General features: G+C 40.0%; 2 protein-coding genes across 3 annotated transcripts; one reads left to right on the forward strand and one right to left on the reverse strand.

Annotated features, from left to right (window-relative positions):
* Window positions 1-7,688: 7,688 nt before the first annotated feature.
* COX15 (cytochrome c oxidase assembly homolog COX15) lies at window positions 7,689-28,933 on the reverse strand. Its single transcript, XM_072627109.1, has 9 exons — window positions 28,743-28,933; window positions 27,516-27,706; window positions 26,556-26,678; window positions 25,682-25,868; window positions 24,210-24,377; window positions 14,069-14,150; window positions 12,905-13,059; window positions 10,949-11,062; window positions 7,689-8,717 (listed from the first exon to the last, which is right to left on the reverse strand). Exons 1-9 carry the CDS (start codon window positions 28,824-28,826, stop codon window positions 8,586-8,588), a joined length of 1,236 nt encoding a protein of 411 aa, XP_072483210.1. The 5' UTR covers window positions 28,827-28,933; the 3' UTR covers window positions 7,689-8,585.
* A 76-nt stretch (window positions 28,934-29,009) lies between these two features.
* On the forward strand, window positions 29,010-50,287 carry CUTC (cutC copper transporter). Of its 2 annotated transcripts, XM_072627122.1 has the most exons (9): window positions 29,010-29,231; window positions 30,505-30,576; window positions 31,753-31,812; window positions 32,986-33,195; window positions 35,259-35,294; window positions 38,112-38,245; window positions 45,404-45,431; window positions 48,938-49,043; window positions 49,807-50,287. In XM_072627122.1, exons 1-9 carry the CDS (start codon window positions 29,171-29,173, stop codon window positions 49,916-49,918), a joined length of 819 nt encoding a protein of 272 aa, XP_072483223.1. In that variant the 5' UTR covers window positions 29,010-29,170; the 3' UTR covers window positions 49,919-50,287. The 2 variants fall into 2 exon arrangements, with proteins under 2 accessions (XP_072483223.1, XP_072483225.1); XM_072627124.1 differs by lacking the exon at window positions 30,505-30,576 and having other exon boundaries at window positions 29,038-29,231.
* Window positions 50,288-56,950: the final 6,663 nt, after the last annotated feature.

Consider the following 56,950-nt stretch of genomic DNA (forward strand, 5'->3'; position numbering starts at 1 on the left):
GCATGCATAAAGGAAAATCTCTAAATTAAACAGGATAGAAATTCATATACCTGCTTGGTGAGAACTGGAGATGAAAGCATTCCAGCCAGGTCTCAAACTGATTTTTGAGTTATTTGGGAAGGACAAAGATCTTTGAATTTCCTTCAGGGAAATATTAAATGAATCTAATATGGGGATTCCATTGCTGTCTTTGAGAATGTTTCCTATATGACATTAGGTTTATAGGATTACTTTATCCCAATTTTGTCTCTTTCTTTCCATTTTCCTGTTCTCATATTTTAAAGTAAAAATGTGTTTGGTTGACATTTAAAAGCTTACAAATGAGTTGGGGGAGGGGGCAGTGACGTGGCACCAATCCAATTGCATTTTTTTTTCCTGCCTTGGGTGTTTAGAATGCTGCCTTCGTGGAGATGAGAGCTAAACAAAAGCTTCCTAATCAACTGCCAATATTCAGAATAGAAAGTATTTGGGGGTAAAGGGTACAGAAAGAAGAAAAAATTGTTAAATACCCACTTTCTGGTACACTTTCTTGTGTGCAGTTAATATACTTCACTGTGATCATTACTTAGGTTAAGTACATTTTATCATGTTTTTTGTGTAAATTATCCTTCATATTATTGATTTATTGGAAATAGTTTTTAGATTTTTTTGGATAAATGTTTTCTAACTATAAGGTCTGGGACCAGTAGTATTCTCAATCTCAATTAAGTTATTACCTTTAAATTGTGTGAAAACATGCAAGGAAGATATTTAAATGTTATCTCTTAAAACTACCAAAAACATTTAATATTTGCTTTTGGCATTTTCTCTTGCATTTCGTTCCTTTGCTTCTTTTGTTGCCCCTTTGTCAGCTTTGCACCAAGAGCATCACGTCCCTGACAACAGAAGAGCTATATGTATTGCTTTCTTAGGACTTGATCCTCCTTGTGGTTTGCACAGTTCGTTTTAGCTTTCACTATCTCTGCCCCCTTCCAACTTCAATCTTTCAGTCTTTTTGCATTTTTTCTTCTACATGGGTATCTATAATTGGAATTTTTCTCCCCATGAGGAGAATTATTTTCATCAAATTCAGTGTTTTCTCCCTTGCAAATTTTAATATGATCTTTGCCATTACTGATTCAGGTCAAATCCCATTACAATAAATTTCATTGTAAGAAAAATTGTAATGGCGTTTTCCTTATCTCAGGACAATACATTTTTATTTTGAATAATTAAATGCAATATATCCTTTTGCTCTTCAACCTTTGTCTATATATTCATTCCTTGATAAAGCAGAAAAAAAGGTGAACAATCAATAGTTTGGCATATTACAGGCTCAAGCAGTTAACTTTTTTTTGTTAATTTATTTGTTTTCAGTTTTCAGCAATTACTTCCATAAGTTTTAAATTTTTCTCCCCCTCCCTCCTCCCTCCCTTCCCACGATGTCATACAATCTTATATGGGCTCTACACATACATTCTTATTAAACACATTTAGTCATGTTGCATAGAAGATTTAAAATGAATGGGAGAAACCATGAGAAAAACCAAAACAAAACAAAATAGAAAATAGTCTGCTTCATTCTGAGTTCTGACTCGATAGTTCTTTCTCTGGATGTGGATGGCATTTTACATCGAGAGTCCTTTGGAAATATTTTAGGTTCTTGCATTGCTGTGAAGGGCTAAGTTTATCAGAAACAGTCCTCGTACCCTGTGGCTGTTACTGTGTATAATGTTCTCCTGATTCTGCTCATTTCACTCAGCATCAGTTCATTTAAATCTTTCTAGGTTTTTCTGAAGTCCAGTTGTTCATCCTTTCTTATAACACAATAGTATTCCATTACATTCATATACCACAACTTGTTCAGTCATTCCCCAACTGATGGGCATCCCCTAAGTTTCCAGTTCTTGGCCACCACAGAAAGAGCTGCTATAAATATTTTTGTACATGTGGGTCCTTTTTATTTTTTGATCTTTTTGGGATACAGCCCTAGAAGAAGTATTGCTGAGTCAAAGGGTATGTACATTTTTATAGCCCTTTGGGCATAGTTCCAAATTGCTCTCCAGAATGGTTGGATCAGCTCACAGCTCCACCAGCAATGAATTAGTGTTCCAGCTCTCCCACATCTTCTTCAAGATTTATTATCTTCCTGTTTTGTCATGTTAGCCAATCTGATAGGTGTGATGTGGTGTACCTCAAAGTTGTTTTGATTTGCATCTCTCTAATTGATAGTGATTTAGAGCATTTTTTCATATGACTATAGATAACTTTAATTTCTTCCTCTGAAAACTCAAGCAGGTTAAAAACTTTTAGGCCCTCAAAAATGTCCTTACTTCTGACTCTGCTTTTGGGTCAACAAAAGAGTTCTTTAAAGGGTCTGGAAAGATTTTAGATTTGCTTACTTAGTGTCCTCTTGAAGTGTTTCGATTTACTCCAACCCTGCCTTTACTCGAATTCACTTTCAGGGTTCTTGGAAAGTATTTCTCAAAGTGTGGCCCATTGAATGCTATAAGGATAGAGGCTGGATCTGTGATTTCATTTTTATGGGAAATCCCTGGGGGAAGAAACTCCCCTCTACCAATGCAGCTCAGCACCTTCTTTTCAACTCAGACTAGAAAGCTGTCTAAAGCACACAGAGGTTTAGCAATTTTCCTGGGGTCACATAACCATTCTGGACCTAGGCCCTCCTGGAAGGCCTGCCTCCTGAGGGAGGTGGTTTGGGGAATCCAGCCATTTCAATAATACCAATGTCTTAATTTCATAGTTCTGAGAAATTAAGGAAGTGGGAGGACTGGGGGAAGAGCAACTTTTAAATATAGTCTCTTTAATTGATGGCAAAGACATCATTTCTAACAGTAATCATTACGGCAATTCCAGTAGAATAAAAATTATTGACATGCCCTTACTCCAAGAGTTGATTCTAACAGTCTGATTTGCATAGTATATTCTAGTGTGTTTACCACCTTTCATGAATACCTCAACACCTGCAGTTACCTTTGCTATGTATATAACTGCTTTGCTCACATCTGAATAATTTTCATTATTAACAAATAAGACTGTTAGCAGTATTTAGCTAAACCCACATACTGACGTCTGTTCTTATCAATCGGTTTCTTGCTTCTCTGATTGAGGTAACATTAGGCATGTATTTTTAAACTACATCTGCCTTTATATTTCATAATTCATTTAGCCAACAGCATCATCTAATGTGTTTCCAGGTTAGTCACATTTCAAATTGGTTGGTTATTGTCCATTTTCGAAGAGGACCAAAATGACGTCACCATGATAAAGTGAAGTTTCAGTGTGTCTGATTGTGGCTGATCAGACCAATATGAGCTCAGAATGCGCTACCACAGGTTGGGCACAGATAATCTGTGTGAATATTTGGGGTGGTTACTCCAAATTTGTGCATCCTACCTTTCCTTTGTGCTGTTTCAATCCTGCTTTGCTCATAGAGCACAGCACCCTTTCTGATGTGGGCACACCATGCTGAGCGGTCCTATGCCAGTGTCTCCCATGTTGCATAGTGAAATCCAAAATTCTTGAGAGAGACCTTGAGACTGTCCTTGTACATTCCAAATTACTAAAGGACTAAATGGCTAATAAGCTCTACCTCATTAAGCAACTAGGCTGTTAGGTAGTGCAGTGGATGGAGCATGGGACTTGGAATCAGGAAGACTCAAATCCAGCCTCAGACACTCGCTAGCTGTGTGACCCTGGGCAAGTCATTTAACCCTGCTGACCTCAGTTTCCTCATCCGTAAAATGAATTGGAGAAGGAAATGACCCCAAATGGGGTCACAGAGAGTCAGACACAACTGAACCACAACAACGAAAGCATTAAGCACTTGGATTATTATTGCAGAAGGCTTCAAAACTTTCAGTAACGTTTCTTTTTTACTGCCTTTAGAATCTTGGCAAATAGGTTTAGAATTGTCTGATTCCCTCTATTTATGCTAATATGTTTGATATGTCACCTAACTTAATTTGAATTGGATTAAAAAGGTGGCAGCATCCGTAGTTGAGGCTTAGAATTCTGCGGAGTTAGTCTCTACTGCCTTCTCATTTCATTGCCATTTGTAGCCAAACTCTTGAGTCTGTAAGGCTTTTCTATTCTCAAAAAATACTGCTAAAATCATTTCTTGAAAGCTCAAAGTTGTGGTTCATTTTATACTTCAACTTGCCATGCATTTCACAAAGAGCAATTAGTCATACCCTGAAAAACAACGACAAACAGGTCGGAGGCAGCCCAGTAAGGCTGATGCGTTGCTCCATGAGCCAAGGGTCTGGGGTTTTAGTCCATTTTCCTATAATTCTGTGTGACCTCAGGTGAGTCACCCCTGCTTGTGGGCATGTTTCCCCATCTCTAAATGATTCCAGCTCTGGCCTTCTATGCTGGATAACCTGGATATAACCTTTTTTGAGCTCAGTCTCTCCTTGGCCATAGAAAGTAGATCTGCCCTGCTGAAATAAACAGCTAGTACTTTTCCTTTGCCTCTGCTCCAGCTCATGGTTTTCGTCCACAGCAAAGTCCCTTTTTATCATGATATTTATCCTTTTAAAGTGCTTTCTTTGTAAAAATGGATAATATACCCACATTACAGAGGAAGAAAGTCAAGGTCAGAGGGGGTAAGTGACTTAATTGTCGTTACCTAACTAGTACTGAGTTGAGGACTCAAGCTCAGGTCTTCTGATTCCAAGTCTAGGACTTTTCTGTCCTCTCTGGGTCATTTCCTCCCTTCTGCACTAAACTTCTTATCAAATATCCTCTAAATGTAATAACAGAGAGCTTCTCTTGCCCTGGTCCACCTTTTGTCTATCCGTTTATGGCTCAGAAACTTAACCAGAAGAGGGAGCAGGATAAAAAAAAAAAGCATAAAATTCCCATCACTTCACACTGGCCATTATAGTTGGAATACCCTTCTGGATACCTGACGCCACAAGAATGCCTTTCAGTTTATGCAAACAGAATTACATTCAGTAAAATTTTATTAAGGTAATTAAAAATTATTTTTCCTTCCCCCTATGGAGTTTACATCTGGTGGGTAGAATGTATGTACATAAGTAAATAGGAGTAAATAATTTCAAGGAAAGATTGCTAATGAGTGAGATAGGGGAAGAGGGTCAGGAAGCGGTACCCGAACTCTGCTTTGAAGGCAGGGATGCTGAGGGGGAGAGCACATTCCAGAGACGGGGGCACCATTTGTACAAAGGCCCCAAAATGGGAAGTGGGACAATTTGCCGACAATTTGCCAACAATTTGCCTTCATGGCAGTGGTTTTTCTACTGGCTCCAGTTTTTATGTTTATACAGTTGGTTTCTTTTGAATCTTATGTAATTTAACAATTTAAATGGAAATAAGCTTGCTATGAAACCATGTTTAATGTGCAACCATTTGTACAGTAATATATAAATTAAACTTCTTTCAAAGTAAAAAAACAAAAAGCACCCACTTTCTATCATGCTGTTTGACACTACGTATGATAAAGATTTTGTCCAGGCCTTGGGTAAAAGGTTCATAATGAATAGATCTTTTGTATCCCTGGTTTTTACTTTTTCCCTGTCCACACAGTTGCTCAGATATTTGGGTATCTTCCACGTGAGAGGTGCTATTTCCTACCCCAAACTCAAGTCTGAAGAACCTGGGTCTGTGTCTGACTTCTCTTTGGTAATTTTGACCCTCCTGTCCCCACTGAATTCTACCCCAAGCTGATGATAAAAGAGAACGGGGGCCAAAAGCATCTGCCACTAACTTCAGGTGCTCCCTTGGGACAGTCAGACAAGTAGGGCAGTGTCACACTGCCCTCTGCCTACTAAGGAACGAATGAGGCCCAAGTTTGGTGCAGGGCAGGGGTTTCAAACACAAAGCCCAAAACAGCCCTGAGAGACCTTATGTGGAACACATATAATATGCCACCAGGGAACCTTCTGCAGGGTTCAGTGGCCCCCATTTCTACTGGTGTGGGTGGGACAGAAGGCTGGGCTGGGGGCCTGCAAGACCAGGGTCATGTCAGTTAGAAAATGACATGTTTCTTACCTGTGTAGTCACAGATCCTTGACCTGTTCCGTTCTTGGAATATAGTCACAAGCAAAGGGTTTTGTTAGCCCCTTGGAGGCCAGCCACCACAGTCATTTCCGGGCCTGTGAAATAAGTAATTTGGCTCTGCTACAGGGGCTTCATAATAAACCAAGTGACAAACTACCTCTGGGTGGGTAAGAAGTTACCCAAAGTGTTTGGGCTTGGGAGTGGCAGCTAAAGCATCAGAAAGAAGAGTCAGGTAGTTCCAGAAAAAACCATACAATGACAAGAATTGTTCAGAACAATGAACGCTTTTAATGTAAGGAAAGAATAGTGGAGAGGTAGGCTCTAAGCAAGTTGAAAAAGAATACAGCAGACAAAGGCAGTGTCATTTCAGGGGTGAGACAGAAGGCTGAGCTATCAGAGAGCGCCTGAAGGGGCCTCAGCCCCCCTAGTCCAACCCCTTGAGACCTGGGACAGAAAAATAGCTTTGCAGTGGTGATGCGGGTGGCAAGCATCAGCCAGGTAAACCCAGGCCTCCCATGTGGAAGCCCTCTATACCATGCTATGCACACATACCCGAAACAGGCCAATGTGTTGAGGAAAGGAGGGGAAGCCCAAACACTTCAAGAAGAAAGGGGAAGAATGGTGCGAGAGCCTGCTCAAGAAGCAAACAAGCACGAACACACAAAGGTGGCAGTGATGGCAGGACACGGGCTCTAGACTTGGTTTTGCCACAAACTGTATGGCCTTGGACTTGTAAACCCTTTCCCTTCTCTGGCTTAGTTTCATTATCTGCAAAATGAAGAGACTGGGTAAACAACATGCTCAAAACTACCCAGAACCAGCTGCTGCTCCTCTGACTTGAGCAACCAGGGTGGGGAGTACTGGATGGTGCCAAAATTCTCACGAAGATTTTGACCCCATGTGACAATGTGGAAAGAGCTCTGCAGTCAGGAAGGCCTGAAGAGGGAGTCCTGTCTCTAATCTACTGCTTGTGTGATCCTGGGTAAGTCACGTTACTTCTCAGTGTTCCAGGCACCCAAGGTGTTAAGTTGCAGAGATGCTGACCTACCCTGGTGGAGAGAGGTTCCACACCGGCTGTCCCCTGCATCAGTGAGATTCCTAGCCCTAGGATTCTGGTTCAGTCTTATAATGTCTGTGGGGATGTGTACACAGCTGGCTCTTGGGAAAACTGATGTGGGAAGGAACCTCTACCCAGCCCACTTGACTAAAAATCCTATCATTCTACTTGGGTTAAAGCATCATTATCTAAAATAACACATTAGCTAGCCAATATGTTAGCAGTGTGTTCATCTGGAGTCACACACAGAATTTTAAAGTTGGAAGGAACTTTGGATATCATTTAGTAAAATCTTCTCATTTTAAAACCTGGATCTTAGTGAGGCTGAGTGATTTGTCCCTTCATACTGCCACATGTCCTGACTTTGATGCAGTTTGCTTTTGCCTCTCCCATGATGAATCTGTCAGCATCAATTCAGCCAGGAGAGCCCTGAAGGAATGAAACATGAGGACAGAGGTTGTCTGCCAGAGAGGGAAATGTCAGTGACAGAGGCTACTTCTCTGGGGAGCCGAGGGCAAAGGAGCAGCTTGAGAAGAGGTTCCTTAAACAGTAAACACAAATACTTCACATTGTTTCCCCATATACCATAAGACTAGATCAGAATCACTCTTTTTTAAATATTTTATTTTTTTCTCAATTACATGTAAAAACAACTTCTAACATTTTTTTTAAGTTCTGAGTTCCAAATCCTATCCTTCCCTTCCTCCTTTCCCCCCTCCCTAAGGTAAACGATCTGGTTATACATGTTTGATCATGTATAATATTTTGTGCAAAAAGACTCAAACAAACAAAAAGAGGCAAAAAACAGTATGCTTCAGTCTGTGCTCAGACAGCATCACTTCTCTCTCTGAAGGCAGACAGCATTTTTCATCCTGAGTCCTTTGGGAACATCTTGGATCACTGTATTGCTGAGAATAGCTAGGTCAGTCATTGACAATTCTTCATTGTTACAATATTTCTGTTACTGTATACAGTGTTCTCCCAGTTCAGCTCACTTCACTTCGCAGCAGTTCATGCAAGTCCTGCCTGGTTGAAATCAGCCTGCTCATCATTCTTATAGCACAGTAATATTCCATTACATTCATATACCACAACTTGTTCAGCCATTCTCCAATTGATGGGCATCCCTTTGATTTCCAATTCTTAGCCTCCACAAAAAAAGCTGTTATAAATATTTTTGTACAAATAGGTTCTTTTTTTTTTTTTAAATCTCTGGGACACAGACCTAGCAGTGGTACTACTGGATCAAAAGAATCAGAGAGTCTTAAAAGTTGGGAGGGATCTTAGACATCATGTTAAAAAACAAGTGACAACTATTCACCTTAGGGAAGAAGGGTAGTTTTGTTTTCTTTGAAAAAGAATCCTCAGCCCAGTAACTTCATTCTTGATCAGCTGATCCAGCCCTCACAATGATCATCTCTCAATCCAGCAGGAGGGAAGCCTACTGCCCCCCACAGAGCTCTCAAAAACCTGGGCACAGCCCAGAAAGTAGCTGCTCTGAGAATTACTTTGGGATTCGTCGCAGTTCATTCATAAGCCAAAGGGCAACGCTGAGCAAAGCCAGGGACCCTGACTGGTGAACCGCAGCCAAAGGAGTGGGAACATACAACAGGAGAGTACTAATGCCCAAGCCCACCTGTTGGAAAACAAACAAAAGCAGAATGAATGTAGGAGAACAACAGTAATTATGGTGATTTTTTAAAGAAACTGAATATGGCTAAGCAAAATCAAATAAGCTACATTTCCATGTGTTTTCCCATTAGTATTAAATGTAAGATAAAGTGGAAATGTCCAACAATAATTGATAGCACATACTCAAGTTATATCCACAGAGAGCAAAAAGGCAGATTGGTACAGAGAATACAAAGGAATACAGCAGGGGGAGGGGAGGCACACATCACAGTGCCCCAAACCCAAAGGTGCCCTCATTTTGGGGAAGAGTGGTTTAGTCCTATGAGAATGTGGCATCTGTCAGTGGTCACATCTGTGATGTGGGCTGGCACAGTGAAAGACTGCAGGAATTGGAGTCAAGGACTACTTCTCTTCATGAGTTCAAATCCAGCCTCAGACACTTACTAGATGTGTGACCCTGGGCAAGTCATGTAACTCTGTTTGCCTGTTTCCTCATCTGTCAAATGAGATGGAGAAGGAAATGACAAGCCACTCCAGTATCTCTGCCAAGAAAACCCCAAACAGGGTCACAAGGAGTTGGACATGACTGAACAACAAAAGATCACAGGGTCGCTGACTTCTCTATTGAGAGCTGGAAGAGACTTCAGAGCTGATCTAATTTAACTTCTCCATTTTAGATAAGGAAATTGAAGTCCAATTAGGTTTGTGGCATGCCTAAAACTGACTGCACAGCTAGTAGACATCAGTGGCATGATTTGAACTCAGTTTCTCTAACTCCAAAGCGCTTTCCACAACATGATATTTCTGGGAAAATCAGGTTTCCAGCTCCTGATTCTTAAGAGGGGTCCCAGTTATGAGAACAGTAGCGTGGCTGGAAGGAGAAAGCTTGGGGAGGAAATAAGGTCAGAGGGTTCGTGGGAAAAAGAGGACGAGAAAAGGGATGGTAAAGATCAGGGAAAGATGATCAAGAAAGATGGAATGGTTCTGGAAAGACAGCTCAGGGCACTGGTTCATTCATATATTTAGTCAATACCTATTAAGCTCCTACTATGTTCAAGGCATGATCCCTGGTCCTGGGGAAAATCCAGACAAAAGGGATGCAGAATGGTATGGCAGAAAAGGCCCAAGACTGGGGAGTCAATTCCCAGCTCTGCTTCTTCCTGCCTTGGCCTTCACCAGTCACTGGTCTCTCTGGACTTCCAAATCTTCAGCCATGAGTGGGGTTGTACTCTACGACCTCTAAGATCTCATTCACCCAGCTCCAAATCCAACCAGGTCATCCCCTGTGTTAGATTTTCCTCAATCCTTCGAAGTTCCATGACTTCAGCAGCATGAATACTCCCTCTCCCTACACATTAGCCTTCCACAATCGGAATAATCTCTGAGAATTTCCAGAGATAAAAACATTAGATCACCTGTAGATCACCCAGGCAACAAGCCCCTCCAAACACAGCTAGGCTGATCTAGACAAAACACTTCTGGTGTGCCACTGGCCATACCCAAAGCCTATCCAGGCTGGTAAAACCGACACTGGCCTGCTGAGCCAATGATAATCCAGGACCACCTCCATACCATAATCAAGAACTGTGGTAGGATTTCAACAGCAACGATTGTTTCATGGAAGTAACCATTCCCAAGCCCTTGGACTAGGCAATCACTAACCACATATTTGTCAGCTACTTAGATTTCCAAGATCTCTGCTGCTCCTCATTATAGAGCAGGAAAGTTCTGAGCTGTGAGCAGAACACACAGTGACATCAAGGACATGCTCAGACTAAAAGGTGTGATAGGATGGAAAAAACTGCTCAGCATTTGAATCCTGGCCATCCGCTCACCAGCCGCAAGACTGTGAGCAAGTCACTAGCCTCAGTTTCCTCACCTGCAAATGGGGAGGCTAGAAGTACTCACACCACTTCTATGCCACAGGTGTGTTGTGAGGATTAAATGCGATCATGTAGGCAATGTGCTTTGAAGCTGTAAAGTATTAGATAAAGGTTGGCAACGATAATTACCACTGTCATTATAGGGTTATAGCATCAAGCGCTGGAAAGGTCCTTCGTTCTCATTTACATGAACACCCTCATCTTACACAGGAATAACTAAGGTACTGAAAGACAAGGGATTTGTCCAAGGTCACAGAGGTACTAAGAACAGAGCCGAGACTTGAACCCCAGCCCTGCCTTCAATCTTGTGCTCTGCCCATTACACCATGCTAATTAAATAAATGGTCAATACCTGTGCATAGGCCACAGTCAACAATGTTGCCACCGCCATTTTGGCCCTCCGAGGAAGGGGGACTCTCCGGGAGAGGAAGTAAAGCCCAGTAATGGCTGTGACTGTAGTGACTCCCTACAAGAAAGGAAGAAGCTGTCAGAGCTGCTCCTAAGAATAATGACTTTTTCCCAGTTTTTAACTTCCACCCCTTACACTTTGTAAACATGTTGTCTTCTGGCAACATTACTAATGCCCATGTATGACAAACAGACCAAGAGATAATACTGTCTGCAACCCACAAGATCTGGCTGTTTTCACCATCATCTAATATAGTGTTGGAAATGTCAACCACAGCAACCAGAAAAAGAAGCTGAGAGAATGAACAAAGGCAAAGAAGATGCAAAAGCATCTTGGTTTATAGATTATTGGATGGTTTGCTTGGAGGAACCCAGGAATTCACTGAAAAAAATGAAGAAAAACAATTAGTATCCAAACAGATCTGTGATCTCACTGATTTGGGTGTCCCCTCAAGGGCTCACCCACGCTGTCTGGCCCTAAGCTTCCTGAGACTTCCTTTTCTCCTGACTTTGTGAAGACACCAATGGGGACCTCGAGCTGGCCCCTGTCATTCTTCCCTTTCACTACATAACCAGCCCATCTTCTTTTTCAGTCAGGGAAATCCCTGGTGACATCCTTAATCCAGTTATTCTCTGAAGGTCCTTATTTGTTCTAGGTTTCAGTCTGTTCATATCTACTATATATCTTGCCATCACCCTCAGTAATGCTTCCTTTTACTTTTTGTGAGACTAAGCTATATCTCGCAGCCATATAACCTGTAGAGATTACTCATCTATATGTATACGTAATATGGACACAGAAATACACATACATCATTATATATAGGTGCATATGCACTCATAGGTCCAAATGTACATGAATATGTATACATATACATATACATGTACACACACACACACACCACATCCCACCCCGGTATAAATAGTACAAGTGAACACAAATTTAAGACCAAATTTTATGTGATGACAGTGGAATGGAATTATTTCAGGCAATCACCAAGTTCCTTTGACCACTCCAAACTTCTTTCAAAAGTAAAGGTTCATCTTTTGAGTCATAGTATTCCACTGGTTTTGTTGTTTGGTTGCATGACATTGTGTACTACAAAATAATTAATAGCTCTGGTAAAGTATTAGGTAGAACTATATTATTAGTCTTTCTGTATAAAACCCAAGAAGAGGTACAAAGAAAAATTTCATCAAAATAACATGGACAAAATATTTGGGTCATACTATAACACACACGGGAATTACATAACTCCACATAAAACACTCTTTACAGAAATAAAAGGCTCCAAAGCTTTTGCCAATGTTCATACTTTGGATTTTTATTTTTTGCTTTACCCTTTTCCTATTCTATCTAATATCATATTCAATTAATTCAATACTTATTAAGCACCCATATGCCCAGCACTATGCTAGGCCTTGGGGACACAACAACAAATAACCCCTCTCCAAGGAGCATACATTCTACTGCATTCATGTCATAACCCATTAGACTGTAAATTCCTCAAAGACAAAGACTGTATCTTTTTTTTTTACCTTCTATATTCTAATGGCATCTGGCAAAAACCAGTTGCTTAATAAACATTCAAATGTTTTGTTTTTGTTTTTATATTCTTAGTGCCTTAAGCAGGGTCCTGATTATGTTTAGCCCTCAAAAAATACTTGTTTAAATGAACTGACTTGTCAGGTGTGGTGGCCAGTGGGCCAAGTGCACATCTACGCCAAGCTGGGGGTTAATATTGTGGGCCCTGGGGACTGGGAAGCCACTAGGCTGTCTAAGGAGGGACAAACAATCCCAGGTCAGAAGTGGATGAAGTCAAAGATCCTGTGCTGATGAGTGGGACTGGGTCTGTAAAATAGCCCCTGTACTTCCAGCTTCTTTTTAAGACAAACATACCAGGATTCGGTGATCAAACTGCACCATGGTTGGATTCTCAAAGACGTTCCTAAGGACTGGAGAGAAAGTAAAAAGGTCCTCTGGGATCCATCTCTCTCCCATTTTGGGGAAGGAATTGTATACAAGGCCAGCATCCAGGCCTGCCACAAAGGCCCCTGTAGTTCAAGATAAATTAAAAAACTCAAAATAAGAGGAAGCTAACCAATATAATATCTTTTACATGTAACACAAAACAATATGCTGCACTTTTTTATTCTGATGCTATAAGGCAGAAAATAATAAAAGTAACGGAGGCATTCTGGTAATCAATCCACAGGCATCTGTTAAGCACCTACTATGTGCCAGGCTCTGTGTTAGGCTCTGTGGACACAAAGACAAAAATAAACCTGTTTGAATGGAGGAAATCACAGGTACACACCTATATAATCTGATGCATCAAAAAATAACAGCCAGGTGAGCAGAGTGTATATAAGAAGATCAGAAAGGCAGGATGGGGCTGGATGGCAACAAATGACTTTATATTTAATCAATGGAGAGCCCCAGGAGTGCACTGATTAGAAGTGACATGGCCAAATTTACACTTTACGAAAAGCCCTTTGGCAGTACTAAATGATCACGAAATAATCCTTCCCCTTGATGGTGCTCTGTGTGAAAAATACATTTGGGGAAGGCTTAGACAAAATTATGGATTACAGACTCACAACTGATTTGTTAAAGTGAAGCTAAGAACAGCACTAAATGATCATGAAATAACCCTTCCCCTTGATGGTGCTCTGTGTGAAAAATACATTTGGGGAAGGCTTAGACAAAATTATGGATTACAGACTCACAACTGATTTGTTAAAGTGAAGCTAGGAACAACTGTGGTATTTCTCTCATCTCTGGAATTAAAGCAATGCTTTCTCAGGAAAACCCTCAAAGCACTGCTATTGTATCAATTACGTTCTGATATGACAAAAGGCTAGGAAATTAAAGATGGAGAAATACAGACTCAATATCTGAGAATCAAGGTGATGAGAAAACAGAGGCTGGACAGCAGGGGAGAGGTGAGGGGGAAGGTGATGAATAGAAGACATGGGGAGACAGGATGCAGTGGGAAGGATGAAGAATCAAGAGGACCCCAGGATGACATGATGGCAGCATTCAGGGAGCAAGACCGCATACCTGAAAGGGCTGTAAGGAAAACCAGCCCCGCCGTCCCGTGGGCAAATCTCCTCAGCTGCAGAAGCTGACGGGTTTCCGGCAACTGTACAATGTAAGGAAGATGAATCACTTAGAAAATGATATTGCTAGGTCTAAAAACAGGCCACACATTATTTCAAAAAGTGAAAAATAAAGGCAATTAAGTGGCTAACACGGGAGGTTAAAATGCTTTCCAATGTCTGAAGAGAACATCCCAAGAGATAAGGCTGTTTTGTATAGTATTTAGTGTTCAACAAGGATGAGTCAGCTACATATTCACCAGATGAGCACCGACAAGGTGCCAAGCCTCTATGTCTTCTCTCTCTCTCTTTCTTTCTAAAATTTAATGAATTTATTCTCTTTTTTCTTAAAAAAAAAAAAATTTTTATAATTCTGAACTTCAACACCCTCCCAAAAAAGCATTTTTCACATACATAGTAGAACATAAAAAGAGGATTGTATATAAACATATGAATCATAAGACTATTTTTCTTGCTTTTTTAGAACGTATACAACAAATTTCACTTTATTTTACAAAACTCTTGTTCGTGGCTTCTTTTGAACTTCTTTAGGTGTTCTGTGCACTTTAAATAATGTTTCTAGAGCCTCTGTGGGGGTAGAGAGTTACCATTTTGCTGATCTTTCAAAACGTACTCCACAAGTAGGCTGGAATAACAACCAAGAATAACAAAAAAATCCTTTGTAATAAGTATAGACAAAAAAAATCAATCATCACAGTGGCTCTATGAAAAACTGTATGTTTCTTTTTGTACCCTGATTCCATCACCTCTCTGTCAAGAAATGAATGAATAAAAAAAGCATTTGCTAAAGGCAAAGCACTGTGCTAAGGCTGGGGATATGGATAGAAAAGTAAGATAATCCTAGCCCTCAGAGTTCACATTCTAAGGGGGAAGACAACACACATGAAAGGTTTCAGCTACAAGTAAGATGGAAAGGCCCCATGGTCCTTAAGGTACAAGAGCAAAGCAGATTTTAATGCCTCTTCTTTTCTGTCATTTCCACTGACAAAACGGTGCCATTTCCAAGACCGGACCACTTGACAGGGTCAAGGACTTTAGGGACAAGAACATTCCTTTCTAGGTCTTCAGTAGCTGGAGCTGAAGCTCCTGCAAGAGCAGCTGCCAGGCTACACCTTCACAGAGGTAGCAGCTTCCCAGGATGGCAGGTACTGGGCAAGAAGCACAGCACATTGCTATTCCCAAGGCTCTTAGGCTCAGGATCCTGGTCTGTTTCCATCAGGGTCTGAGGGGAGATGGTGGGCCAGAGGGTGCTGGCGGTTTGACTTGCCTAGCTCATGCTGTCCTCTGTCCCTGCCTCTCAGCGAAGCTGGCCTGCCTGCCCTGTAGGTGCCACCTGATGGGAATGGTGGGACCCTTCTCCACAAGAGGTGCTTCTTTGGATGACATATGTGAGCATTTGCCAGGACAATCTGCTTCATCCTCAGTGCTCTGAAGACATTTCATTGACCAGAGTTCTGTAGGCTTCCAAAGTTGGTTTTTGTTTCTTTACAACGTTGCTGTCTTTGTATAAGACATTCTGGTCCTACTTACTTTACTCTGCAATAGTAAACAGGACCCAGGAGTCTCAAATCCTCTTTCATCATTTCTTAGGCACAATCATATTTCATCACATTCGTATGCCACAATTTGTTCAGTCATTCCCTAACTGATAGGCATTCCCTTTGACTCTAGTTCTTTTTTCTTTTTAATCCCACCTTCAGAAAGGATTTTTGCTTTCCTTGTGACTATTCTCTCTCCAGTGTTAGATAAAATTTAAAAGTTTTTACACAATCAAAACCAATGCAGCTAAAATTAGAAAGGAAACAGGTTGTTCAGTCATATCTGACTTTATGTTCCCATTTTCTAGTTTTCTTGACAAAGGTACTAGAGTGGTTTTGCCATTTCCTTATTCAGCTCATTTGACAGATGAGGAAACTGAGGCAAACAGGGTGAAGTGACTTGCCCAGGGTCACACAGCTAATAGTGTCTAAGGTTGGATTTGAACTCATGAAGATGACTCTTCTTGATTCCAGTGCTATATCCATTTTGCCATCCAGTTGCCAAGGAAACAGGCAATGGGGGTGGGGAGTGAAGGGCTTGGGGCAGATTTTTACAGTAAATTTCATTGATAAGAATCTTATTTCCTAGATATATATGGAACTGATTCAAAAATATAAGAATAATAGCCATTCCCCAACTGAAAAATGCTCAAAGGATATGAAAAGACTAGTTTCTAAATAAGAAATATAAGCTCTCAAAAGCCATATAAAAATGCTCCAAACCACTAAGAATGAGAGAAATGCAAATGAGAGGGATTTCTGACATTCCACGAAAGAGCAAGAAATATTAGAACAAAAACAAAAGATTTTTTAAAAATTGAAGAAATCCTAACATATCTGAAATAAAAAAAAACAACTGATCTAGAAAACAGGTCAAGATTTAAGGATCATTAGACTCCCTGAAAACAGTGATTAAAAAAGAAAGCTTGAACATTATAGTTAGAGAAATCAAAACAAAAACTGCCTTTCCCCTACGTCCACTTATTTTCCCTACGTCCGCTTATTTTCCCTACGTCCACTTATTTTCCCTATGAGTATGATGATTTTCTACACCAAACTCTGTCTATGTGTGTTGTTCAACTAACTCTCCTTTGTCCATTTAAGATAAAAGTCAAGTTCAGCCATGCCTGCTTCACCCATCCTTTCCCCCTGTTTGGATATTTTTTTCACTGATAGTTCTAGCCCCTTCCTTCTACTTTGGACACTAACAGTATACAAAGAGTACTTTCTAAACTACACTTTATCTGACTTTTATTACCCCCACCTTTGCTTTCCCTTCTTAAAACTACGCAATAACACTAATCCACTCTCAAGTATGCTTTCTTTTTTAAAAAAAAAATTTAATTGCCTTAATGCTTTTTGAAGACGTTGAGGTCTGAAGAGACACATTTCTTCTCATCCTTCCAACTGCCCATATAAATTTGCCTTTCTGGTTTTTTGGACTCTTGGATTTGCATCTTATAGTTCCTACTCAGCTCTGGTTTTGTCATCAGAAATGTTGGAAATTCTTCTATTTCACTAAAGGTCCATTTTCTCCCCCTGCAGGATTTTATAAGTCTTTTGCCTTATAGAATACCATATTCCAAGATCTCTCATTCTTGAGTCATCCTGACTCTGCTTCTTTCTGGAACCTGTAGTATTTTTTCTTTGACACAGGAGCCATAGATTTTGGTTGTGACACTTCTGGGACTTTCCCTTTGGGACTCTTCTGGGGGTGATCAATGGATTCTTTGTATCTCTACTTTGCCCTCTGGTTCTAATATATATGGGCAATTACCGTTCAGATCTATGGTTTACTCATCTCTCCAGCTTTAGTTCCTGAATACATATGTGAATAAAAATTCCCTCTACAACATATCTGACAATGGGCAATGACCCACACTTTGATTGCGGATCTCAAGTGAAGGAGAACCTAGTCTCTTGCAGTGCAGGGCATTCCACTTCTGGTTGGCTTCGTTAGGGAGTTTTTTCTTATTTTAACCCTAAATTTGCTTCTTTGAAACTTCTATCCATTGTTCCTAGTTTTGCTTTTTTTTTTTTTTAATTTTTTTTTATTTTTTTATTTTGTAATGTTTAACAATCACTGCCATACAATTGCGATTTTATCCCTCCCCACCTACTCCCCACTACCCCCCTCCCTCCCCACGACTGCATACAATTCTGTATAGATTCTACATATACTTTCCTATTGAGTATATTTTCACTATAGTCATGCTATGTAGTCAGACTAAGATAAATGAAAGAAATCGTATAACAAATCAGAACATGATATACAAACACATACACATACACAAACATGATCTGCTACAATATGTGAGTGACTTCCATATTTCTCTCTCTGAGTGTGGCAGGCATTTTGCCTTGAGATCCTCCATTGGGATTTTTTTTTTTTTTTTTTTTGGTAAGAAGTTCTTGTGTTATTACAAAAATCTAAGTCTACCAGAAAAAACTCTCACACACTGTGGTTGTTGCTGTGCATAAAGTTCTCCTGGTTCTGCTCCTTTCACTCAGCATCAGGTCATATAAGTCCTTCCAGGCCTCTCTGAAGTCTTCTTGTTCATCATTTCTTATGGCACAATAGTACTCCATTACATTCATATACCATAATTTATTCAGCCATTCCCCAATTGATGGACATCCCCTTGACTTCCAGTTTTTGGCAACTACATAGAGTGCTGCTATAAATATTTTTGTACATGTGGGACCCTTTCCCATTTTTATGATCTCTTGGGGATATAGTCCTAGTAGCGATATTGCTGGGTCAAAGGGTATGCACATTTTTGTAGCCCTTTGGGCATAGTTCCAAATTGCTCTCCAGAATGGTTGGATGAGCTCGCAGCTCCACCAACAATGAATTAGTGTTCCAACTTTCCCACATCCTCTCCAGCATTTATCATTTTCTTGTTCTGTCATGTTTGCCAATCTTATAGGTGTGATGTGGTACCTCAGAGTTGTTTTGATTTGCATTTCTCTAACCAATAGTGATTTAGAGCATTTTTTCATATGATTATAGATAGCTTTAATTTCTTCCTCTGAAAATTGCCTGTTCATATCCTTTGACCATTTATCAATTGGGGAATGACTTGTATGATTATACATTTGGATCAGTTCTCTATATATTCTAGAAATGAGGCCTTTATCCCCGAGCTTAGCTGTAAAAATTCTTTCCCAATTTACTACATCCCTCCGGATTTTGGTTGCATTGGGTTTGGTTGTGCAAAAACTTCTCAGTTTAATGTAATCAAAGTTATCCATTTTGCATTTCATAATGCATTCTATCTCTCCTTTAGTAAAGAATTCTTCCCTTCTCCATAGATCTGATAAGTACACTATTCCTTGCTTCTCCAGTTTATTCATGGTCCTAGTTTTGCTTTTTATGGCCAAGGAGAAAAAGTCTAATTTGTCATTCTACATGATAGTCCTTCAAATATTTCTCCTTTCCTCTCTTCTCTAGGCCAAACATTCCTAATTCCTTCAACCAATCCTCATAAAATTATCTCTAGGACCCTAACCATCACAGTTTTCCTCTTCTGAACTTTCCAGCTTTCCACTGTCCTTCTTAAAATATGGCACACAGAACTGTATATAACATTCCAATCATAGTCTGACCAGGCCACAATACTATTACCATCTCCTTATTCCTGGAAGCTATGCCTGTCTTAATGAAGACCAAGGTCACGTTAGCATTACTGGTTGCCATATTGCAGTTTTGACTTATAAAGAATCTGTTATCTACTCAGACCTCCAGACCTTCTTCAGGTAAATTGCTGTCTAGTCACACCTTTCTCATCTCACACTTACAAAGCTAATTTTTAAAATCAAAAGTATAAAAATTAACATTTATCTCTATTAAATTAAAAATAAGACAAGGCCCAACATTCTAGGCTGTTAAGACATATCTGGATCATGTCTTTCAGTGTGTTAGCTATTCATTCCAGTATTGTGTCATCTGTAAATCTGATAAGCATGCTATATTTAAGTCACTGACAAAAATGCTAAATACCACAGTTAGCTGTTTGGGGCATTCCACTATTGATTTCTTTCCAACTTGATATACAACCACTAATAACTGCTTTTTGGTTTCCAGCCATTAAACCAGTGCCAAATTGATTTAATTGTTCTATCACCCAGACTGTATCTCTTTGTCTTGATATGTGAGATGAAAGAATTCGTTAAGCTAAAATCTAAGGAAACTACATCTACAGCATTACCCATAAATATATTAGCTTAGTAACCTGTCAAAAAAAAGTGAAGTCAGTTTGGCATGAACAATTTTTATAGAAGCTACACTAAGTGATCACTGTTTCCATTTCTAGATGCTCATTACCCATCTCTTTGATAACCCCACCTAGACTTTTCACAGAAATTAAACCCAGGCTCACGTGCCTGTAGTCCATAGATTCGGCTCTCCTGCCCTTTAAAAACTAGAAACATTTACCCATCTCCAGCATTGCGGAGGCAATGGGGGCCTCGACAGTCTTTCAGAGATCACCATCACTGGCCCAGCAGAATATTTATCAGTTCTTTTGGGACACTGAGACACAGTCCACTTGAGCCTAGTGACTTAATCTCATCCAGAGGCAGCTAGATGATCTCTTGCCAGCTCCATATTTATTTTGAGTTTCGGTTTCCAATTTTGGTTTTGTTCTTTGCAATCTAAAGATTATTCTTGTTGGTAGAGAAAAGAGAAACAATCTAAGAGCTCAGGAGCTCTGCCTTCCTCCACCTCAGGTGGAATCTCTGAATCTTCTCTTTCTCCAAATAAAGCTTTTAAAAAATGTTTCTTCTTGTTTTGAGTTGTCTTCAACCAGTCTCAATTTATTCTGAATTTTAGTATTCCTGTCCCTATCCTTGTAGGACTGTGCCATGCTTTTAAAACTCCCTCCATTTCCTGCTCTTTTTTTTCTTGTCTTAAAACTTAGGATGGTCAATAAGTTAGTTTCCTGTGCACCCAGATCATTCTCTGTAGAGATTGATGTGCATAAAAGTGATAGCTGAGGGACTAGTAGATGGGATCTCTGAAAGAGAAAGGGTATGGGAAAAAAAAGCAGAGGACTGAGAAAAGAACTTTGGAAAATACATTTAGTTACTGGAAAGAAAATGAATAATTAAGAGGTAGGAGAATCAGGAGAGAAGTATCACAGACACCAAAAAAGAAAAAGGTTTCAAGGAACAAAAGCTAGATTTTTTTTTTAAGAGCATGAACTGAAAAAGACCAGGTACTTAGGAGGTACCTAGAATACAGGTCTGGTAAGGTACAGGGGACAAATGTCAGGTTATAGGTGACAAGGAGGGGGTGGATTTTCAGGAAGTAAAGGCAGCAAGGGTAGACTACTTAATCTCTAAATTTGGCTGTGAAAAGTAGGAAAGGAATAAAATCATCCAAATGTAGATTACATCAAATTTTTAATTTTAGGTTGGTTTTTCACTGACACCCAAAACATTTATGTGCAGCCTTTCCCAACTGTCAGGTGGTGTACACAAAATAATTTCAATATTAGAATGAGAAAAAAAATTCTGAAGACAAATTCACTGCAAAGCATATATACGTAAGCTTCTCATTTTGTCCTATACATGTTCATAAAACTATCAATACATCCAGCTTTCTTCTACCCTTAAAACACCCCTCACTTAACCCTACTATCTCCTCAAGCCAACATCCCATTTCCCTTCCCTTTCACAGTCAAACTAAAAATAAGTTGTGTACCCTTGGTGCCTTCCACTTCCCCTCTCGTTCACTTCTCATTGCCCCTTACAATCAGGCTTCCAGTCAATCGCTCAACTCAAACTGTCCTCTCCATACCACCAATGGCCACTGCTTCCTCCTGTATGCTCTTTCTCCTCTGGGTTGTTGGGATTCTGCTCTCGACTCTGACTGCTTTCATGACTTGGATTCTCCTCCTACCTCTCTGATTCTTCCTTGAATTTCTTTGCTGAATCATCGACCACATCCTGCCCCTTTCAGTGTACCCCAAGGCTCTGCCCTGGCACTAATTTTCTTCTTTCAATCACTTTTGGTGATTCCATCAATCAAGAAGGGTTTAAATATCTCTTCAAGGTGACTTTAGGAGCTATTTATACAGTTGCCTGCTGGATATTACAAATCAGATGTCCCACAGGCATTTCAGACTTAAAATAACTCATCATACTCCATCTATTCAAATCTACTTCTTTTCGTAACTTCCCTATTTCTGTGAGGGCCACCACCATCCTTCCTATCACTCAAGGCTTGCAAACTAGGAGTCATCCTTAACTCCATGCTCCTCCACCCCTCGTATCCAAACAGGTGCCAAGTCTTGCCTTCTCTCCACACTCAGCTGCCAAAGTGATATTCCTAGATCACAGGTGTGACCACTCCTCTGCTCAAAAACTTTAATGGTTTTACCCCTAGGATCAAATACAAATTCCTCTGTTTGGCATTTAAAATCCTTCACAACCAGAGTAATCTGCTAGGTTTTTACATGCCTCCCTTCACAAATTCTATGGTCCATCCAAACTGGCCTTACTTTTTCTCTGTGCCTTGCATAGGTTATCTGCCCAGAATGCACTCCTTCCACTGGTCTGTTTCTTATAATCGCTAGTTTGCTTCAAAGCTCAGGTCAAACAATATCTCCTATATGGAACCTTAACTAATCTCACCAGTTTCTGGTACTTCCTCCCCCAAATTACCTCATATTGATTTTGTATATTTATGTTTCTGCTGTCTCCCTCAATAGAAGCTCCTTGAGAGCAAGGAGGAGTTTCTTTTTGTCTTTGCAGCCCCAGCACCTAGCACACAGCGGGCACTCAACAAATGCTTGTTGTTGTTTCTGTAAAGCAAATTGTAAAACTCAGCTCATCAATCTCCTTCCTGACAATGAATCCCCTTCCCCACTACTCACTTCCTGTCAGTGGTCACCCATCCTTCTTTGTCTCCACTTCTAGATAGATTTTTATACGCTTCTATATCAGTCAATATGTCTTGAACGAACCAATCAGAAGAGGTATCCTTACTCTCAAAAATTAATCCTCTATTATACAGGTTTTCTTGAAATGGAAATTCATGGTTTTATACTGAATCCTCTCTTATGTTCTGCTGTGTGCATGGAAATTTTTTTCTTTTCTCATTTTGTATTTAAGTTTAAAATAAATTTAAAAATTACAAAAAAAAGTTATTCTTCTACTTGTGCCTTGACCCCTGCTTCCTCCAGGCCCGTCTTCTTCTTTTCCTTTCATTGTCAAAATTCTTCAACTGGTGACTCCACTTGGCTTCTCCTACCCTTCTGCCTGCTTCTTCTCCCCTTTAATTCCTTCTGCTTCCCATCCACTCTTGAAATGCCCTTAATCCTCACGTCTCTGTACTCAGTCTTCTGTTTACACTCTCTCTGGAAGAGTTTGCCCATTCTTACAATTTCAGCTATTACTCTGATGGAGATAACCCCAAATCTGCATCTCTAGATGAGAACTTTCTCCTAAGCTCTAGTTCTCAATTTCAAACCACTTTCCCAGATGATTCTATCTACAGGCTCTACTATCACCTTGAATACACTCCCACCCAAAGTTTATCCAGGGTTATTTTCTGGCCATTCTAGGTGGCTGACTATACTTTTCACACCTGCTATAAAGTGTATTAGTGCGAACAATGATGGAAGTGTCACGCAGGTACAATATGGAACATATCATTATCAAGTCTCTCTATAAAGGGTCATATCTTGTTTTTACATGTTAAGTTAATCCAGGCATCGTGTCCTTTAACCAACATGTAGAACACATCCTATCATAGCACTGAAGTACTCTGCATACGTTACATATTCCTGGATGCAACAAGTAATAAAGATAACACTAAGTATACAACACTTGTCTTATTCTATGTTACCTTACATTCACAAATCACCTTTGCTCTGAATCTCTTTATCTTCCTTCCTTTGAGTCTTCCAGAGCCACGTGTCGAGGGTTTTATCTCTCAGCGAAGGGGTTCTTAACCTGAGGTCCACGGACTTGCTCTTTAAAAAACTGTTCCTAACTATAACTAAACACACTGGGCTTTCTTTATAAGTCTTTATTTATTTGATGCTTTGAATAACAATTGTCTGAGAAGCAATCTGTAGGCTTCCCCACACATTGCCAAAGGGAAAGAGGACACAAAAAGCTAAAGAAGCTGTGCTTCCATAAGACTTCTTCCAACTTCATTATTTAAAACTGTCTTCTCATCATCCTCGATGGACTCTTGTACACTGTCATGCTGATAAGAAGTCCTGCCTTTAAACTGATCCTGCCTTTGGGTGACTGCTCCAGCTGTCTCCCAAAATTTATGCAGCCTTCTATTAAATGACTTTTTTAGGTCACAGAATTCAATGCTCCTTTCGTTCTTGGCAATGTTTTGTTTCTAGAACATTGGTAGACTTCATTATAAGGAAAGCTTTACTTAGGTCAACCATCACCCATAGTTCACTAACTTCTAAATCTTCAATGAGTTAAGACACCCAGTTCGCTGACACCAGCATCACTGAAGGAATATAAGCAGATGCCACGGGAGCCATCTGTGGAATGCAGAATGCTGCTTACCTTGTCTTGAGGAAGCAAGAGGGACAGCGCCGTCCACAAGCTGGCACAATAGAGGACAAGGGCCGAGCCCAAGTGAGCGGCCAGGCGATACTGGCTCACCCGAGGGATGTCATAAGAATCTGGTTTTTCTTCTAATCCACTCTTCACCATATACCATCCGAGTAGTCCCTAACAACAAATGGAGAGAAAGCAAGATATAACATGATTTAAACCGACCACATAACTACATACCTTGGAGGGAAATAATTTTATTAAGGTTAAATGAATGGTGTCCTCCCATGTCCCTGAGGTTTCAGAAATTGAAATTTGCCCCATTCCACAGCAAGACAAGGTTATTTCTCCTCTCACACTTTGAAAATCTAACACCTCAAAATATGCTCCAGGTCCTATGTCATTCAAGAGACTTTGTTTCCACCTTTATCCCTTCCTGCTCTGGCATCAAAACCATAGCATTAAGGGCAATCACCAGCTCAAATGATTCAAAGAGACAAGGTGTTGGTTGCAAGGTGGCTTCCTAGCTGGTACTAAAAAGGGCCAACGCTGTAATATAACTGTCCCACCATTATACATCTGCCTCTCACCCTACCATCAATGCATAAGATCTCAGGATCATAGATTTCAAATAGGAAGGGCTGTTAGAGACCTTAATCTAACCCTCTCTTTTTATAGACCAGGAAACTGAGAAGCAAAGAGGCTAAGTGATTTGAGGTCACACAAGCAAAACAGGGATTTGAATCAGGTTCTCTAATTTCTAAAAAGTCCTTTTTGTGACTTTTTTCCTCCTTCAAGGTAGCTCTTGACATTCATTTTAAACTACTTTCATGTATATAAAAATGGCAAAGGGGAACCATATAGTGATTTGCCATACTCTTAGAGGTTTGCTGGCATCTTTCCTGCCTCTGTCTTTAATATACATATTTCACAAGTCATTTTCCCCTCTGCCTTTTCCATCTTCTGCCTCTCAGCAGGCTAGTCCTGATGCCCTTTCAGACTTCCCCACTGCTCTGGACTCGTGTTTCTGTATTTTCAGGGACACTGTACTTTTATCTCATGTTTCTATCATCTCTCAAGCTCTTATATTCACCTGCTCATTCACTGTGAGGAGTCTTCTAAAGATCTTTCATTCAGGAACTTAACATATACAATTTCAATCACTGTTTGTCCTCATTTCTCACCTGTCTGCACTCCCCAGGGCTTGGACTTCACTGCCCCAGGAATCTCATCATTCCGAAAGATCACTTCAATCCTAGAACTTAAATCTTATCACACTCCCTGACCCTGGGGCCCTTCCCTCTGACTGGAGAGCTCCTCTCATAACCTCCATTTAATGAGGGCACCCAGGCCAGCCATCAATTCATTTCTCACTCAGCTGCACTCCTCTGGACTTTGTCAGCATGTCCCACACCCTCTTCTTCCCCCTGCTCCCCAGCTTCTTTCTGTGTGGTCTTCCATTGTTATATAAACTAACTCACCTGGAAACAGACTAAGCCACAGAGGGCAAGGGCACGACCTTTCATGCCATGGGTGAGCCAACCCTTTCTCCAAAAGTAGACAGTGGGAAGGATATATGCTAGTCCCACGATCCGTCCCCACATTCGATGTGAATACTCCATGTACCAGATAAACTTGAATTCTGCCAAGGTCATGTTATGGTTCAAGCTAGGTGAGAGGGAAATCAATAAAGGAGAATAAGAAAATATTTTCTTAGTTAAGTTTAACATGACAAAACAAAGGTACAACTGCATAGCCTTACAAAATAGGGAATACCATCTTCCCCCTGAAGCCAGGAGTTGCCCCTTGCTAAAGAGTCTAAACATCAAGGTATATTTGTCAATGGGAGATTGTGTGTGTGTGTGTGTGTGTGTGTGTGTGTATGTGTACGCACGTGCGTGCGTGCGTGTGTGTGTGTGTGTGTGTGTGTGTGTGTGTGTGTGTGTGTGTCTAGGAAGTCAAGTAAAATTGTTGACCTTGTCTCTCATTTGCTGATATCTTCAATAAAAACAGCATTTTACATTCATTTAGGAAAACTCAGCATTTTCAGTGTTACTCTGGCATTCCTCAAAGGAATATCCTATCCCCCTACAGGATTCTCAAGGCTATCAGTAACCAAAAGGCCACCTGGGAGTTTCAGGTATAGTCCAGGAACACATAAAGCCTATCAGAGCCAGACACTAACAAAGAGAATCATGTATTTTGAAATATTTGACTAACAGTTAAAAAAAATGAAGATTAGGATGTTCCTATGGGATTTATCTTTTGTTTTCCACCATACTTCCATTCAATAAACTCAATTCAATTCCACTCAACAAATACTTGGTGTTTATTATTTTCAAATTATTGGCTTACATTTTAAATTCTGGGAACTGCTGGTATTTTTGGAATTCTGCTTCCCACTGTTCTTGGCTTGTGGGAGGTTTCATCTCCTTTATCAAGTGCCAATCTACCATGGAGAGCCCAGACTCTGTCAACCTTAAGATGAAAATAGAAATGGATACTATTAAGATTTTAAAAGAAATCTACTAGCTCCATTAATTATAGACTAAAGTACTAAACTTCTGAATTTAACCTTGCTAAGGATAACATTCTGCTTTCCCTCCTCTCACTGATAATTGGGTTTTTTTGGTAATTTTCCTTAAAGTAAAGGCATTATCAGGCACAAGTTGATCCCACCTTTTCTCTCACCTTTTCCTTTTCATTTCTGCTAGAATTTGACTGGCTCAGTCAATACTAAATCTGTTAAAAACCAAATTTTCCTATGAGATTCATCATCCCCTATATTTAGATCTGAAAAAAAACCTGAGATCGTATAGTCCAACCCCTTCATTTGACAGATGAGGAAACTGAGACCCAAGGAGTTTATATAATTTGCCCAAGTTAGTGGCAAAGTCCCATTTCCTATTTATGAATTTTGTGCTCTTTTCACTCTCCATTATTGTGCTCTTGAAAAACACATCAGAATTATTTTTTGTTCAGTCATTTCGATTGTGTCCGCCTCTTTGCGACCCCAGAGTTTTCCTGGCAAACATGCTGGAATGGGTTGCCATTTCCTTCTCTAGCTCCTTTTACAGAGGAGGAAACTGAGGCAAGCAGGGTTAAATGGCTTGCCCAGGGTCGCACAGCTAGGAAGTGTCTGAGGCTGGATTTGAACTCAGGCTTTCCTGACTTCAGGCCCAGCACTCTATTCAATCCATCACCTAGCTTCCTCCTCCTCCTCCCCCTCCCATCAGAATTACAGGTACTTTCTTTTACTGGATGACAGACGAATAGGCTCCTAATTCATCTCAAGTTTAATTGGGGACTGCTCACCTAGTCACTCCACCAAGAATAACTGCTCCTGCTACTGTTCCACTGCAGACCAAAAGCCAACGGCCCATAATCCGCTGGGCAGCCTTTCTGGGCACAGACACTGCTCCCGTTCCGGACTGCAAAGCTACTTCAGACAGAGTACTGTGCTGCCTCTGCCAGACACCGAGCTTTTGCCCATAATGGCAACCACACTAAGGACCAAGGGAAGAAATATCATGGTTTTAGAAGGAAGGTAAAACCTTCTAATATGCTAAACCTTTACCCTTGGTATCCTCTACGATTGTCTACCATATTGTCTTGTCCAGTTCTTACTAGTTACAAATTCCTTGAGGACAGGGGACATATCTTGTCAGACTTACAAATTCCAGTAGTACCCTTCTCAAGGGGCTTTCTTCACAACCTGGGGGTAGCATGCAGGAGCTAGAGGCAGCTGCATTTGGAATCAGGGAGATCTGGAGCCAAGTCCTACATCAGATATGTACCAGCTATGTAGAACTGGGGAAATCACTCCACTTGTCTAAACCTCAGTCCTTCTACAAAATAAAAGAAATGGACCCGCACGGAGCCCCCTTCTAAATCCTGAGCTCTTCATCTATGATCCTACCAAGTCAGAGCTGGGACTCCATCACACGTCCTTATGATCACATGATCTATCACTAGAAGAAATCTGAAGTATCACTTAGCCCATTCCAGGCCATAAAACTGTATTTATTAAAAGCTTAGTAGGTGTCGGGATGTGGGGCTCGCCGCCAGTTCCACAACCCTGTGGGGTAAGTGCGCTCGTTATTCCCGTTTTACATTTGAGGAAACTGAGGCAGACAGCGGTTGTGGTCTGCCCCCCGGGTCTCCCACACTTCAGGACCGCGGCTCAGACCGTTCGGCCACTGGTTCTACATAGTGTAGCAATAATTCGTATCTAGCATTTGTATATCGCACTGGGGTTCGCATGCCGCTTTACGTACGTCACCCCATCTGATCCTCAAGGAACTTCCTTTCTTTTGGGGGGCAGAGACAAAGGCGGGTACACAACATTAAGCAATGGCGGGGGGAGGGGCGGAAATCGGGGCGGTAACAGAATAGGTGATGAATAAAAGGAGGTTCCTCGGGCTGCCGGCCCCCTTCTGCCCCCGTCCTCATCCCCTCTCCGCCCTGACTGACCCCAGACCCGCATTTCACTGCTCCCTGAGCTAGCTCGGATCCTCTGGGAGCCCTGCTAGAGACCCATACCCTGGGGGCCCCCCTAGTAGTCAGGAGCCGGACGCCTGGACTGCCCAGCACCGCTTTTAGAGGAGGAAAGAGTAAGCGCAGCATCGCGAACTTGACTGCCGCAAGTCCCTCAAAATCACCGCCGTGCAACACCCCTCCTCAATCTCCGCACGCCTGCTTCCGGCCAAAGGAGAAAAATACTTCCGGGGCACGCAGATCCCGCCGGATGTGGCTTAGTCTCGTCACGTGAGCGTGGACGCAGGGGGTACGTTGCGGGGAAATGTGAGTACTGCGCCTGCGTCTGCGTTTTGCGCCTGCGCTCTCGACGCCACTGAGGAGCTGGCTCTGGAAGTGGGTGAGGCCGTAGGCCGAGGGGCTACTCGACTGTTGGGGGCGCGCGGCTCTTACCTCCCAACCATATCCTTATACCCTGGGCTGAGGCTGTGAAGATGAAGAGGCGAGGTATCCCCAAGGAGCGGAAACGAGTCCGTATAGCCCCAGTCCAGCCAGGTGAGAGCCTCCCGAGGGATGCCGGGGCTTGGCTCGTTTGGTTCGAATGTGGGCCCTACGCGGGGGGACTTTGGGCGCGGCCCAGCCTCTCGGGGCGTCGGTTTCCTTTTCTGTGAAATGAGCGGCTAGAGTGGGGTTGCGGGGCTGGGCTAGAGTCAGCCTTTATAAAAGGCTAGGCCAGGCCCTGGGGGTACGTCCCTTGTGGCGAGGTGGTGGAGGCCTGCTCCTGGGGGCAGGAAGACCGGAGGTCCGCTGGGACCCCCGACACGTACCAGCCGGGTCTGACCCTGGGGTCACCCGGGGCAAGTCACTTCCCCCTTGCCTCAGTTTCCTTATCTGCAAAATGGGGTTAATAGTAGCACCTACTGAGCATAAAATAAGGTGGTATTTGTAGATGCTGTCCAAACATTTTATATAAATGAGGAGGGAGAGAATAGGGTGTATGTATATGTATGCCCTACTCCTGTCACACTCCGTGTGTGGCCTTGGGCAGGTCATTCATATCTCGTGTCTCCCAGTTTACTCATATGCAAAAGGAGGGTTGGATTAGACAGTCTCTTATTAATAATCAATAAACATCTATTACGTACCAGCCACTGCTTACATGGATGTGTGTATGTACATATGTGAGTATATATTTTACATATATGTGTGTGTGGCCCTTGAGTATGTAATGAACCTTAGAGTCATAGGATGGTAGGAAGGGACCTTAGAAGTCATCCAGCCCAAATCCCCGATTGGATCCCAAGGAGGGAAAGTGACTTGCCCAGGCTAAATCTATGTCTCTGTGATCCTGTCAGTAATTTGGGGGCACCTCTATCCTGTCAACTCTGGGATTATTTATTGTGTCAGTACCTTGTTTGTACATAGCTGTTTGCATGTTGTCCCCCCTCTTAGACTGAGAACAGGTACTGATTTTTTTTGCCCTTTTTCCTATCCCAGTTGTTTAACACATGCCTGGCATATTTGACTTGAACCAAGTCCAGGCTCAGGGACTGGGGAAGTGCTGTCCTCAGGTAAATTAAAAACACTGTACAGTCTTTGGGAATTATTTTAATTTTTTTATTTCCTTAAAGCACCAGTTGCCCCATACCTGGTTAGATCTCTGCTTAAGAACTAGGGGGAATTGCACTAGGTGTGGGGTGGGGAAGGTTGTCCTCATTGATGAATGGGGATGTTGCTATTCTAGGCTACCATGATGTTGAATGTAGACTGCAGTTGCAGGATAGTCCAGCACACTGATAGATTTGTTTTTGTACCTTGCAACTTTTAGAAATGACAAATGGATTTCTTATGGAGGTATGTGTGGATTCAGTGGAGTCGGCTATAAATGCAGAAAGAGGAGGTAAAAGAGGTACCAGGGAGGAGGTGGGGATGAAGTGTTCTGAACCTTTCTCATATGCTTGCAAACTGACCCTGGGGAATCCTTTGTAATCACAAGTACTGGAGAATCTGCAGCTAATCCTTCCTGCCTCTCTCAACCTCAGTTTCATATTCTGGAAAATGAGCAGTGAGATAATTTAAGGTCCCACTCTAAAAATTCTGATTTTGTGAAAAGTAACTGAAAATGGCAGCTAGGTGGTGCCATAGTGCATAAAGCACCATCCTGGAGTCAGTAAGACTCATCTTCCTGGATTCAAATTGGCCTCAGGCACCTCCCAGCTGTGTGACCCAGGGCAAGTCGCTTAACCCTGTGTGCCTCAGTTTCTTTGTCTGTAAAATGAGCTGAAGAAAGAAATGGCAAACCACTCCAGTATCTTTGCCAAGAAAACCCTGACGCAACTGAAAAATGACTAAACAACAATAACAAAACTGTAAAAACAGAAGCGTCATAAGGGGAACGTGAGGCAATTATCTGGTTCAGCCCCACAGCATGACACTGAAAGCCAAGAAGATATAGCTTGCAATTTACTGAGTAGGAACATTGATCAAACCAAACTAACTAAACCTAAAAGATAATTTTGGAGATTGTGGCTACCATGGCAACAACACATCATATGTCCTCCAAGGTCACCTTTTTATTTTAGAATTGTCTGATTGAAAGGAGCTTCGAAGATTTCCAACATTTCTGTAACAGGATTTTAATTCTTTGCCAATATTCTAATTTCATTTCATTAGTTTGTATTTTTTGCACTCCAGTCCTTTAAGTTTTCTGATTTTTAGCTCTGGATAGGTTCCAGCTAATAACTTGCCCATGTCCTGGTCCTAGTATAACTTGGAATTACTCAGAACCAAATCCTATACTTACTCATCTGTAAGAAAGACTTAATGTACCGCTGGAGTCAATCTAGAAACTTATTCCCTATTCCATGGTCCTTCCTCATAGTCTCCTTTGGAGTCCTGTAGAGACTTTGAGTGAGATATTAACCTTCAGATCCGACTGTGATTGAATCTACTCTGGCTGTAAAATGTAGATGGGCCAAAAGATACACTTTCTTGTTATGATGACTATTTGAAACAAAGAAAGATAAGTTAGATTTTATCTGGAATTTCCAATGACCTTTAAGTTCTTTTATCACAGGTGCTGGCCGTATTGAATTATGTTCTGGTTTGCTAGAGGGAGGAACTACACCCAGCATGGGTGAGTGTCTGTTCTTTTAAGTAACTCCTTATTAAACCCCTAGGCCATTGCATGGGTTTACCACTAGCAGGTGCTTAACAAATGTTTTTGGGTTTTGTTGTCTTCATTTGACCATCTGTTGCTATGACATAATTAAGCATGATGTAGATTTTGAGAACTCCTGACTATATAAGGAAACTGTTGTTGTAGAAAAAACATGCTTGAGTAAGAGTCAGTGTACAACGGACTGACCTTGGAGTCAGGAAGACTTAGGATCATGTCCCACCTCCGGCACCTACTGCTCTTTCACAGGAGCATGTCTTTTAAATTCCCAGTGCCTCAGGAAGCTCTAAGACTATTGGTGGTAAAGAAAGTGCTGAACTGTCTTGGGATAACTCTTCACCTTCCCTCCCCCATGAAATCACAGATCCAGTCCAGAAAACCAAAGTCATTGACTTTCCACCTGTGAGACCTCAACACCTGTATATGCTCAAATAATCTTGATAATCTTGGTTTCCTCAAGTGTAAAGTGAGAGGGTTGGAATAGAATAATTCTCTGAGGTCCTTTACAACTCTAAATCTACAATCCTAGCTAGCTATGCACTGTACCTTCTTTATGTGTCTTTATTCCTGTATCTTTGCATGACCACTCAAAACAGAAACTTTTATGAAGATGTGTTTCATTCAGAGAAGGGACTAAGCAATTTACATTTGTATGGTTTGGGAACACAGAACTTGGACCATTGGAGTTAGTTTTAAATAGTGCTTCAGAAGATTTGGGAGGAAAAACTTTTATCTCAGTTATTCTGCTGGCAGAACATGGAGACCTGTAGCTCTTAGATCTTTAGATGTCACCCACTAATAAAAGAACAGAATATATTGTACGTGATTCTGCAAGAAGTTTAATGGAGATTGAGTAACAACTACTTTAAAGATTTCAGTGTCATTCTTTTCTGGTTTCTAACATTACAGTTGTGTGTTACTTAGCCATGGCTCTTTTTTTCAACTTTTTCTCCACTCCCATTTTCTGTTTACATTTCTTTTGACCTCAACAGTTTTTTCTTCCTTTTCTGCTGCAGATGACATTAAGGCATAGATTGAAGAGGCTAGAGATATTTTTGCATATATTTATGTCTACGTTAAGAGTTTATTACCCCAGGTTGGTTTTTTATTTTTCACTGCATATTCTTGTAGGTGTTCTACAAGTGGTTAAGCAATGTGTTCAAATCCCTGTCTTTGTGATGATCCGACCACGTGGAGGGGATTTCTTATATTCAGATCGTGAAGTAGAAGTCATGAAAGCAGACATCCATCTTGCCAAGCATTATGGAGCTGATGGGTTGGTATTAGGGGCATTGACTGAAGATGGACATGTTGACACCGAGCTCTGCATGACACTTTTATGTAAGAATGTAATGCTGAAATGGAAATGCCTCTTAATTAATCACTATGTGTTATATCTGTATGTACTCAATGTAGAAAGACTACGTGATTACTTAGCTGTTTTTCCAGTCATTCTCTCCTGTACCAGTAGCCAGGTCATTTATTAAAGATGACGTTTAGTGTAGGGAAGAGCCACAGACATTAGTATGTAAGAAGTTGAATAAACCGGCTTGTCTAGTGTGAGTAAACTTAAAGGAAAATCTATTTCCTGTTTGTTGTTCCTTGCTATAATATTTGTTGAAAGCCCATTGTCAGGCAGACCATTAATATTGTTCAAATGCAACTTAAACGTCAAAAAATTTTGATAGAGACTGCTATTCCTATGTCATAATATAAGCAAAATAGACAGCGGTGAACCTATTAGAAGGAATTCAGGTTTTGACAGTTTTGTTTAAATGACTTTGTAGTGTAAAACGTATAACAGTTTCCACTTGAACACTTAGTTTGTTCATTTGGTTTGTCTCCAGTCAATGTTAATAGTCATAATGATTTTGAATGGTCTTAAGTGGTTTTTAAATTTGAACAGATTTCTCTATGTGACCATTAAGACATACATTACAGTGTATATACAGAAACGATGTCATTTGTAAGTGTACTGTTTCACCTGCAGTTTTGTTATACAAGACCTACCAAGAATAGAGAGAAAAATTGATATGACTTTGAAAATGACAAAGTTAACTGAAAACATTTGTGGGTAATAAGAATGAACTAGAGTTGGGTTAATTTTTTTGAGTTGACAAAAATAAATTTTAATAATTATCTGGTCCAAAATAGTAAAGTTTTTCATCTTTGCAATCAGTTTGTTTGTTTAACTCAGATTTTGTTTAAAGCTAATTAATGGTATTTGAAAGCCTGGAATCAAGAGTTGTTCTTTTTCCCCTACATTTATGGTCAGACCTGTCAGTTTTATGGGCTGGAAAACTTGCAAAAATAGTCTACATATAGGTCTTATGTATTAGCCTTAGGATATATGTTGATATGTATGATTTTAGCTGTTTATTAACCTTTAGGATATGTATTGATATGTATGAGTTTAGCTGGAAGTCATTTTTAAGAATAAGTTAATTATTATATTGTTTATAGACCTTCAGCATTTTTGGGGGTGGGCAGGATAAAACCTGGAATGTATGATAGCCTTTATTTAGAATAACACCATGCAAGAATGGGCCATAGCTTATTTCCATTTCTCTCCCAGTACCTAGTACAATAATCTACTTGAATTAAAATTGCATTGTCAGAAGAATTGCATTGTCAGGAAAACATTGAAGAATGGTTTAGTCCTTAGGAGAGCAGACCTGCATAACCTGCTGCCTGCCATCCTTTGGTGTCTTGAGCGACAGTTTTGTGCAGGTCTGTCTTTGGGGATGGGAGAAGGAGGAGCTCGGAGCAACATTTGAAATTGTTTTAAATTTGAATTTACTATTTCTTTGATACTGTTGCCATAACTAGAGTACATGTGTACCCTGAGAGAAGTTCTTCCATGACTTTTTCTCCTGTTCATTAAAACTAATTTTAAACTGTGTGACAGTGTGTATGTGAGAGTAGGAGTGGGTAGGAGTGTGGGGTAGGACAGAAGGGACCCCCAAATTTCCAGACCAAAGTACAGTATTGTTTGTTGAAAATAAGATAGATAAAAGAGGGGAAGTGACAGTCTTAACACTGAGCTTACAGAGTTGCCAGGCCTTTATAAAGTTATTTTTCTGAAAACAGTAGATTAAGAAATGGAACTGGGTCTCTTGTGTAATTCGTTCTGTCATTCCCTCATTCATGTATGAATTGATTACCCACCTATGTGAGGCATTGTGCTTTGGGGAATAAAATGAAAAACAGGACAAGGTCCCCACCCCTGGTGAGCTTATAGTTTAGTAAAATTTGACTTTCAGTTTATCCTTTAGCTGCTTCATAGAAGTAGCTGAGAGATTTTGGAAATAGGAAGTTGAAAACTGAGTAATACAAATTTTTTTTTTTTAGTAATAAACAGTGGTTTGCTTCATGTATTTATTGCATGACTTTCTTCTTTACAGCTGCTTGCCGTCCCCTGCCAGTCACTTTCCACCGAGGTGAGTCCCATATTTTTGAAAGTTCTATTGAAACACACTAGTGTCGTCACCCAGTTTTATAGGACGTATTTCTATATCTTACGAGAACTAGGCCCAAAAATAAAACTACAGAATTGTGCACTGTTGCCAGTTGGTTTTTTTTAAACTGATGGAAATCACAGATTTAGATAAATAAAATATTGAGAAATTTTTAAGGGGAAAAGATGTTTTGTTGTATGGAACTTAAAGGGAAGAGAAAATGGAATATACACATGCATAAATATGTATTTTATATACACACATATACACACAATTTATTTTTAGGACTCCTTGGCCTAAAGTCATTTGTTACTTAGTGTAAGACAAATAAACATAGCATACTTGAGGGCTACCACCACAGATTCACTCTTGATCTGGTCAGACAGGAAAGACAGTAAAAAGAGGATAATAATCTTACTTTATTCTAGTCTAGTTTTCTCAGAAGAGGATTGCTGATAAACAGGAGCACAAACTCCTACAGCATTCCCTAATCCCCCTTCTCAAAGGGGCTGGTGAGAAGTGGGGGGCAGCTGCCCTTATATCTTGATGGGGTCAATTAAGACAGGCAAACTTGTGCTTCCTCTATATCTCCTCAAGCCTCAATGGGAGCCAGTCAAGGCAAACACAAATTACGCCCCCAGGCCTTATAGGGGCTGATCAAGACAGACACAGCATTCCTGCTTGTACACTCAATCCTAAGGTTCTTCCTAAGCTTCAGTGGGGGTCAATTGAGGCACACACAACATTTGTGCATTCAACCCTAAGGGTTCCCCATTCACTTACTAGTGTCTGCTTGCTTTGTAGGGAATGCGACAAAAAAGGCGTATTGCCAGCAATAGCCTCACAAGTTTACATCACCCCATCCCTGTGTCTCATGGTGCAGCCGCGGTGGATGTTTATATTATTTACCAACATATAATGTTGCATAAGCGTGGCAGAGATAATTTTGAACCATAACTGGGGGAACTCATATCTGGTACCTGTGAAGAAGAGATTGTTAATGGCTATGAATCCCGGAAAACTAAACTCTAAGAAATAACAAAAATTCACATTACACACACTGAAATCCACCTTACTAACACTAAAATTCATCTTGCATACACTTGGTCAATATTGAAATGTATAATTATATCAGATATTATCATCTTGGGCATAGTTAAAAATGTGAAAATCTCAGAAGAAGGAAAACTGGACCTTTCTTTTTTATGAGTCTTAATATTTCTGTTTAGTTTCCTATATGAACTTTATTATTCAAAGAATGAACTAAAAAAGTGACAATTCAGGCCAAGTGTGAAATTTTTTCCTGAAAAATTGAAAAGTTTTGAATTACTAGATTTTTTTTAATAATGTGTGGGAAATGTTTCTTATTCATGCTTTGCCTTATCCAAAATTATTTCTATAACTCTGCAATTAGATTTTAGTATAAGATCATCTCTTTCAATTATATTATTCCTGTATAAGATGTTTCAAAAGTCTTTCTCAGTAAAACTTTTGGGGCACTGATTCCCAGTACAAACAATACAGCACAACTTTTATGCTTCCAGAAAATATTGCTATTTTCATTAGAAAGAAGGATCTTGATCCTTCTTTCCTTAAGTATGTCCTCTTGTTGACTTTTAATCTGTATATTGGTAAGTATATTTCTGTTATGTAGATGAGTTCTCAAAGAACTGGGAGTGTAGTGTATCAACATTTCTATCCATTTCTTCCTTTTTTTCTTTTTAAAGGAAATTCTAGATTTTTTTGTTTGTGTTTTCATGTCACCATTTCCAAATGTGTATACACCATAGACCACTAACTCCTGTTCTACGATAGAATGGGTCAGCACTTCCATTGTCTATTGCGTAAATAAAACTATATTTTAAAATTTAACAGAACATTTTATAGCAAGTATGCAGAATACATTATTTTTGTTCCTAAAATAAAGGGGCTCTAGAATTGCCAAGGCTTTAAAATATGTATCCATGTCTATATACCTATATATATAAGATCTTTCATATATTCCATTTTCTCTCAAATTTCTGACCTCTCCAAGGAAAATATGAAGTGGTGGGTGGTAGAGCTTTTCCCCATGGCTTTCAGCTTTGTGAAAATTCTTTGGAGAGATCCCTTCTTGAGCTCCACAAATTTGGTTTTCATTCTGACATTCGGGTGGTGTAGTCAAAAGTAAGTAAGGGGATGCCACTAGGAAAAAAGGCCTAGTAGCCAACTTCTGCTTTCAGTTAAATTGTAATGATGGCGGTCTCTCAGCTGTTTACTGCAGTCCCCTGTCTTGTCAAGCATGTTTCTGTACAGTGGCAGCACTTGTACTGAGGATCAGGGCATTTCTCTAATACGCCTCCATTATCTTTATTTTTTTCATACCAGTGCTATAGGTAGAGGCCATCTCCAGCTGTCCTGATGAATATCAGGCCACTGGACCCAGATGGCTCAGGAGGAGGAGTGAGGTTGGTGACCTTGCACAGCCCTTCCTCACTCAAATCAGAGTCAATTGTAAATCATGTCATGGTCTTTGAGAATGAAGGACAAACACAGCAACAACAACATAGGTAGAGGGAGAGAATCTTAGAGAGTTGAAATGAAATCTCAAGCTAAAAATGAGATTAAAATGCCTTATGCTGTCATTCTGCTATGAACTTTTTGCATAGGATATCCTACAAGATATTACTTAAAATGATATGAGATTCCTTTCAGAAATGATGAGTTTTATTTAACTCTTAATTGGTATGCCATCTCCCAGAATTTCTCAGATGCTGAAGGATCTTTGATCAAAATACATATTGTTTTATGTATTTTCAGCCTTTGACATGGTTCAGGACCCAATGGTGGCTCTAGAAACCCTTTTGACCTTAGGATTTGAACGTGTGTTGACCAGTGGTTGTGACAGCTCTGCGTTAGAAGGGCTTCCTGTGATAAAACAACTCGTAGAACAGGTATGCAATCCTTTTTATATATATATAAATATACATATTGCACACTTTTGGGTACTTTGAACACTGCTCTTCAGTAATTCTGTATCATTGTTTTGCATGCTATTGTTATTTATCATTATTGTTACTAGGTGGGAAAAGGCCAGTAGACAAGTAGATACTTCCTTCACGGGGCTGAGTCAGATTTCATTACAATTAACTCATTTATTCACATGATTATGCACAGCCAATTTACCTTCTATCTGCCATCCAGTATGATTTTAGGCTGCCTCTTCTCTGTTCTTTGTGTGCCTAGGAAGTATGAAATGATTTCAGTGTTAACCTAAGAAAAATGTGATGTAGAAGATAAATTGTGCAGCGCTTTCATCCTACCTTATCAGGCTGCATTCTAAGACCAGTATTACATTCTTAACATTACATTGTCTTTTCTACTTCAAACCCCTCACCATCCACCTCCACCCTCCTGTTTTGAGGAGGAAATACAGCATTTTTCCCATATATTGTTCTCAAACTATCATCATCAGAAGAAACAAGTAATTTAAAATTTTTGTGATTTTTTTTTTTTTTAAGACTAGGCCAGTGTAATAACTTGATTTAGTGTTGATTTGAATTAATGTAAATTGGTAAAAAATAAATTGGTTTGCGCTTTTCTGTAGCTGCAAAAATAATTTTCAAAATTCCTACATGAGACTGTAATTTGATTATGGCAATCTAAAATAAACCACTTTTTGTTTGAACCTGGTTGTTCACTAGAAAGAACTGTCATAATAACTGCCCTGCATTGTATGTCTTATAACATTTATCTCATTTGAGCCTCACAATAGTTCTGTGAGATAAGCCCTCTTACTCTTGCTCTTTTATATTCTGGTTATGATATGTAGAAATGTGGGATAATATCCAAGAAAGGAACCAGAAGCAAAACCTGTGACCCCCTGATAACACAGATGTTCTAAGTATGGGTAACAGGCAAGGTGAAGTATTGATTCTAATGTGAGGAGGTAAATTTGACCTCTTAGCTATTGCTGAAATTTGATAGAATTAAAACCATGACTGGAACATGAGTTTAGAAGGGCACACCTTATTTGAAAACAAACATATAAGTAGAAGGGGAGGTGGGGTTGCATTGTATATTACGTGGATATATTCATAAAGAAATCCAGGAGCTGGAAGGGAAATGGATGGTGGAGATCAATGGAAGTGGAAATAGAAGTGATGTTTTCATTGTAGTCTACTCCAGCACTTCTTAAATTGGTGGGTTGCAGCCCCAACTGGCACTTGATAACTGTGGGTGGGACTGTGACCCACAGTTTAACAATTGCCCTAGTCTCCAGTGGAAAAAGTTAAAGAAGCCCTGCTGTAGACCACTTAGATAGAAGAAATCAGTGAGTAGTTCAGGAAATACATTACAAATCTGACAGAAGAGCCTGGCCCAGAGAAAATACTTAATAAGTGTCTGTGATCTGCCTGCTTACAGAGTATTTACTGGCTGGAGAGAGATAGCTTAAGTGAGACAGGTTATGTTCAGAGGTCATAGATCTCTATTTATTCTGGTCTGACCACATGTGGAAAATTGTGTTTGATTTCAGATGCCACATTTTGTATATGCTTTAATTGTCTCAGACAGTCCGCCTCAAAGGATTTGTTCCTTTTGGATTCAGTCAGAGGGCTGCCCTTGAGGATCTAGTAGACCACATGTAACTTCGAGACTGCTAGTTCTCCACCCCGGGAGTATTTAGAGGACAACTGGATGGTGAAAGGCCTTGAGATCATGCCCTTTCAGAATTGGATGAAGGAACTGGGGTTGTTTAGCCAGGAGAAGAGAACGCTTATTGTGCATGTATCTGTCTTTAGGTATTTGAAGGGTTATATCATGTATGTGAGAGCTTAGATTTGCTATCTTTTGCCATGAGGCAGAATGAGGAGCCATGAGTGATAGCTGCAGAGAGCAAGCTTTAGGCTGACAATTACAGTTATCTGCAAGTACAACATACTGCCTTAGTTTGCTGTTTTTTCATAGAAGTTGTTGAGCCCAGGCCATGGATGCTCTCTGGTTCAGGGTTTCCTAGAAGACACTGGACTAAGAGAGCCTTAGAGGGTTCTTCCAGCAGTGCTTCTTAGCTTCTGGGAGAGTAACTAAGTCATCCACAGTAATTGTAGAATGAGAGTGTTTCCTCTTCTCTCATCTCCAAAAGTAACTCTCATGACCCTTTGTAAACAACAAAACATATTTATTTTAACCATTTGAAATGGAATTTTTCTTAAAATGTAATAGGCACTTTTTTTTTGTTTTTGCTTTAGTAAGATATGCCAGTCTTAATTTCACCTTGTTTTAAGCATCTGTTTATATTTACTTAGTACTTCTGTGGGTCTGTTATATCACCATTTACAACCTAACTCCACTTTCTCATCCTGTGTAGCTCCGTACTGAGCCTTCAAAGGGAGTCCACCCAACAGTGGAGTGCCCTTCTATCAGTAACCTCTCTTGGGTATCACTGAAATATGTATACTGTCAATCTGCTATCACTTGTCTTTGTTATATTATCAGTCTCTCCTCTTGATGTATCTCTTGGATAACAACTTTTATGCCACTTCCTCCATGTAGCAGCGTTGATAATATGCTATAGCCTAATGACATCTTTCTATTTTCCTTCATTATCCTTTGAGTGAACCAAACTTTTAATTATTTAGAAATTGTGATATATCACTACCATGTGGTATGACCACATGATATGAAAGTTAATAATGAATTTTTGTTTTAGGGAGAAATAGGGTTATTGAAAGCACCATCTAGTTTCCCAAATGCAATCTGTGGTCCCCTAACTTTTATCTATTCCATTTTAGGCCAGGCTTATTGTCCATTTGCAGTGCCAGTCTAAAATCTGTGTGCATCACTTCAACACACATTGATTTAAGTGGTTTTCATGTGCAAATCGTTGTGCTGGATGCTGGGGATCCAAAGATGAGAATGAAACAGTTCCTTCCCTCATCCCTGGGAGGAGGAAGCATGTTCTCAGAGAAGTCAATACAAAGTAGATAAAAGGAATATAGAATAGTTTCTCAAGGGAGAAAGTGCTGTCAGCTAGGAGATCAGAAAAGGTTTGAGGAGGAGACAGCAGCTGAGAAGGAAACTGCAGTCTGAGAGTGAGATAGGAAGGGAATCTCACCTGGGCAAAGGCATGTGGGCCAGAGGGGAGTTGTGGGTACAGGTGGTAGCCAGGAGGCCAGTTTGATCAGAACAGAGTACCTAAGAGGGAACAGTACTAAATTAGAAAGTGGGGAATGGGTGGGGCCCTGTCAGGTTGTTCAGGGCTTTAAATACTAGGCCAAGGATTTTTTTATTTCATCATAGAGACAGTACAGAACCACTACTGATTTTTGTGTGTGGGAATGGCATGTAGTTAAATCTGTTTTAGGAATATCAGTTGGCAAGTCTTTGGACTATAGCTGTATTGGAGAGGAAAAAGGTGGAAAATATAGAGTCAAATTAGCAAGCTGTTATAATCTAAGTGAGAAATAATGGGAGTCTGAACTAGGGGTGATGCATATGAAATAATAGTTGATGAGGTGGTAGAATTGATAGCATCTGATTAGAAGTGAGGTGAGAGTGTTGAGTTGAGAAAGGAGGAAGAATTAGGAGGGAAGTTGTGAATGAACCTGGTTATTGGAAGAATAACGATATCCTCATTGGAAATAGGGAAGTTTGGAGGAGGGATAGGTTGGCAGGGGACAGAGGATGAGTGATCCATGTAATAGATAGACAACTTCCTGGCCCCTTCATTGAACAATAAGTAGTCATTTATCCACTTGGTTTTTCCTTATATAGATCATTTAACATCTCTAAAGCTAATGTGGGAAATTGGACTGAATCTCTGTGGCTTAGAGAACATGCCCCAGAACTTACTTTCTTGCAGAAGTTATATTATTAGCTTCATAGTTCTTGCCACTACTCCTCTTCCCCACCCCCACCAAGAGAAAAGGAAAAGTGAGGGTTGTACAGCCTACTGCATCGTCTCCCAGGTCACATATTTTTCCTGCTTTTCTGAAGTTAATGGTTATTGACTCAGAAGTCAAAGCAACGTTCATTCAAGTTGACTTTTCCACAGATTCTTAAATGATCTTTCATTGAAGGTAAGAACATAATGGAAGGAGTCAGAAAAAATTTTTTATCCACCTCTACATAAAATACTCTCTGTAAGCAACAGATAAGAGTATGATTCCTTTGGAAGCTCTGAGGTAACTTAAAGCTATTGATCTAACAGCATTAATACATGTAGGAACATTCAACTTGCCTTTATTTAAATTTGAGGTAAGTTGATTCATTAGCAGATGCTAGCATTTGGCAAGCATTATCAGGATAGAATAGGTTTATTAGCACTGAAAAATTTTAGGGGTAGACTGTTCAGAAATTAATCTGTTTCCTCCCTACCTGTGTTCTCCCTTCCCCCCCTGCCCAAATAAAAAGAAATACACAACATTTTTTTTTACAGCTTCATTGTCTAGTGTTTATTTTCAAGTCCTTTACCTCCACCAAAGCCATATTGCCATCCATATATTTTGCCTCCTGACATGGGGAGTTCAGGGATAGGGGTAGAGATGGCTAAATAACCCAGAACTGATGTAGGCCATGCCAGTGGAGTAGAAACTCTGGCCAGTTTTTGCATGCTGGAAAGGCTTCTTCAATTAACAACCACATGTCTCTTGTCCATATTAACTGCATTTAGAGAGATGCAGCACTGCTTTGCATTAAGTGGTTTATTTTCCAGCCATAAGAACCCTCAGGAATCTCACTACTGTGTTGTAGACAGATTGTAATCTCTGTGTGTGATAGGAGTACCCTTAAAAACAGATTGAGGGGCTTGAGATATTGACTCATAATAGCACATCTTACTTTCTAAATAACTCAACCCTTCCAAAAATACATGGGCTTTTAACTGAAGGAAATTTGAAATCCATATCACGATAGCTTCTGCAGTATACCTAGGTCTGTTGGGTTACCGTTACAATTTATTTAAGGGAATATGAATTGTGTTTTATCTTTGCATTACCAGTGCCTTAGAGGTTGTTGAAATGAGTACAACTTAGCTTGTCATTCCCGGTAAGAGGGGAGTGGGTTTGTCTCTTCTCCTTTCCCTCCCTTGCTTCTCTTGCTTCTCTGTCTCCTGTGTTGTGGTTGCTTCTGCTCTGCTTCTCTTCATGTTCTTGACTTTTCCTCTCCTCTCCCTGCCTCATTTTCCCTCTCTATCTGTAGGTATATCTTTTTCTCACCCATTCCTCTTGACTGTCTCTCCCATACTTCCCATCTTCTTCCTACCTTTGTCTTTTTCCTCCTCCCCCCCATTTCTTCCTTTTCCCTTTATCTGGCTTCTCTCTTCCTTTCTTTTGTTACCTTCTGCAACCATGTTTCTCTTCTTTCCCCTGACCCTTAATTCTCCATAATATGCATGTATGCTTTTTAGTACTTATTTATGATTGAATGATATTCTTCTCATTTGTCATATGTCTGTAGGGGGAGGGGAACAATCTCCTCACCAAGTCAGTTGTTAGCTCCCAACTAGACTTTTTTTCTTGTGGTTTAATATCACTTAATAGAAAAATATACCTATCCTTATTACATTATATGTGCATATACCACTAAAGCAATTGAAAAAGCACTGGCTGATGTGAGAGTATAAGTGAAATTTACATACATACGTTGTCTCATTTGAACTCCCCATAACAACCTGTGATGTAGATGAGGCTGAGAGGCTGAGACTTGTCCATAATCACACAGCTACTAAATTGTCTACAGCAGAATTGGAACTCAGATCTTCCTGACTACAAGCCTAGTACTCTCTCTTACTGCACCACCCAGCTGTTAGGAGAAAACTGGTCCATGTTTTAAAAACTCATCCTAGTGTGGGTAACCAAGAATTGACCTTACTTGCTTTCAACTTTGTTTTCATTTTGCTCTCTGAATATAATAATGATAGCTAGCATTTACACAGCGCTGTAAGGTTTGCAGAGTGCTTTATAAATGTCATGTCATTTGATTCTTACAACAGCCCTGACAGGTGGGTGCTATTATTCTCATTTTATAGATGAGCAAACTGAGGCACATAATGATTGAATTTGATGTGTCTATAGTGTGGCTTGCTAGGGATAACTTCTGTTTCCATTGTCACTATTAACCCATCTGCTTCTCAAGAGCCCCTGTGATTTGAGTCATGGGGTCATCCCATTCTAAATTCTAGTTTTAGCAGTTATTTATGTCATGAAAGACTTTATTTAAAAAAATAAAGATAAAACAAAAAATGGTAGAACATTGCAAGTTTAAATAAAAGTCAGGAAATCACAGGTATTGTCTTCCACAATTATTAAAATGTAATTCATATTTAGGAACTAATATTTCATTACTGAGAACTAGGTAAAGAATATATTAAGCTGTAGTTCTGGCTAATTGATGTGATGATCCAGCAAAAATACTTGAGGATGTGTAGGTTTTAAGTTTATGGCATTCCATATCTTTTAGGATTATTTTGATGCTGTCACTTTTCTGCTAAAGTCCTTGTGGAAAACTAATGATCATCTTCCCCTCAATACATTAGTGGTCATTCGAGACAGAAATTTTTGAGATTTCATTGGTGGTAATTAAGACTAGATTTTAGAGTGTTTTATGATTACAAAGTTTTTCCATACCTTATCTTACTCACTTGTTTGTTCCCTGTGCCTGGTGAAAAAAATACTCTTGTCCTTGTTTGCAGATGAGGATATAGAGGCTTAGAGATAGGGAGTCAAGACCCAAGCTTATCCAACTGGGTCATGAGTCTTATGGCTCCAAATTTTTCTAGTAAACTGCATTTTTTTTATCTAGATTCTTCTATCTTCCATAATCTTTTAACCCACTTTGTTCTGTTAAGACGTCTCTCCTTCAGTATGTTAAAATTAACCTTTTAGCTCTGGTAAAGCCCTTTTATCATAGCTCTTTCTTAAGATGGAAAGTAGCTTACATTATACAAGGGAATACGCTTACCCCACTCAAAAGAAACATGGCAGACCTATTTGAAATCAGACATCAAACCTGATAATAAGAAACTAAATGTGCTTTGACTCACATTTCTATCCTCTGATTCATTATCACGTGCAAAGGAAGAATATTTAAATTTGCCTTTTTTCTTTTTTCAGGCAAAAGGCAAGATTGTGGTAATGCCAGGTATTTATTTATTTATCCATTTGCTAGCAATAACATTGAAATTTTGTGTAAGGTGAGAAAGGAGGCAGGTAGAGACAGAAGAGAGCAGTCTAGCAAGCATTGTTCAAAAAAGAATAGTGTGATATTTAAGGAAAATATTCTGGATTGGCAGTCCTGTGCTGACTAAGAATTTCAGAGGGGGTATCTTGGTTTGAAGAGAATATTCTGATAAGAGGTTGAGCTAGTGAGGACTGAGAATTGAAACTGGAATCAAGGGAGTTTTCCTGTGGTTACTACCTTTTGGTTTGGACTTTTTACTGAGGAGAAATAACAGCGCTCTTAGGAGAAATTCTGTTCTAGAAGGATGGACAATGATTAGAATTATCCCTTTGGGGATAATATCATCAAGGTCAGCAGTCACATTTTGTCAGGTCCAAGTCATTGAGTCTGTAATGGAGGTGAAGAACATGGAAAGATGATCTGGTAAATAGTATTTGAAAGAAAGGTTGAACTATTTGGGGGAAAGTGCAGATAGATACAAATGGAGCATCAGATGAATGGGGGTGCTTTTTAAATTCCTGAAGATCATTGGCCACCAAATTCGGGCTTTTACTAATAAATCCATGATGAGAATAATTTATTCTAGGTGCTTCCAGAAATGTGTAAGAATTGTGACTTAGAGGCAAAATGGATGGTTCACTTTGGAAAGAGTTAAGGGGACCCAAGGTCAAAGTGAAGTACTTTACTCAGAAGAAGGAACTTTGATCAGAATGTTGGGAGTAGAAGGGAGATGGGAGAAGCAGAGAGAAAAGAGAAAGGGTATGGTTATGAATTAGATATGTGTGTTCATCTTTTGTTGCTGAGGAATACCATGCCATCAGAGAAATGATGACGTGACTTGCACTTTTCTTTGTTTTGAATGAGGGAGGGCTGTGCAGGTCACCAGCCTCACTTCTCCTCCAGAGCCATCTGGATCCAGTGACCAGATATCCATCAGGATGACTTTAGATGACCTAGGATGAGGCAGTTGGGGTTAAGTGATTTGCCCAAGAATGAGTCAGATATAAAGTGGAATAGAACAAGGCAAGGGACTGGACCCTGGTCAGATGGAATTATAATAGTTGTTAAAGCGAGGGCCATACATAAAAATGGTTAATGTTTCAGGGAAAGCAGTCTATTTTCTATTGGCATTTTAAAGGAAAACATTCTGTATCTATCTTTTGCTTAAAGCAGATAATTTAAAATTTCATGCAGTCTTTAAAACTTAGCTTCCTAAGTTGCTAAGAATTTTAGTGATAATATAGTAACAGTTTAGTATGAATAAATGCATAAAAAGGGGGAAATTTATGTCTATGATGAGATTCATTGTCAGTAAAGTAAAAACTCTTATGAGAAGGATTAACAACATAGCAGTTGAGAAAGTGTTAATTTCTAGAGAAAATGATTAAGTTGTCTCAGTTGTCACTATGGTTAAGCAGCTTGAAATTCCAGCTTCATTATGTTCATTTGTTGTAAAATGATTCAGTACAAATTTAGAAGACATCACATATAACTGAATATCTGGGGCATTCTGTACATTGCCCAGAAACCATTATGGGTGAGGATAAATTTAGTATAGAAAGGTGGGAAAAAAATAATCAGTGCTGTACATCTAGACTGCAACACTGAGGGACTGCCTTAGCAGCTAGCAACTTATATGTTAGAAATTAGTAAAACAAAATTATTTATAATATTTAAGCTTGAGAAAATAGACATAGCCCAGAAGGAAGTCTATAAGTAGTACAGTAGTTTCTTGAAAAAAGAGGTCTAGAGCTACATCCTGTTCACAAAGCCAAGAACAGATAAGTAAAACTGGTCATTTCTGGTTACCTGATGACTTGGGATTCAGTGAGACATGAAGCCTTGTTTCTGTTCAAGATAATATTATTGGCAGCAAAAGTTACGTATGAAGTACAACTTAACTTTCCTTTATTCTTAAGATGCATAGTTTAGACTTGTTTACAAAGGAAATATATATTCATTTCCTCTTTGGCTATAATCATAATTTCATTAATGAAATCCCATAGAAAAAAATTAACGTGACATAATAAAAATCTCAGGTTCCTAGTAACTAACATTAATCATTCAGGTTGTAAGAGACAGCAAGTGTACATTGCTGAGTCAGAGTATTGTGACTATAGTAGCTAGACTTCTATTCGTCTAGAAGTGGTTACTGACATCCATAGTGATTACCCTGGGGCACCTCAAGGTCCCAGAGGGTTTTGATTTAAACTTGTTTTGATAATTCATATTCATGTATGTTTAGTATGTTTTAATTTTTTTAATTGATAGTGTATGATTTACATGGTAACATTATTAACTAGAATTTCTAGTCTGTCCTGTTCCCCAGCCTTGTATCTGTTGTCTTTGAATGTGCACTGCCTTTACTGGTATGGATTTTTTTCCCCTTATTAGCTTGGGGAACTGAGCGAGTCAGTCCCACCTTTCTGGGGCTTAGTTTACTTAAGGTGTAAAATAAGGGGTTGCCATATGTTCTGTAAAGGCCCTTCCAATTATCTGGCATATAAGTTTGAACCCTGGGCTGGGCCTGTCTGGAGCTCCAGGAAGTTAGAAGTGTAAAGCAAGGGAGGGATCCTGGTAATTGATTTGGATGGTCAAGCTCAGATGGTGTGGAAGATGATTCTGAAGCTTAAAACCTGGATGACTTAGAGAATGGCTGTAGCAGCAACAGAAAAAGAGGGATCAGGAGGGGGACCTAGAAAATCTATTTTGACCTTGTGCTGGCAGCAGGGCATCCGGAGGGAAACTGTACAAAGGTGTTTGGAAATCCACCCCTTGTTACTGAATTTTTACGGTGGGATCTTAGAAATCACATCACCTTGGTGCGTTAAGCTGTGTTTTTTATCTAAAAGACGGTAGGCCAGCTTGTTAAAACATGTTCTTTTAGATTCTTGATTCAGTCTCATACAGATGAAACTTCTGTGAACAAGGGTGAGGGTATTTTTTCCCAGAGTCATCTTCTTATTAGATGAACAGTAACAGAGACATAGCAAAACCCAAGACAAGTGGAAATGGACCGGAACAGTGATGACTTTGACAGTGTTGGTGGAGTTTCTAGGGCACTTTCCTCGGAGCCCCCTTGTGAAGTGGGCTGTAGACAGTTACCCCATTTTACAGATGAGGAAACTGAGGCCCTGAAACCAGAGGATTTTTCCTTAGCATAGAGTCAAAGCGTCAAAATCAAAGTTTCCAGATGCCATCTCTTGGTGTCCTTTGCCTGACCCCAGTTGTTCCTCTGGACAAAGTTGTACAGCCGTCGGAGGGCAAGTAGGAAGAGTGTTTTATGAACTAAGTGACCAGGCCAGTCCGGAGGGGGACTGCGGAGGGGCGGGGCGGCATTGGCCTAGGCAGGGGCGGGGAGCTGCCGAGCTTGGCGTCCAGTGGGGCTGGACTCAGTTAAGCTGGAGCGGGGAGGGGTGACGTGAGGTCTGTGCCTCTGTGACGCAACGCTGTGCTCTCTCCTCCAGGGGGCGGCATAACCGAGAGAAACCTGCAGAGGATCCTGGAGGGCTCCGGCGCCACCGAGTTCCACTGCTCTGCGCGCTCTGCCAGGGACTCGGGCATGAAGTTCAGGTAAGGGCGGGGCCTAGGGGGGGAGGGCCTTCCCCCTCCCTGCTCAGCGTAGGGCAGCAGTGAATGGCTGGCCTGGTGTGGCTCCTGGGAGGGGTTTAACTGGCCTCCTCTGACAGCGAGGGGTCAAGGGCAGCAGCTCAGGGCGGGCCTGGTAGGGAAAGGGGGGGAATTTTATTTCTGGACATTTCTGGACTGTGCCCAGAGCTCACTACAACCCTGGGAGGTAGGTGCTGGTGTTTTGCAGAGGAGGAACCTGAGAGAAAGGAGTGAAGTGTCTTGCCCAGGGTCACACAGCTACTAAGTGTCTGAGGCTGGATTGGAACTAGGGTCTTCCTGACTGCAGACACCACACCTTATTCACTGGACAACCAACCAGCCTCATGACACTGTTACTGTCATTAACAACAAAAGAAAGAGACTGGACCTGAAGTGCAAAACTTAAAATGGAAGACCGCAGCAAAAAGTGATACTGAAACTGCCCCCCATCTCCCCAAACTTGGCCAGCAGAAAACATTTTCATTTAGTTTGAGTCTTACATGTTGAGATATGCACAGCCTGGAAGTATGCTACTAAGAAGGATCCATAGAGTCTGGAGACTAGTTCTGGGCAACCTGGAGCTGGATCTGTGTCACCATGGCTAGACAGAAACAGTGTTGGGGATTTAGGTACAAATAGCTTGTGCCATCCATGGAAGACCATATTCCATAGCTGGAAACTATCAAAGTTAATGTAATAATTTGTTCCTTTATGATTTCTTTGACAGAAATACTTCTGTTGCCATGGGAGCTTCACTTTCCAGCTCAGAATATTCCTCAAAGATAACTGATGTGGCAAAAGTAAGGACCTTGAGTGCCATTGCAGAGAGCATCTCATAGGAGTATCAGAGGCCCTAGGAGAGATGTGCACTCACCAGAGTGAAGGCTCAGAGAGGCTTGATGTCTGAAGCTGCCATGACCCAGTAACTGCAGCTTCACCTTTCTCTGGGCAGGACGGGATTGACCTTAGCTTGTCACACATGGACCGTGAGGATTCCTTCCAGAAGAGCTACAGTTAATGGGAGAAGCTGTAGTCTCTTCATCTTGCCAGCCTTCTCCATCATCATGACTAAAGGCAGCTGGATCAAGACTTTGCCAGAGTCTTAGTCTGCCCAGTAAATGAGATTGATTAATTTGTAAGCTGGAAAAAATTAAATTCAAGATTTACCTTTGATTTACCTTTGTGAAATAAAATTTTCATTTCTGTTAGATTTTTGTCAATTTATTTTTATTCTCAGGTAGTCTTTATCCCAGGTGAAAAGAGTAATTTGGCTTTTGGATTGGACTTTTTGGGGAGGCATTTGGGGTTAAGTGACTTGCCCAGGGTCACACAGCTAGTAAGTGTGTCTGAGGCCGGATTTGAACTCAGATCCTCCTGGCTCCAGGGCTGCTGTCCTATCTACTGCACCACCTACCTACCCCTTAGATTGGACTTTTAAACTATCAGTCAACCAGCAAGTATTTGTTGATTGGCTTTTATGTGACCTATACTCTATGTAGTTTGTGTGATCTGGGGCATAGTTACAAATTGCTCCGAAGAATGGTTGAATCATTTCACAACACCAACAGTACATTAATATCCCAATTTTCCCACATCTTCTCCAATATTTATCTTTTTCCTTTTCTGTCATGGAATTTTCCAGAAGCTGAGGGTAGAAGGGGGGATAACAAGACTTCTTTTAACTAACTCAGAGTGGAAGCTGAACTCTTGTGACTAAGAAACATTTGTTATTTGAGTCTACTTACAACACCAACTCCCTGGTGTCCACTTGCATCCCTTAGCAATAACATTTACTTGAGGCAAGAATAGAACAGTGATTAGACCTGTAAGTTTGCAGTCCTCCCAAGGTGATATGATCTAAGGAGAGGTGTTTACTACTCTCCTGGCCTGTGTTCTGTTCTGTGAGTGACAGCCCTGGAACTACAGGGGATCCCTGCTAGCTTTGAAGGCCTGTGAGCTGACCTGGTACATTTCTCCAGGATATTCTTACTGTCATTGTACATTTAAGGAAAGCTTCTCTCCCTCCAAGAGCCAGGGAGTCTCCTGCCCCTGGTCCATTATCAATAGCCTCATGATAGGTCCCATAAATCATGCATTCCTCTGAGATAGGGGTGGTTGCTAGCCAACTCTTCTTAATGCAAACAATCATGTTGTCCTTGCCGCTATGATGCTGCCAACCTATAGCCAACTATATTTTTTTCCTGATCTATTCAGTTTTGTTCTTTGTCTTATGCTTACAAAAATAGGATAATTGGCCTGAGGTAATCATTTGACCCACGTTGTTAACAGGTTCACACTCCATTAAACTAATAAAACTCAGAATTTTGTGCCTTGGTTTACCTTTATTAAATTTACTGAAGACAAGATGGTGTGTCCTATGAAAGGAGCAACATATAGGGCATTGTAGCTATGTTATAAAATGCTTTGAGGGGAGTAAAGACTGGAAAAATCGGAATAAGCCAGATTGTGAAAAGCTTAAAATGCCAGAGGATTTTATGTTTGTGCCTAGAGGAAATAAAAAGCTGCTAGATTGTTCTGAGTGGTGTGAGGTTGAGGGAAGGTAACAGAGTCAAACCTGCAGTTTAGGGTGATATATGGTCAGATCTGCCCTTTTGGAAAATCTCTTTGGCAGCTGAGGGAAAGATGGTTTGGAGTGGCAAGACTTAAGGTAGACCAATTAGGAGGCTATTGGAATTGTCTAGAGGAGAAGTGATTAGAGCCCATACGAGAGTGATGACTAAGTGAGTGGAGAGAAGGGACTGTACAAGAGAGATGATGCGAAGGTTTAATAATAAGAGGATTTAACGACAGGCTGGATGTGTAGAGTGGGGGTGAACAAGATGTTGAGGATGACCCCGTGGTGGGGAGTCCAGGTGACTGGGAAGATGCTGTTTTTACAATTGCATGAAAAGATGGAATTTCAGTGGATGAGAAGCTCAATATAAATGAGGAGCATGACATGACAGCCAGTGGAAGTCATGCAATCTTAAGTTGCATCAAGGATGCCATAGTGTATGAAAACCTATCTTATAATACAGGAAAGTAGGGGAGAGGATAAGCAGGGGGGTGCGGGGGATGATGGAAGGGAGGGCAATGGGAGGAGGGAGCAATTAGATGTAAACTTGGGGAGGGGCAAGATCAAAAGAGAATAGAAGAAATGGGGGGCAGGATAGGATGGAGGGAAATACAATCTTACACAACATGACTACTATGGAAGTCATTTGCAAAGCTACACATATATAGCCTATATTGAATTGCATGCCTTCTCAATGGGGATGGGTAGAGAGGGAGGAAGGAAGAGAAGTTGGAACTCAAAGTTTTAGGAATAAATGTTGAGAATTGTTTTTGCATACAGCTGGGAAATCAGAAATACAGGTAAAGGAGTATAGAAATCTATCTTGCCCTACGGGACAAGAGAGAAGATGGGGATAAGGAAGGGAGGGATGTTAGAAGGGAGGGCAGATTGGTGGAAGGGGCAATCAGAATGCAAGGTGTTTTGGGGTGGGAGGAGAGGAGAGATGGGGAGAAAATTTGGAACTGAAAATTTTGTGTAAATGAATGTTGAAAAATTAAAAAAAAAAAAGAATGCCATAGTGTCTAGAACATGGGAGATGATAATTTCACTCCATGCTTCCCTGGTAAGAAATCTAGAGTGTCAGTTTGGGTTCTGGATGCTACATTTTAGAAATGACATTGATAAACTGGGGAGCATTCAGAGGAGGGTGCCTAGTGTGGTGAAAGGCCTTTCGATGTCCATGCCATACAAAGGTCAGTTGAAGGAATTGGGAATGTTTAGCTTAGAAAAGAGAAGTATCATAGGAAATATTGTCATTGTTTTTGAGTATTTGAAGGGCAGTCATGAGGAAAAGGAATAAGAATAATTCTGCTTAATCCCAGAGGGCAGATGGAAGAGCAAAGGGTGAAAACTAAAGGCGGAAATATATTCAGCTTGGGAAGACTTATATGAGCAAAATGAAGTAAGCAGAATCAGGAAAACAATATGGACAATACAAGATAAATGGAATACAAAATTATCTGATCTGAATACTGTGAAATTAAATGACCATGCGTGGCACCCCAAAATGACATGACATGATACCTGTGACCTCTTTAGAGAAGCAGGGAAACAAGAGTTTGGAACACTGGATTTAGCATTCCAATTCTTTCAACATTTTTACTAGTTTTACTGAATTATTTTTCCCCTGTTTTAAAAATTTTTTATTATAAGGAAGGGCTCTCTGGGAGGGGAGTGAAAGAAATAAGAATGAGAAATGCTGTGGCAAATACAGCAGGGAAAATAAATGATGTAAAAATAGAATAGACTAATAAAATATATCAGCAAGTTAATTTTTTAAATTTTATTTGTTTTCAGTGTTCTACAATCACTTCTATATATCTTAGATTTTTTCCCTCTACCTCCCCCTCATTGCTCCCACCCTTCTCCCTCCCTCCCTGAGACTGCATACAATCTTATATAGGTTCTTCACCTATTTTCCTATTAAATACATGTTGCACAGGAGAATTAAAATGAATGAGAGAAACCATAAAATAAAACATAATACAAAAGAAAATGGTCTGTTTCTATCTGCGATCCAATTCCATAGTTTTTTCTCTGGATGTGGAAGGCATTTTCCCTCAAGAGTCCATTGGGAATTTTAAGTCCATGCATTTGAAAGAAGTACTAAGTCTACTAGAAAAATTTCTCACACACTGTGGTTGTTGCTGTGTACAAAGTTCTCCTGGTTCTGCTCCTTTCACTCAGCCTCAGTTCATATAAGTATTTCCCTTCCTCTCTGAAGTCTTCCTGTTCATCATTTCTCACAGCACAATAGCATTCCATTACATTCATATACCACAACTTGTTCAGCCATTCCCCAATAGATGAGCATCCCCTTGATTTCCAGTTCTTGGCCACCACAAAGAGTGCTGCTATAAATATTTTTGTACATGTGGGACCCTTTGCCATTTTTATGATCTCTTGGGGATACAGTCCTAGAAGCGGTATTGCTGGGTCAAAGGGCATGCACATTTTTGTAGCCCTTTGGGCATAGTTCCAAATTGCTCTCCAGAATGGTTGGATCAGCTCAGAGCTCCATCAACAATGAATTAGTGTTTCAACTCTCCCATATCTTCTCCAATCATCTTCCTGTTTTGTCATGTTAGCCAATCTGATAGGTGTGATGTGGTACCTCAGAGTTGTTTTGATTTGCATCTCTCTAATCAATAGTGATTTAGAGCATTTTTTCATATGACTATAGATAGCTTTGACTTCTCCCTCTGAAAACTGCCTGTTCATATTCTTTGACCATTTATCAATTGGGGAAGACTTGTATTCTTGTACATTTGACTCAGTTCTCTATATATTTTAGAAATGAAGCCTTTATCACAGACACTAGTTGCAAAAATTCTCTCTCAGTTTTCTGCTTCCCTCCTAACCTTGGTTGCATCGGGCCTGTTTGTGCAAAAACTTTTTAATTTAATGTAATCAAAGCTATCCATTTTGCATTTCATAATGTTTTCTAACTCATATAGTCAAAAATTCTTCCATTCTCCATAAATCTGATAAATACACTATTCTTTCCTCCATTAATTTGTTTATTGTATCAGTCTTTATACTTAGATCATGTACCCATTTGGACTTTATTCTTGTGTAACGTATCAGGCATTGGTCTATGCCTAGTTTCTGCCCCACTGTTATCCAGTTTTCCCAGCAATTTTTGTTGAACAGTGAGTTCTTATCCCAGAAGCTGGGGTCCTTGGGTTTATCAAATAGTAGATTGCTGTATTCATTGACTACTGTGTCTTGGATACCTGACATATTCCACCGGTCTACTTCTCTGTTTCTTTGCCAGTACCAAGTGGTTTTGATGATAGTTGCTTTATAACACAATTTGAGATCTGGTAGGGCTAGGCCACCTTCCCTAGCATTTCTTTTCATTAGTTCCCTTGATATTCTGGACCTTTTGTTCTTCTAGATGAATTTTGATATTATTTTTTCTACCTCTAGAAAATAATTATCTGGTAGTTTGATTGGTGTGGCGCTGAATACATATATTAATTTAGGTAGGATTGTCATTTTTATTATATTAGCTTGGCCTATCCACAAGCAACTGATGTTTTCCCACTTACTTAGATCTGACTTTATTTGTGCAAAAAGTGTTTTGTAATTGTGTTCATCTAGTCCCTGGGTTTGTTTTGGCAGGTAGACTCCCAGTTATTTTATGGTGTCTACCATAGCTTTAAATGAGATTTCTCTTTCTATCTCTTCAGCAAGTTAATTTTTAAAGAAAGTTTAATTTAAAAGAAAGTTGTATTGTTGGTGAATGTGTAAAATGATTCGACCATTTTGGAAAGCAGTTTTAACTATGCAAATAAAGTGACTAAAATATTCATATTCTCCGAACCACAGTCTCCATTACTGAACTTATATCTGAAGGAAGCCACTGATAAGAAGAAAGTTCCCATATAAACCAAAATATTTATAGCAACACTTTTGGAAGTAGCAAAGAAATGGAAACAAAGTAGATCATAAAATGTGAATGTAAGATAATTATAAAGCTCAAGCATGATTTAAATGAAGAGACATGAGGGGGCACTCTTAACCCACACTTTTGGGGTATAGGAGGTCCACAGATGTTATACATTGTGCATGTTTTCAGACTTTTCAATATATTGATCAGTTGTGCTAATTTTTCCCCTTCTTTTCCTTTTTGTCTTAAAAATACTTTTTAAGGCATCTTAAAAATGTTTTAAAAATTGACTTTAAAGGTTTGTAAAATGCTCTGCCCAAAGAACAACCAAACTACATGCCCTTTGACCCAGCAATACCACGACTAGGACAGTATCCCAAAGAGATCATAAAAATGAGAAAAGGACCTACATGAGCAAAAATATTTATAGCAGCCCTTTTCATGGTGGCAAAGAATTGAAGATTGAGGGAATGTCCACCAATTGAACAAGCTGTGGTGTATGAATGTAATGGAATACTATTGTGTAATAAGAAATGATGAACAGGCAGATTTTAGAAAATACAGGGAACACTTGTATGAACTGATGCAAAGTGAAATGAGCAAAACTAGAAAAACATTGTACACAGTACCAGCATCATTGTGTGATGATCAGTTATGAATGACTCAGCTCTTCTCAGCAACACAGTGATCCACAAGTACAAAGGATTCACAAAGGAAAATGCTATCCATATCCAGATAAAGAACTGATGGATTCTGAATGCAGATCAAAAAATATATTTTTTAATACTTTATTCTTTCTTGTGGTTTTTTTTTGTTTCTTTTTTCATACCTGTGACTAATACAGAAATATTTTTTACAAGATAGCACATGTATAAACTACATCAAAATGCCTACCATTTTCAGGAGAGGGGAGGGGAGGGAGAAAAATTTGGAACTCAAAATCTTATAAAAATGCTAAAAACTTTCTGAACATATAACTGGGGAAAATACTATTTAAAAACTGTTAAATGGAATGGTTCTCTGGGATGGAGATGAAAAGGGATACTGGGAATAACTATAATGATGTTAAAAATAGAAAACCAATAAAAACCTTATTTTTTAAAAGTTGCAGAGAGACAGGTTTCAGGGGGAAAAAATTTTTTTATCAGTTAAGAGTTATTCCATGGTATAGACTACCTTGGACAATAGGTACCCTGACACTAAAGGCAAGATGATTACTTGTCAGGCCTGTTATAGGTACAAGTTGGACAAAATGGCACCTGGAATTTCTTCCAACTCTAATTTTATGCAACAGTAAATCAACATAAATATCAATTTCTAATCATAGCAGTAGCAATAAATTACTTGGCCAAGGCTTGTGAAAAAGCCTTTTTCTCACACCTGACCATCACTCACCATCCA

The sequence above is a fragment of the Notamacropus eugenii genome, chromosome 1 (assembly GCF_028372415.1).
Source record: "Notamacropus eugenii isolate mMacEug1 chromosome 1, mMacEug1.pri_v2, whole genome shotgun sequence".
NCBI lineage: Eukaryota > Metazoa > Chordata > Mammalia > Diprotodontia > Macropodidae > Notamacropus > Notamacropus eugenii.

Excerpts from the sequence above, each read along its gene's own strand:
- COX15 (XM_072627109.1), bottom strand. The coding sequence starts at position 28,826 with ATGCTGCGCTTACTCTTTCCTCCTCTAAAAGCGGTGCTGGGCAGTCCA. Across the intron at positions 27,707-28,742 it reads CTACTAGGGGGGCCCCCAGG|TGTGGTTGCCATTATGGGCA; the intron begins GTATGGGTCTCT and ends CTTGGTCCTTAG. Across the intron at positions 24,378-25,681 it reads GTGGCTTAGTCTGTTTCCAG|GGACTACTCGGATGGTATAT; the intron begins GTGAGTTAGTTT and ends ATTTGTTGTTAG.
- CUTC (XM_072627122.1), top strand. The coding sequence starts at position 29,171 with ATGAAGAGGCGAGGTATCCCCAAGGAGCGGAAACGAGTCCGTATAGCC. Across the intron at positions 30,577-31,752 it reads TATAAATGCAGAAAGAGGAG|GTGCTGGCCGTATTGAATTA; the intron begins GTAAAAGAGGTA and ends CTTTTATCACAG. Across the intron at positions 45,432-48,937 it reads CAAGATTGTGGTAATGCCAG|GGGGCGGCATAACCGAGAGA; the intron begins GTATTTATTTAT and ends TCTCTCCTCCAG.